The sequence below is a fragment of the Momordica charantia genome, assembly GCF_013281855.1.
Source record: "Momordica charantia cultivar OHB3-1 chromosome 7 unlocalized genomic scaffold, Mcharantia_2.0 BLBB01000007.1, whole genome shotgun sequence".
Classification (NCBI taxonomy): domain Eukaryota; kingdom Viridiplantae; phylum Streptophyta; class Magnoliopsida; order Cucurbitales; family Cucurbitaceae; genus Momordica; species Momordica charantia.
Window position 1 is genome coordinate 6871658 of NW_028275165.1, and position 72089 is coordinate 6943746.

General features: G+C 36.0%; 3 protein-coding genes and 1 long non-coding RNA gene across 4 annotated transcripts; 3 read left to right on the plus strand and 1 right to left on the minus strand.

Annotated features, from left to right (window-relative positions):
• Window positions 1–1366: 1366 nt before the first annotated feature.
• Window positions 1367–12973, minus strand: LOC148210229 (uncharacterized). Its single transcript, XR_015792286.1, has 3 exons — window positions 8452–12973; window positions 8271–8372; window positions 1367–1453 (listed from the first exon to the last, which is right to left on the minus strand). It is a non-coding gene; the product is annotated as an uncharacterized LOC148210229 (long non-coding RNA).
• A 4100-nt stretch (window positions 12974–17073) lies between these two features.
• Window positions 17074–30692, plus strand: LOC111018846 (flowering locus K homology domain). The gene is made up of 9 exons (XM_088126539.1): window positions 17074–17570; window positions 17673–17774; window positions 20155–20376; window positions 27657–27715; window positions 27901–27992; window positions 28111–28223; window positions 28311–28373; window positions 29399–29475; window positions 30403–30692. Exons 1-9 carry the CDS (start codon window positions 17244–17246, stop codon window positions 30416–30418), a joined length of 1071 nt encoding a protein of 356 aa, XP_087982665.1. The 5' UTR covers window positions 17074–17243; the 3' UTR covers window positions 30419–30692.
• A 5862-nt stretch (window positions 30693–36554) lies between these two features.
• On the plus strand, window positions 36555–38113 carry LOC148210230 (uncharacterized). The gene is made up of 3 exons (XM_088126729.1): window positions 36555–37368; window positions 37449–37595; window positions 37668–38113. The coding sequence occupies exons 1-2, from the start codon at window positions 36664–36666 to the stop codon at window positions 37575–37577; spliced, it is 834 nt and encodes a 277-aa protein (XP_087982855.1). The 5' UTR covers window positions 36555–36663; the 3' UTR covers window positions 37578–37595; window positions 37668–38113.
• A 140-nt stretch (window positions 38114–38253) lies between these two features.
• On the plus strand, window positions 38254–40049 carry LOC148210231 (uncharacterized). The gene is made up of 5 exons (XM_088126749.1): window positions 38254–38482; window positions 38560–38725; window positions 38798–39076; window positions 39148–39243; window positions 39334–40049. Exons 2-5 carry the CDS (start codon window positions 38609–38611, stop codon window positions 39700–39702), a joined length of 861 nt encoding a protein of 286 aa, XP_087982875.1. The 5' UTR covers window positions 38254–38482; window positions 38560–38608; the 3' UTR covers window positions 39703–40049.
• The last annotated feature ends 32040 nt before the right edge of the window (window positions 40050–72089 follow it).

A 72089-nucleotide genomic window follows, 5' to 3' on the forward strand; every position in this document is an offset into this window, starting at 1 on the left:
TGGAAAGTAGTGGTGAAGAAGAAGAAGGGTCGATGAAGAAGAAGAAAATGGTTGAGTTTTGGGAAAAGGAGAAGGAAAAGAAAGACAACATTGAAAAGATAGAAAGTGGGAAACTTAAAAACTTAAAATAACAAAATAAAATAAAAAGGTAAAAGAAGGTAAAAGGTAAGTTTAGCATTTTCAATTTTAAATTTTGAAATTTAAAATATTTATTAATTATTATTTAGTCTTTAAATAAAAGGAAAAATATAAAAAATTTATGTCATTAACAACCTAGGTGTAGTAACCCAAGGCAAAAGTCAGTCTCAGCCATCCCATCTGCGTCAGCCGTCAGATAATTATTATTAATTTTTGAAAAGTGGTAAGTTATTATATATATATATATATATATATATATATATATATATATGCACGTGGTTCGGTTCGATTTTAGGAATTTAGATTTATTCTAAATCGAAACCGAACCGAATTATTCGGTTTAAAATTTTAACGCACCGAACCGAACTGAGCAACTCTGAAAACTGCTTTTCGGGTTGGTTTGGTTTAGTTTCGTCGGCTTTGTCATTTTGGTTGTGCATCCCTAGTTTTAGCAACAAAATTTAAGTCTTCTTTAGCGATGAATATCATTTCATCGCTAAAAGTGATCTTCGGAAACGAAATTCATCTCATCTCCATAGGTATCCTTTAGCATTTAATAACACTTCGTCGCTAAAGGTAAGATGCAATTTTTTAAAAAAATAGAAAATCTAGCTTATACGACCAATTCACGTTACAATAATCCTGTTATTTTCTGAATAAATATTCGTAAATTTGAATCAAACTGGACTCGAGATCATTATCATTATATTAAACAAAAATTGATTTTACAATCATCTGGTACAGAAAATCAAATACAAAGGTAAATTTTAACAATAACGTAAATCTAAACTACTTAATCCAAAAAGCTCCATCTTCTTTTATTTTCATGGAACCTTCTCAAATTTCTAAAGCTTCTCGAGAGAGATAAATCGAAAGAACCTGAAAAGCAAATGAAAAATAAATTATGTCACAAAGAATTATATACTTAGCTTAAAAATAACATTAGCTAAAAAGAGTTAACTTTCCATATTCCACCAAAAAAGTTAACTCAACTCATATTCCACAAAAAAAAAAAAATTTAGCGTAATCCATATTCGACAAATATAGTTAAAACAATTCATGTCCAACATAATCTAATTTGTACGATTAACTCTAAATGCTCAAAAACTACATTGAAAGCCAAAGAAAAATGTCTAACTCACTCCACATGGCATAAATTTACCAAAGTAAGCACTCAAAAGCAAAAACTTACTCGTAAGTACTCAAATTCAATTCACATCTCACACTCACCAATCAACTTCAAAGCCCCTCCCCTCCTGAACATCAACATATATGCGAAAACATTTTTTACTCACGTCCTAAATGGCTATCATAACTGCAAGATAATGAAATGAGTCACTATTATATCCATGGAAAAATAATAAATATGCATAAATTATTATCATAACTGACTACCTTAACTGCAGGATAGCCACATTTATCTTCCTTTAACACTAAGAAAGGTTATGTAAAGACTCTATATGGTCATACCTAGGGGTGTTGAAAAAACCTGACGAACCCAACGAACCTAATCCAACCCATGGGTCGGGTTGGATTAAACCTTGGATTGGGTTGGGTTGGAAAATTTCCAACCCGATCGAGTCGGGTCAGGTCTCGAGTTGGCTCTTAAAAAAGTCGGGTTGACCCGACCCGACCCAAAATACTACTTTTTATTTTTTTAATTTATATATATATAACAATTATTAATTAATACCTTTACTTTTTATGTTCAATCTCAGCCGTCCGTTGAGATTTAATCTCAACCATTCATTTATCATTTAGCGTTTTCTCATCTTTCTCCCCTAACTCATTTTGAATCTCTTCTCTAATCTCTTCCTCTCCTCCATTGTTATCCAACCAAACTCTCGCCTTCATTATTGTCCACCCAACCAAGCTCTCTCTTCCATTGTTTTCCATCCAACCTTATGCCCGCTGCACCATCACCGTCTACTGACCGTCGGCGCCCCATTTTTTAAGTAGGTAAGTTTCATATCTGATCTCATTACTTTATTCTAATCTTAGTTTTATTTATGTTTATGGGTTTTGATTTTAGATTTTGATTCATAGTTTAGTTTTTGTTTACTTTCATGAGTTAAATTATTTTATTAAGTTTCATATATTATTAATCTGTCATTGTCAACCAATATATTAGTATTTACATTAAGTAGGCATGTCAATTGACGTTAGGTTTGACTATTTTATTTGCGATTGGAGGATACTTGGAAGAACTTATACTGTTTTGTAAGTATAAATGAGTCATTTGGTAATGACTTTGTATTTGATGCTCCTCTGAATTCCTTTCTCTACTTGGGTGAATATTGAGGTTGTAAATGTCATTTCCACTCATCTTTACCTTTGTCAATCAACCATATCAAAATTTGAAAGGTCAAAAAGAAACATCAGGTCCTTGGTACTTTTGTTGAACTTACTATGTAGTCTTTTTAACTCTAATAATAATATGCAGTTATTCAAATTTTAATCCACTATTTTTAAGGAATAATGCAAGTTGGATGGAGGCTAAATAGTTACAAGTTTAAAGGACATTTGCATGATAAAATACTAAAATTTAGGGACTAAATACGATCACTATGATTAGAGGTGTTCAAAGAACCCGACAACCCGAAAACCCGACCCGAGATTATAAGTTTTTTTTTATTCATTTCATTAAATCTAAACCATTGATTTTAGGTTTCAATTCAATCATCTCCCTTTTGAATATTTCATTATCTCTCTTTTCTAACATTTTCAATTTCATCTTTATCTCCCCTATCTCTCTCTCTATAATAAGGTGTAAGTTTTTAATATTGTTGAATTAGGGCTTACATGTTGGTTTCAATTTAGATTTGGACTTTAGATAAACTTTAGATAATGTAAAATTTTAAAATTTGTATTAATTAGGACTTACATTGGTTTCAATTAGGATATTAATTTGTGCTTAAATTAAGATTTTGATTTTTCTATATTTTTTTTGGTCCATGTTATAAACAAAACAAAAGTAAATTAATTAATCAATTAAAAAAAAAAAGAACCCGACAACCCAACTCGTCCCAACCCGAATTTATTGGGTTGGGTTGGGTTGGCCATCGTTTTACAACCCGATGGTTCCCACAAATTTCCAACCCGAAAATTCGGGTTGGTTCCAAAAATACCCCCAACCCGACCCAACCCAACCCGTGAATACCTCTAACTGTGATCCCGTTTTAGTTGGGTTTCTGTTTTTTATAAAGTTAGATTTTGATTCTGAGTTAGGTTTCTGTTTTTTTTTTCTTTTGCTTTATATTTCTATGAATGATTTTTTTTAACTATTTCATTATATATATTGAAAACAGATTCGTCCGTGTAATAGATTCATCCGTCGCTGGTGAAGGAGGTTGTCTCCGGTGAGTTAATCAGTAGCTATTAACCATATTGTTAATTATTTCAAATTGAATCATAGCTATGAAGTAAAAATTAATAAATGTTAATTTTGTTTCTAGCTTACATTTTTATGCATAGACTATGAAGTATGATGAATAGAATATATTTATGAAGTATGATTGAGTTGATTATTATTATTATTATTATTTTGTTATTGGTATTTATGTATTGTGGCTGTGAATTTGTGATTTAATGTATAAAGTTGTATTTTATTGATTGAGTTGTAAGCCCTAACTACAACGCAATGTGAGTAGTAATTTTTATTTAATTACTTTTTGTAGATGGAATGTAGTAGTGCAAATGGAGGTAATGATGAAAGCTCTTCCCCTATTATTTATATTATTTCTAAGACTAGATTTAAATCGCCATTACCTACCAAATCTAAGAAGAGACCCAGTAAATCTTCGGTGTAGGATCATTTTACAAAAACGGAGATGGTAGATAGTGATACAAGATCTAGATGCAAGTGTAATTATTGTGATAAAGATTATGCTTGTAACACTACATCTTGTGGAACTAGCACTTTATGGAAGCACTTAAAAAATCAGTGTAAAAAGTATCCATATAGGGAGGAAGAAAAATGACAAACTACTTTCACTTTCCAACCTGTTAAAGGTGGAAAAACTGGAAGTAATTTTGTGTCTACATTTTTTAGTCAACAAGCATCTAGAACGTCATGTGTTAAGATGCTAATTCTATATGAGTTACCATTCAGATTTGTAGAGAACAAGGGATTCATATTATTTTGCAGTGTTTCATGTCCTAAGTTTGACCCTACATCGAGAATAACCGTTGCTAGAGATGTGTATCGACTCTATCTTGAAGAGAAAAAACAATTAAAATCTCTTTTAGTAAAAACTTCTCAAAGAGTTTGTCTTAGAACTGACACATGGACTTCACTGCAAAATTTTAACTACATGGTACTCACGACACACTTTATTGATTCAAAATGGAACTTGCAAAAAAGAATTTTAAACTTCTGTCAAATTAAAAAGCATAAGGGAGAGACTATTGGCAAGGTTATTGAAGGTTGTTTATTGGAATGGAGGATTGATAAAATGTCCACTATCACGGTTGATAATGCAAGTTCTAATGATGTGGTCATTTCTTATATTAAGATTAAGAAGAGACTCACAAGTTGGAAAACTATTATCTTAGATGGAGAATTATTACACATGAGCTGTTGTGCTCGTATCATAAACTTGATTGTAAATGATGGCCTGAAAGATATGCATAACTCATTTGTAGTGTTCGTAATGCAGTAAGATATGTTATACCATCTCCCAAGAAATTGTCAAGATTTAAAGATTGTGTAGAAAAGGAAAAAATCGAGTGTAAAGCTCTTGTTTGTTTAGACGTGGCAACCTGATGGAATTCTACTTATTTGATGCTTGAATATGCTTTGAAATTTTATAAAGCTTTTGAAATATTAGAGGAAGAGGAGTTAAATTATTCTAATTACTTCAAAGCAGATGAATAGGGAAACAAAAAATTGGGGACACCAACTTCTGATGATTGGAAAAATGTGGATGTGTTTGTAAAGTTTTTTAAGGTGTTTTATGAAGTCACTACAAAGATAAGTAGTTCTGTATTTGTGACTTCTAATCCTTACTTTCATGAACTTCATGATATTCAAGAGCTTTTATTGACTTGAAGCTTAAATGAAGGTTCTATTTTATATTCAATGGCTTTAGGTATGAAGAAATACTTTGACAAGTATTGGGGTTCAATTGAGAAAATAAGTAAGTTGATATTTATTGTTGTGGTGCTTGACCCTCATTACAAATTGGATTATGTAGGATTTTATTTTTCGAAATTCAATGAGGATGCTATAGCTAAAGAGATGTTTGATAGTATCAAGACTTTTTTGGTTCGTATGCATGATTTCTACAAATCACATGACAATACTCTTAGTCTTGATACCGAAAGTTGTAGTACTGAGTCTTCCCAATCAAGTGATACCATGGATATAGAAATGGATGGAAATGTTCAAGCGAGTAGTCTTGTAATATCAAGATACAAGAAGAGAAGAGAATAGAAGAGTTCTTTGAAATTGAAGAATGATGTGGATCGATATTTAAGTGACCCTAGTGAGGAACTTAATGATACTTTTGATGTTTTAGCTTGGTGGAAACTTCATGGCTATAAATATCGAGTTTTATTAAAAATTGCCCAAGATGTTTTGGCAGTTCCAGTGTCTACGGTTGCTTCTGAATCAACATTTAGTACAGGGGGGATTCTTGATTCTTTTAGAAGTTCTTTAACTCCTGAAACAGTAGAGACTTTGATATGCACACAAAATTGGATTCGTGGCAAATCAGTGTTATTTAGATCTTCCTTTACAACTCAAAGAATTGGAGACTCGTGATAACATTAAGACATGTAACTTATTTATTGTCGAATTGTCCTTGATTATTTTCTATATATTCTTAACATTTTATACTTTCTCTCTTTTGATCTCTTTTCTTTTTTTCAGAGAGTTTTCACTCCTCTACTAACACCATGCATAAATAAATCTCATTAGATCCTTATGATTTCGATGGTAAGTAAAATAATTAAATATTATTTTAATGACAAATGATTCTCTTTATTCTTGATCTTTTCAAAACTAATTGTTGTTATTGTATTTGAATTTTCAATACTAACATATGGAGTCAATGATCAAGATCTTTTAGCTTGTTTCTCATGATGTCAATTGTTGCTTGTAATAGAGATTTAAGAATTTAATTTTTTTTATTTGTTTGGACATTAGATAAACTTTGGATGACTACTATTGTAACGTGTAAACTTTTAATATTTGTATTGAATTAGGACTTCCATGTTGGTTTGAATTAAGATTTGAAATTGTGCTTAAATTAATATTTTGATTTTTCTATACTTTTTTCTGTCCAGGTTATAAACAAAATTAAATAAATAAAAAAAAACCTCCAGCAACCCAACCCGAAATTTTTGGGTTGGGTTGGTCATCAATTTTGAACTCGTTGGTTCACACATATGGTCAACCCGAAAAATCGGGTTGGTCCCAAAAACACCCCTAACTCAACCTAACTCAACCTAACTCAACCCGTGAACACCCTTAGTCATATCTATTTTGATGATCTGGCTCCACCAGAATGAGTTATGAATTATTGTATACCTGTCACCTCGAAGTCTTTTTAGGCCAGACGCTCCTTTAACTTTTCTAACCCTATATTTTTTTATGAGAGACGATCCTCAAATTGTTCTCTTAAACTAAATATTTCTTCAGACAACTCTTATTCCCGTTGTGACGAAGAAGCTACACTCGATGTAGAACTTTGAGATAATGTCTTGGATGAGCTATTTTGGAAACTTATTTTCACATATGTCCAATGTTTATAAATTTTACAGTTTTAGATTTCTAGATTTAAAATTTTTCCAAATGTCAAATTTGCCCTTATTTATGACATTTATATTTATTATAATTAGTCTTTTATTTAAATGCAAAAGATTAATATTCCAAATTTGATTTTGTAAACATTAAATTATTGTGGCACATAAATCAATCATTTTCATAATTCCCTAATTTACTCCTTAATATATTCTACTAAAGAATGAAATTTATTACAAAATATTCAATTATTCTGATAATCCCCAAATTTACTTCTTAATATATTCTGCTAAATAATGAAATTTATTACAAAATATTTTTTTCATTTCATTACAATTTTTTGCCAAATTTCAATACTATAGTCATATAACATATATATATATATATATATATATATAGATATAAACTATATCCGACTATCTTTTCATTTATATAGAAATATAAACAATATTCGATTATAAACTTAAGCAACATACACTTAACAATGGTGATATAAACTATAGTCATTATAACACACACTTATATTGAGATATAACCTATATCTGGCTATAAAGTATATACGACTATATCCCTCTACAATTAACAAACAAAGCAAATAACCTACAAACCTTCCGGTTGGTGATTAGATAATGGTCGAGATAAACGGAGGGCTTGAATGGTCGACGAGCGGCCGACGACAAAAAGGAAACCTCGGGATGAACGGACGGAAACAATGGACAGGCAACCGGAGCAAAGGAAAAGCTAGACGGATTGTTCCGACGACGAAGAAGAATAGAGATGGCGGCTGGAGACGAAGGAATGCAGACGGCGGCCGGAGATGAAGGAATGGATGAAAACAAAACGACAGAGGAAGAAGAAAAGTCGGAGGAATGAGGTTTTCGAATTTTTTCAATAAAGGATAATTTTGGGGATTTGGTATTTTTTATTTTTGGAAAGTCTAATTAAGCAAAATTTAAGTGATTTAAAATGTAACCAATTTTAGATTTTAAAAATTAATTAACATTGAGCTGTAGATACAAAAGGATATATTAATAAATTGGGTGATGGATACCATCTTAAATGGGGTTGTTTCATGACAAAAGTGTAAATTTTATACATTCAATCCTTTTATGTAATTATAGTCTCTAAATAGCCTATCAATGTGCTAATCCCTAGAACTTTTATGAGATTTAGGTTTTGGGCCCCAATCAGAATTTTTAACGTAGCCTGATCGAGACCCAAGAACTGTTTCCATTACTTCTGGGCCTGACATTGGTTGCCAACCTTCTTCAATAGATTCTTATATGAGACGTATCATGTTTAAATATTAAAAAAAAGCAACAAAATGTTCACACATGCAATATGTAACGTAATTTGAAGTTAATTATTACAAGAGTAGTAAACTTACATAGCTTGTCTCGGCACCTTCGACCCAATCTTTAACATTAGAGTATCTAGTCTCCCTGAACAAATCGATTTCATCAAAATGTTCACCTCGTTCTTACTCTTTCTGCACTTGAAAACATATAATTATTGATAATATTAAATAATGAGGTATACGAAAGAAAACGAATATTATTGCACTACACCTTCTCCTTGGCGATAATAGCAAACGCTTTCGAACCAGTACGATGATTGAATGGGAGCTTTACCCTATTGTGTTTGTTGGTCTCAAATTTTTGTCAACAAAAGAAAACTATGTCAAAATATCGAATATTAAGCATAGAAAATAAGTATAAGTTATATTCGTAAAGTATCTCCCACTCATCTTTCTCTCATCTATTGCATAGCATGTTCTAATCTTTTGGTATTGCCAACAATCATTTAGGTGGTTTGTTGCAAGTAATCACAGGTGTGAGATAACTTCTGTAGTATTTGTACAATTTTGGCCTATACTCCTTGTACGTTGTTTGCATCACATGATGAATGAAGTTCACCATGACTTCAACTTATTCGTCGAATATGCATGAAATGATCTTATAAAAAAACATCAAATCAAGTGGTGTTATTACTGTTACATCATACAAAATAATAAAAGATATAGTAATACGAGTTTTACTTTAACATAGGTTATAACCAGCCTCTTGTCACTTTCTTCGACCTCACTCCAAACTCTAGTCTTCAGTTTAACTTGTTCGTGTGTATGTGCCCGATCGTGATAGAAAATGCGGTGGCCAGGTTGCAAGTTTGTTTATTTACTATGTTGTCACATTTGATAGTTACCTTACCACTTTTACAGACATGAGTTTCTAGATTTGTCAATCGGGTGTATCCTCGCACTACCATTCTATTTTAATGTTGTTAAAAAATAAACTAGTTAGTTGAATATTAATAATTTATTTATTTTACACATATTTAAATTAACGTACTTGGAGGAAAAATGAGGAATAGGCGGGTCTGTTAAAGGATCACCCTATATGTGTACTCGTTCTAACTAATCTATTTGGTCTAGACGTGACATTTTCCTACAAACTTAGACAAACCACCAATAGTATTACATATTAATGAAATAAATACTCAACATAAATCAATTTAATGGGTAAATTATCTAACGTATATTTAAATTGATATACTTGGAGGAATTTGTATTCACTATCGTAGTCATCATCGACATCAACTATATTTATTATTAGTTGACGCATCCACATCGCCTGATTCATCGTTTATAAATTCATACACATTGCTCATATCTATGCTTTATTATTGGACTGTTGTTGGATTACTCGCCCCAAAGATTGTGCAGTTAGCCAGAACACTTTCAAAATCTCCACAATTTTTATTAATGTGCAATAGTATCGTCGTTGTGTTCATCTCTGTTGAATCTCATTTTAATTCCAATCACATACAAGGAGCATAAAGTCAACTATTCATTCATGACAAATGATTTGGCTATTGAACTTCGGGACGAGCTCTGTTCTTCTTTTGTGCATATTAGTTTAACGTCGTAGACTTCTCTCAATAGGATACATCCAACTGTAACGGATTGGTCCCACAACTTTTGCTTCATATGACAAGTGAACTATTAGATCAGATAATGCAGGTGGTAATATTCTATCCAACGTACAAAGTATGACTATAATGTCTTATTGCAGTCGAACCAAATCACTAATGCAAATTATCTTTGCACATAAATCACGAAATAAGTTATATAGCTCAACTATAGTCATACCCACAAACTTTGGTATGTAAGCTTGAAAAGCAATGGAATGAGTTGTTGTAACAAAACATGACAGTCGTGAATTTTTAACCCCCATAGTTTTCCATCATCTATGCTCACATATCTCGATATGTTTGACACAAATCCATCTGAATACTTAGATGATTTTAAAAACTTGCAAAACTTCACCCTCTTAGCAGCAGTCATTGTATACGTAGAGCATATGTGGTTTTACGACGTTATTCCCCTTTTTCTATAATTGTAAGTCTATCTGAATCTTTAAATCTTCTAAATCCAAACGAGCATTGATCGTGTATTTTGTTTTTCCCTTAATACTTAACAAAGTTTCTACTAGATTGTCACATAAGTTATTTTCGATGTGCATCACATCTAACTTATGTCTTAACGTAAGTTTCAACCAATAGGGAAGTTCAAAGAATATACTTTTTTGTCAAATTTAGATCTCGCATTCTTTTCTTAGTTTGTTTGGAGTCTTACCAAACGTAGGAAAACTCAATGTATTTACTTGTTGAAGAATCGCATCTCCATCCATTACCACCGATGAAGGTCATTGTTCTAACTTTCCGTCATGCAATCTACTCCCATGCCAACTATGATTTTCTAGAAAATAACGTTGATATCACATGAAACAAATTTTGTTCCTTATCTGAAAAGATGAAGTATCTTATTTACAAATGGGACATGTTTGATATCCCTTGGTACTCCATCTAGACAAGTCATCGTATGCAGGAAAATCTTTAATAGTCATAAAAGAGCTACGTGTAGTTGAAAGTACTCATCACTTGCACGATTATAGGTGTGAACCTAGTAAGGCATAACTCTATCAACTCTTCAATCAATGGCTGTAAGTAAACGTCGATTTCTGTTCCAGGAAACCTTGGCCCAAGAATAAGCAATGACAATAACAAATTTGTTTCTTTCATGCACTTCTAATAAGGCAAACTATATGGAACAATTACAATTGGGCATATGCTGCACGAATTTTTCATATTCCCAAATGGATTAAACCCATCTGAAGCAAGTGTTAATGAACATTTGTGGGTCTAAAGCAAATTGAGAAAATGTGCTATCTAAATACTTCCACCCCAAAGCGTAATCTGGATGTCATAATACACCATTTGTCTCAACTTGTTTATCTTTATGCCACCTTATTTTCGAAGCAAAATGTTTTGATAGAAAAAATCATTTTAATCTTGGTATCAAAGAAAAATGTTGTAAAGCTTTTTGGGGACTTGTGAATATTTCCCATTGATTTTTTTTGTAATGAGACTCACCAGATACTGGACAATTTTGGTATTCAGAATATTTTTTCCAAAATAATATTTAGTCATACTTGCAAGCATGTATGGACTCACACGAAAGTCCTAAATCACTCAGTCTCCTCTTAGCCTCGTAGGATGTACTAGGTATAGATGCACTGGTCGGAAATACTTCCTTTAACAACTCAAGTAACATATCAAATGATTTATTACTCCAATTGTCAATAACCTTGATATGCATTAATTTTACTAAAAAATTCAATGATGAAAATTGTGTACAACCTGGGTACAATTGATCACATGCTTCATCGAACAACTGTTCGAAAGTGTTAGAAGTGTCTCTTTCATGTTCGTTTAGGGGCTTCTCAAGACATAATTGTTCCCCTTCTACATTTTGTCTACGACTTCTACAACATGGTACTGTAAATCATTGAGAATACCAAATATCTCATCATCTTCATTATTCACAATATTGGATTCTCTATTTAATTCATTATACGAAGGAGTTTCATGTCTTGTATAACTACTTGAAGGGATTTTTCTTCTCCATGGTATATCCATTGAGTATATGAATGTGATATTTCATTTATAAACAAATGTCTGTCTAATCCATCAATTGAATGTTACATTGCATTCATACAATATCTACATGGACATCTTGTTTTCCCGTATTGTTGACGTGAAGTTTTGTCAGTTTTATGAACTGTTTTATTCCTACATACTTTGGTGAGAGATCTATCTCTAACCTTAATTTCATCCTTATTCATTCTCAATGATACTGTTCAAACAACCCCAAATTTAGTATAAATAGGCAATGTTGAATACTAAAATAATCAAACAAAAAATAGATTCATTCTATCATCAACATAAGGATATCTTAAAAATGGAAATATATCAAATTTGATTTCAATGTGAGATGAGGGTAGGGCTGGTCATTGTTGAGGATGGATGATGTAGTCAAAAGTAGGAGATTTTGAAGTATTATCAAGATCTTGTATAATATCCCTAAGATAAAGCCACTCAGAACTAAACTAAGAGATAACTCAACTCAAATCTCCTCTCTAAAAACTTTTTAGAGTCTAAACTAAAATTTGAAAATTAAATTTGCTTAGGTAACTATTAAACCAACATGCTCATGACCAAAATAGTACATACTTACAAAACCAATCACTTAAATCAAACAATCAACATCAGCACGCTCACAACCAAATTAACGAGTTCACAATCAAACTAGAACAACTCCCAACCAAAATAGTTCATACTTACAAAACCAATCAATTAAATCAAACAAACAACATTTTAGCCTGCTCACAACTAATTATTAACGAGTTCACAATCAAATCAACATGCTCCAAACCAAAATAGTTCATACTTATCAAAGCAATAAATTAAATTAAACAAGCAACATCAGTACGTTCATAACCAAAATAACGAGGTCACAATCAAACTAACTACAAATTAATTCACAACAGACCTTGAACACAAGTTACATCGAACATTGGGAGGAACTAGTATGATACTAACCACAGTAAGCTCAAATCCAAGCTTATAAATTGCAACCTAACACCAAATCATGAAAATAAACTATTTCCCTTTAAAATTATTATAAGCATAGACAAGAATAGCAATGAAAATTGAGTTATCAATTTACAAAGGTCAAGCTTATACATTCCTCCTCCCATCCTCTCCCTCCCTAGTTTGTTTTTTCTCAATTCTTTCAAAATTCATCTTTTACCCCTCCCTCCCTCTCTCCTCTCTAAAAACTATTTCTTTCGATGATAGTTGACAACTCGCACCGTTTAACCCTCCCATTCTAACCCTCCACCTCCTACTCCTCACTCCAACAAAATAAAATTTTTATTATAAACAATACTTTTTTACTAAAATTAATTTAATATTTAAATCTATTAACTATTAAATGGATTTTAAATAATTAGAATGATAAAATATATTAAAAAATTATTATTATTATTTAATAAATTAAAAATCTCGCTGCCCTTCATTTTCTACCTTATTCATTTATCTTTTCTTGCATTCATTTCAACTTCAACCTCAAAATTTCTCTTTTTTTCTTCAACTTCAAACTTCACATATTTAAAAATGAAAAACAAAAATAATTCACAAACTTCAAACTAAATATCAACTAAGATGCTATGGTTCTTTTTCCTTCATAATGTTTTGCAAACTCTACAAATAGGAAACTGGTGTCCAACCATGTGTGCACAATGAAAGACAAAATTAGAGATAGAGAAATTACCAAATGGAGAGGGCGACGACGACATAGCAAATCGGACGTAGGGGCTGTGGTTCGTGAGGGCGCATCAAATCGCTGCGGGGGGAGGGGGATTGGGATCTGAAATTTCGCAAGGCAGAATGGGTAAGAAGAAGGGCTGGATTTTTTTAAGGCAATCTTTGGCAACAAAATCAATTTTGTCGCCAAAATATTAAAACTCCGTCGCCAATTCCCCCTAAACGCTACGTCTTAGTTTTGTTGAAAATGTTGGTGGCCCGCTTTTCACGACGAAATAAATTTCGTCGCAATTTGCTACATCGTGAAAAGTCACTTATGGCGATGAAAATTTTGTCGCCATAAATAGTATTGTCGACGAATATTAATTCGTCGCTAGAAGGGGCTTTTCGCGACGAATTTGATCGCGAAAACTGGAAATTCTTGTAGTGACTCACACAAACATAAATGCCTATGAGACGAGAGAGGCTTAGCAAAAACAATATCAATCGGATCACCAGAACAGGAACTCCAATGCACTAGAGCAATAATGACAGTGTGGCAAAATGAAAGTTATATTTGTTTAGTACAAAATATAGGGGTGGAAATTCAAATTCACGATCTTCATCGAAAATAAGTGTCTTTATCAGTTGAGTTTCAAGCTGGTTCTAAATGAAAGTTATAGATGCAATTGTAACAACTCCAATAATTTAGGGCAATTTTTGCATTCATCTTCTTTTAATATATAAAAGGTTTAAATATTATTTGTGTCATTCCATTTTCATTTTCTAGTTATTTGGGTCCTTGTACTTTTTGCTTTCTTCCATTTTTGTACTTATACTTTCCTAATGTTTGTTTGAGCTATGTAATTTTAAAAATTGATTGTTTTGGTCCCTTCATTTTCTTGTTTATTTCATTTTTTACAATAATTCTTAACACATCATTACATTGAATAAATTTATTGAAATATAGCAATAACTTTGTATTTAAAAGGTTTCCATGTTGTATAGAATTTGTGTTAATTTCTCGCCAAAAAAGGGACAAAAGTAGTCACTTTGAAAATATAGAGACCAAAAAAGAAGTTTGAAAATACATAAACTAAAATGAACAATAGTTGAAAGTACAAGAGTTAAAAGAAACAAAAACTACAAGTTTTTTTTTAGTACAACATGTAGGGATGGAGAATCAAACTCACAACTTTTTGGTTGGAGACATATACCAATAACCATTGAGCTATGCTATGTTCGCTTTGGCATGAAAAGTACAAGTTTAGTCTATGAACTTTCAATTTTGTATCTAGTAAGTCATTGAACTTTGAAAAATGTCTAATAGGTCTCCAAACTTTCAATTTTGTGTCTAATATATCCTAGATCTATTTGAATTTTTTTTTTAAATAATGGATCTATTAGGGATTAAATTGAATTTTGTGTCTAAGACCCTCGATTTTAAATTTTGTATATAACATATTCATGAATTTTAGAAAATATTGAATAAGTCAATGACTTGTTAGACACAATTGATAGTTCAAGGACATATTACACACAAAATTGAAAGTGTAGATACCTATTAGATACTTTTTAATATTAAGGAAACACAAACTTGAAAATTTACGACCACGTATTGTTTCTTGTTTCTCATTTCTGGTTTACTCTTTTTCAATTAAAAAAAACATAATTACTTTTGTAACTATTTTTTGTTTCTTATTCATTATTTTTTAGTGAAAAAAGAAAATAGGAACATGTTTGACTATTTCTTATTTTTTATTTTCTATACATTTTATATGAAACTTAATTTTTCAAATTAAATATTCAAAAAAATTTATGTTATATTTTTTTATATTTATTTTGCATTTTATTAGTAAAAAACAATCCAACAATACTTTATATCTATGTTTTAAAAAACTAGAAATAAAAAAGTTGATTTTGTTGTTTTAAAAAAATCTTCACAATTTGGGAACGCTTCTAAAAATGAAAGATGAAAAACAGAAATAATTACTGGGCTCCATTTAAATAACTATTTTGTTTTCGTTTTTCTGTTTCAAAAAATTAAGCTTAAAAATCATTAATTTTACCTATGTGTTCATTTTGTTATATAATTTTTATAAATATCTTCAAAATCTAGGCCAAATTTTTTTTTTAAAAAAGCTTGGTGTTTGTTGAAGGAGAAATTTCGGCTAATTACTAAATGTCACGTCACAAAATTAAAATTACATTTAGACCAATGATAAATTACATGTGTCCTAGATTAATTTTAAAATCGACGAATCAAATTATGCCACGTGTCTCTTGGTTGTCCGATTAAATCAACCAATTGAACCAAATTATAAGGAGATTGGGCCCAAGTCCATGGCCCATACAAGACCCACCAAAACACTATAAACAGTGGGGTCACCTCTTATTTGAGACATTCGAAAAGATCCAGAAGCATTGGAGATTCAGAGCATTTGGAGCATTAGAGTCATCTACAACCATTATGCGAAGCATCCAGAACTAACGAAACTCGAAGAACGAAAGGTCCGAATTTCGTGAAGCAAGCCGAAGACTTCATCAAGCCACAAACTTCACCAAACATCAAGCTTCACAGTCGAACACTCTAAAGATTCTTCAATACGCCGAAAGCTGAAGACACAAGCGATAAGCTTACAAGCCCTCGAATTGAAGTTCACATCTGAGAGAATTAATTAGAAGATTATACATTAGAGATTGTAACACCTACATACATAAATACAAATACAAGTTCCAAATTCGAATTATTTCTCTTTGTTGAATTTCTCGTCGAACAGTGTGATAACCATTTTGTTTTGGTTTCTTATTTTTGAAAATTAAGATCGTAAACACTACTTTTTACCTAAATTTCTTTAATATGTATCTACTTTTTAAAAACATTTTTGAAATCTAAGCTAAAATTTGAAAACTATAAAAAATACTTTTAAAAAACTTGTTTTTGTTTTTAAAATTTGGTTGTGTCTAATAAAAGATAAAACATATTAAAAAAATCGTGAGCCAATAAGCATGATCTCCAAAGACAAAAACAAAATGGTTATCAAACTGAGACCGACTTTCAAAAAATTTGTTTTTTATTTTTAAAATTTGACTAAGAATTCAAATATATTTTAAATGGAGAACAATAAAATTGTACAAAAACAAGCATAATTTTCAAAATAAAAAAAGCAAAAATAAAATGGTTATCAAACAACCTCTGAATAAATAGGTTATAAAAAAATACAAAAACAAGAAACCGACATGTTATCAAATAGGCCTGGGAGGTTAAACTTGTAGTTTCTTTTTAAGTACAATAAGATATGAGTTTGTGATTCAAATCTAATATTTTTAGTCCGAAGAGATACTTTAACTTGTAGTTTCTTTTTAAGTACAATAAGATATGAGTTTGTGATTCAAATCTAATATTTTTAGTCCGAAGAGATACTTTAACTTGTAGTTTCTTTTTAAGTACAATAAGATATGAATTTGTGATCCAAATCTAATATTTTTAGTCGGAACTAGTTGAACATGAAGTATAATATATAATATACTAAATGATATAAAGCTAACCCTTTTGTTGTGTTGTTAGAGGTGCCTCTCTTTGGTTCTCCATGGTATCAACTATCATTATTTCTCTTTCCCTCGTACGTTCTTCAGTTTTTTCACGTCTCCGCTGCCTCTTCCTGTGCCTGTTACAGCCATCTCTCACACTCCACTGACGGCGATTCCTCAGAATATGCAGCCCGGCGATATCCCTCTGTACCCCACCATGCCCCCCATGCCTCCCTTGCCCGTTTCCATGCCCCTTCCCGGCGCAATACTGGTCTCCGACCACGGCCACACCCTCTCCGGCAAGCGCCGCCGTGAGGACGACCCGATCGCCCCCAATTGCGACGCCTTCGATGTCTCCGCTACCAAGAGGCAGGCCAAGGCCCACGACGTGCTCTTCAGAATCATTGTCCCCTCCAAGCAGATCGGGAAGGTTATCGGTAAAGTTGGTTGCCGAATCCAGAAGGTTCGCGAGGACACCAAAGCTACCATCAAAATCGCCGATGCGGTCGCGGTATGTTTCGTCTTTGATTTTTGGTTCTTCTGGTTAGGGTTTTAAAAACGAACTTCGTGTTTTTTTGGGTGATTTTCTTTTGAGCTTTTCTTGATGTTTCAGCGGTACGAAGAACGCGTTATCATTATAAGTTCCAAAGACAAAGAGAATTCGGTTACTGATGCGGAGAAAGCACTTCAGCAGATTGCAGCACTCATATTGAAGGTCATTCAATGCTAATTGATAAAATGTGCAATGGATATGAGAAATTTATTTGCTTTTGTGGCAGCCCAAAGGGGGGGTCAAGGCATTTGGCATGTGCTATCTTATTTATTACATTGTATAGTTTAGAGTCATAATTTGTGTTAGCTGCGGGTAGTGGTGGAAATCTAATTAGTTGATAATATACGGTTTTCAATTCTAGTAAGGTTAATCTTCTGGTTTGTCAGATCAGTAGAATTCTAATTGTAGCTTTAATTTGTATTAATTAATTGATTGCACGGACATAAATGATCACTCATTTGACATTTTTGCATAGCATTCTTAATGGGTTTAAGTTTTTAAGTGCCCCTAATCATTAACAAGCAAAGTTTTTTGGGGTCTTCGTCTTTTCTTAATAAGTTTTTTGCCCTTCACATATTAGTTTCCTTTTTTGTGTTTCCCCCTTTTTTCTTAATAAGGTCTTTAGTTTGACATATTCTTCACCCACTTATGAATATTGAAGAATTTTCTATGCCAAGGCATTGAGGAGGGGAGGGTATCTACATTTTGTGAGATGGGAAGTTGTTACCAATGGGTGACGGGGGTGCGCTAGGTCTAGAGAATTTGGCAAATAAGATTCTAACTCTATTGGGCAAGTGGTGGTTGTGCTTCTCTTTGAGCTTGATTCTTTGTGATACAAGATTATAGTGAGGAAGTATGGTTGTTAGTTTGAAAAACGGTTACACTTGTGCTCTTTAAGGGCATATTCAGTAGTCTTTATATAGCCATTTCCCATTGCTTACTAGGCTTTAATAACTGCATCAAATTTTCTATAAGGAAAATGGGGCCCGCATGTAGTTCTGGGAAGATGTGGATAGGTAAAGGATCCCTTTGACTTTCATTCCCTCTTTAATGCTTCAAAAATAGACATTGGTTAATTCAATGTTATCTCATAGTAATGATTTTCTTACCTTTTCTCTTGGTTTTGATTTTCATTTTAGAAGGCCTCTTAGTCTATATTGAGTCCCAATAGTTGTGTAATCTTCTTCTGTTTTGATATGGAAGTGCCAATCTCAAAGCAGATTAAGTTTTGTGTGATGTTGAGTCGATCACAAGACTTGTCTAATTTTTTTTTTTTAAAGATTTGTCTAATCTTCTTTTGACTTTGTTGGAGAAAGGTTAATCTCAAAGAAGATCAAGTTCTTTTGTATTGGTTTCTTTGGGGACGGTAAACATTGTGGTAATTGTCCAAAGATCTTCATCCATTATTTTGGATCCCTAGTGATGCATATTGTGCAGGAAGGCATCAAAGAATTTAGATCAATGTCACTTCACCGTGAAACTTTAAAACAGTTTTTACTTTTGGGGCACATTTTGGAGTCAATTTGGCTACAATCAGAGGTTGCAAAGAAATGTTGGAGGTGCTTATTAATAATCCTCCATTCCATAAAAGGTTTCAGGTTCTTTAGCCAGTGGCTTTTTTTTTCGCTATTTTGTGGAATTTGTTGTCAGAGAGAAATAGGAGATTTTTAGGGATACACATAAAAGTCTTGGGAGGAGGTCCGGAGCGTGGCAAATTTAAATGTTTCTCTCTGGGTCTTCTTGTTTAATGAGCTTTGTAAATATCCTTTACTTTTTGTTTTTAAAAATTGGAGCAATATCTTGTAATTTTTGCTTCTATTTGCTCTTTTGTTTGGGCATTTCTTTCCTATAGGCCCTTCCTTTGTACTTTCATTTGTCTCAATAAAAGTTGGTTTTTTTTATCCCAAAATAATGAAACATATTCCTTATCCATCATGGTTGGAAGCTAACTTCATGATTTTTTTTCCCTGCATTGACGTGTATAATGTGGTTGTGATGATGGGAGGCAATCGGTGGAAATGACTTATGAAAATGTTGTGTTGAAGACAACAATACAAAAATTTCAATAAGATGCTGAAAACTCTAGTCCACATTGATTCCCTTCAAAATTTTGATCTCTTTCCATATATCAATAAATTAAATATTTATATAGAAATTCGAAGATAATGCTTGAAAGTATTGATTTTCAAGGCAGCGTAAAAGCACTTCCATCAAATAGATGGTTCTTTTCTTTTTTTCTTTTTTGTTTTATTTTTTTATTATTGTTGTTTTTTTCAAATAACCATGCATGTCTGAGCTAGCCTACACGCACCTTGGCAAATCTTACTTTAACCCTCCTATATCAGGAGTCATCATTTGAATGTACAAATATGGATTGCCAATAACCTGTAAACTTGTTAAATTATACTTTTCGATAAGACATAAATTCCCCTTCTTGAAGTGCTGATGTTCTCGTGATAGAATGATAATGTCTCACATTTATTTTAGATTGTTTTTTGAGAAATTTGTATCTGCTGCTTCTTTTTTAATTATACTTTTACAGGAAGATGGTACCAGCATTGAGGAACTAAAGGTTGGATCAGGGCATGTGGCTGCCAATACTATAAGACTCCTAATTGCAGGATCTCAAGCAGGTTCTTTGATTGGTGCCTCAGGTCAAAATATTGAGAAATTGAGGAATTCTTCTGGTGCGACAATTACAATTCTTGCTCCCAATCAGTTACCTCTCTGTGCGTCTGCTCATGAATCAGACCGAGTGGTGCAAGTGAGTTCTTTCACATTGACGGAAGTTAGAATATCGATTATTTACCATTCTTTTTGGCTTCCTATCATGGTCATCACCTCCATTTTGTTTGTATTATAATAATATGACCAGTGTTACAACTATTCTTTATGCTATTTCATTTAAAAATTGAGTGAGATGTTTTAGTAGTTGTCCGCTACGAGTAGTGAGGTGAAAACAATCTTTTGGTTCTACTTTTATAATGTTTGTAAACGTCTGCTGACAAAATAAAATCTCAACTTTCATCCATAAGGTGGAGCTACTTCTTATTGGGTGATATTTAATAGTAACACACAATACACTTTCACACTTTTGTAATGTTTGGCTAGGAATGCATATTGTGCGGTCAACGTCATCAGGATATGAATAGGAGAGTGTTTAGTCTTTCTTTTATATTGTATCGTGGTTCTTAAGGGATAATTAATCTGAAGATACATTTTTATTAGAAAGAATCTTCACGTATATTCAATTATATGAATATTTTAAAATATAGTTATGTGTATGTGTACTTGCTGTCATTTATTAGTATTTTAATTGTAAAAGATCTATAGTTATTTTATAAAGATTGTAACTTAGAGTTTTAAGGGGGCTTGGGGCTTAGTAAAAAAAGAAGCATTGTGTAATTGTGCTGATCCAAATATAGTTCTTCTCTGAGAAACACAATTAGCTTGGAATCCTTGGATTGAAAGAAATTTGATCATAGCTTTGAGTTCAAGATTTGTAGGTGGGAGCTCTTCACGAGTCACAAATTACCTTGTGGAAGGAATTTTTGATAAAAGTTGTTTAAACTATCTTATTTTTCTCGAGATTTTTTATTTTTATTTATTTTTTTAATAATGAGAAACCAAGCTTTCATTGAGGAACTTGAATACAAGGGCATACAAAAAAACCAACTTCTCAAAATGAGAACCTAACAAATGGACCCCAATCCAAAATAATAAAACTTCCTAAGTGATAACTACAAATAGTTTAGTAATCGAGGCCCATAAAGAGGTATTAAATCTAACATCCTCCCACACGTCTTTTCAGGACTTCTTCACTTCTCTGAAAATTATACCATTTCTCTCAAGCCATAAATCTCCCGAAATAGCAAAAAAACAAGTATGGAAGAGAACTATCCCCTTATCACAAAAGGGAGGGTAATGGAGAACCTTCTCTATCATAGAACAACAATCCCTGTTAATGCCTACAAGATCTCAAAAGCTGAAGCAATGCGACTTCCTAAAGCCTGAGCAAACAAAAACCTGGAAAAAAATATGTTCAAGATCATGTGACACAAGTTTGCACAGATTGCACCACTTTGTGCCCAATACAAAGGAGGAAGGCATAATGAAGGTCACTGAATGCAACCTCTTATCTTCCCCCTTTAGAAAAGAAAGCCTTCTTCCAAGAAGAAAGATGCTTTTGAACCTTTTCCAAGATAGGGTCCCAAAATGTCAACCTCCTCGAATTGCTTCCCAAGGGGAGCCTGAGGTAAGAGGAAGGAAAAATATTCACCTCACAACTCCTCAAGACAATTCTATTGGATAGGTTTTTGAAGTCCATTGCCTCCCTTCTTAACATGATAGGAGAGGATTTTGGGGATTTATGAGCCTGGTTGGTATTTGTCATAATCATAACCATTAGGATATTTAAGGAGATTCTAACGTCAATTAATGACTGGTTGAAAAATTCTTTAGAAGTTAGCTAAGATATCCTTTGATGAAGTGTTTATTTCTATATTTATGTGTAATGTTGAAGACTTACTCAATGTAACACGATTTTAGCCAATATTCCAATCTATTACATGCCTTTGTTTCAAATGCCTCCAAAACTGTGTAAGCAAATTGAAAGGGATATGCATCTTTTCCTGGGAAGGCAACTCGGAAGGGAATTTGAAACATTTAGTATGTTGTAATATCTCTTCCATTTCACTTGAAGAAAGTTGGCATGGGCATTGGTAATCTCAAACAGAAAAATCAAGCTCTTTTAGCTAAATGGGGTTGGTGATTCACTCAAGAAGCTACTTCTCTTTGGCTTTTAGTTGTGGTCAGCATCTATGATTTGGATCTGAACGATTGACACTCTTTGGAAAGGAAAAATGGTTGTTTTATAAATGCCCCTGGTTTAACATTTTCAAGCATTGGAGTAATGTCCAGCATCATTCCTCTTTTAAAGTGGCAAATGGTAGACGTATACTCTTTTGGCAAAATGTTAGGTTTGGTGAACTTTGTGTTGAAGGATTGATTTTCTCACTTGTACAGGGGTTATTAAATCTAGTTTTTGCTCCATTTCTGTTAATTTGGATGGTCTTACATCCTCTTGGAACCCTTAAACCCATAGAAGCCTTAAAGACTTGGAGGACAAGGAGTATACTGCTCTCCATCTATGACAAATGTGGATAGATCTCTCATATCAGAGGAAACTCTTTTGGTAATGGGAATTCTAATTGCCCAAAGAAGGTCAGTGTGTTTGATTGGAATTGCAGGGAAATTTGAATACCTCAGATATCCTTCTAAAGAAGCTCCTCAACTTGTCTCTTCAGCCTTCTTTTTGTGTTATGGGTTACTCTCCCAGCAAATGTCAGGCTCATTTATGCTTCCAATGCCCTTTTGTATTGAATTGTTGGTGGTTGCTGTTTTCTTTCTTCAATGTTATTTGGGTTTTTTTTAGAAGACTCAAAAGGCAATTTGTTGCAATTGTTGCACAGTCCTTCTCTTTCCCCGAAGGCTGGGTTAGTGTGGTCAAAGCCATTTTGTCGGAATTATGATTAAAGAGGAATCAAAGAATTTTTCACGACAAGGATTCGTTTGAATGTTTTGAATTAACCAAGATCAAAGTGGTGTTCTATTTCATCTTTGTTTAAGAACTATTCTTCCGGCATTATTTATGGTTCTTGGAATGCCTTTATTTATTCTTCTTAGCTTTTTGGTATTTCCATGTATTTCTTTCCGGATCTTATTTTCTCCTTTGTTGCTTTTCTCACTTCTTTTGGAGTTTGTATCCTTGAACAATTTTATTTATTTTCATACATCAATGAGAATTTTGTATGTTGTTCAAAAAAAAAAAAAAATCATAGGATTTTAATATCATAGGTGATTACCATGGTTTGAATTTATTTCCACAAAGTCCCTTTACTTCTGAATGCCACTAGGCCAAACTCAAGGTTGTTTGATTAAGAAATTCAACAAGCTGCAGCCATCCCTTTTAGCACTAACACTTTCACTTGATCTAATATGAGTGATTCCGTCCTTACAATGATCAATAGATTTTTTATTTCCAAAAGTTGGCAAGGTTTCTTTGACATGGTTAAGGTGATTAGACTCCCTTGAATCACAGCAGATTACTTTCCCATTTTCTTCTTTTGTAAAACTCTAGGTAGATTCCTAAACACTTCTGGTTTGAGAATGTCTGGATGGAGCATTCATCCTTTTTTCCCTTTTTTTCCTTTTTAATTTTTTTATATAAAAAAAGATGTTGAATCTTGGATAAGTGTGATGTGATTCAAAAGTAGTGATTTCATTAACGTAAAAGTACAAACAACTAGGAGGAGTTCAAGAGCCTCCCTTTTCTTCAGAAAAGCACGCCATCATAAAAGATAAGACCCTTTTCATCTGCCCACAATTCACTTGTCTGAACACAACTTTACACTTGGTCGGTAGAATGGGTCTTGCCTGACCCAACTTACTGATTTTCAATTTAAGCTCCTACATTTCATTTCTACTTTCCTTATTATATTGTCCTTGTATGTGTATCTAGGAAGATCCTATCATTATCTTGCCCCAACAAAGTTACCTTGTTCTCAAGTAGCATCTTTTTCTGACATGACATGCCTTCCCACAAGGTTAGAACCTTAGCTGCATTAACCTCATCATCAATATTTTCGACCCCAAAGACTATTGCAGACTAAAATCTACCAGAAGAAGCATTTGTTATAGGGTTTGGGCATATTGGTAATTTGAGATGTTGAAATGAGGCCTTCCTAGCAAAGTGGTTGTGGCATTTCTCTTTAGAGACAGAGTATCTGTGGCGTAAGGTTATTGCTAGTAAATATGGTTACCATCCCTATGATTGGGTTTCAGGTAGGGGTTTAAAAGGCACTTTTAGAAATCCTTAGAAAGAGATTGCGGCTGGGTCCTTTCTTCTCTCAGTTTAACAAATTTTGTGGGGATGGGGCTAATACGTTTTTCTGGGAGGATATTTGGTTGGGAGATAGGCCTCTCTGTGTCCAATTTTCCTCTTCTTTACCACTTGGTGTCTTTGAAATTTAGTTCGGTCGCATCTTTCCTTCCTCAGGGTTCCTCTTCCTTTTCCTTTGGCTTTAGTCGGCCTCTTTCCCCTAGAGAGTCGACGAAATATTCTTCTAATCTCTTTGTTAGTTGATCGGGTGGTGAGTCTGAGTGGTAGGGATGTTCTTTTTTGGATTCTTGATCTTGTGGGAGGTTCTCTAGTGAGTCGTTTTTTCCCTCCTTTGTGACCTGTCTTACTTGTAAGAGGCCTGCCTTGTCCTTGCTTTGGAAGGTGAAAGTCCCAAATAAGATTAGATTCTTTGTTTAGCAAAGTGAACACTTTGGATCGTGTCACGAGGCTTTCTTTTGTGGTGCTGGGGCCGTTTTGGTGTGTGTTGTGTAAGAAAGATGCTGAAGACCTGAACCATATGTTATGGAATTGTTATGGAATTGTCAATATGCTTGTACTAATTGGGATTGCTTCTTCCGATTGTTGTTCCATCTTAGTTTGGCCAGACCTAGGGGGTGCTATGATATGATTGAGGAGGTTATTCGTCACCTCCCTTTTGTGGTAATGGCCGGATTCTTTGACAGGTGGGTTTTTTTCCACTGTAATTTGGGGTCTTTAGTTGGATAGGAACAGCAAGACTTCTAGGGATCTTGAGTGTCCTCCTGAGATGCTGTAGTCCACTGCTAGGTTTAACGCCTTTGTTTGGGTGTCAGTTTCTAAGGAGTTTTGCTCTTACCCTTAGGTCTTATTTCTTTGGATCGTAGTCCATTCTGTATAGTTAGCTTTCAAACTATGTTTGTGGGCTGTCTTTTTGTATGCCCATTGTCTTTGGGCCTTTCATCCTTTTGTACTTGTTCTCTTCCATCTTTCTCATGAAAGCTGGTCCACAATTAAAAAAAAGCTCCAAAAAGTCTATCGGCTGGACTCTTCCCCTTGGAACGTTCTTTTGGTTCTACGGAAAGTCTCCAAAGAAGCACAACCACCATGCTGATGCAAAGAACACACCAGTTAGCAAACTAGCATTCGGCATCCTTCTCTGAAGTCTACAAGCTGTACTCAAATTCTCATGAGCTAGAAGGGTTTAGCTCACTTCTTTGAGGTTGTATCTTTGAACAATTTTGTTTCTTTTCATTAATGAATGAAAAGTTCGTTTCTTGTTAAAAAAAAGAAAAAAAAAATTTCTCATGAGCTAAAATCCATAAGTAGACTTCAACCTTTTTTTTTGGAATTTTGACTCTCCAGATGGATTTAGAGTAAAGCAGGCTTAGGTAATCTCTGCTATTCATAAGCTTAGGGACTAGAGATTTAGTAGAAATAAGCCTACTCCCCTCAAGCATCCAAACTCTGTGGTCCTCTTGATTACTCACCACTAGGCTACCCAAAACATTGGATGGATCGACCCATTCTTCCACCTCTTAAACCTGAAAATTTTCTTCTAAACAGAAGATCCCAACCTGACAGGCTCTCTAACCAACATTAGGCGGTGGTGAAACCCTGAAGAGGGGAATTTGAGATCCAAGGATCTTCCCAAGAGAATTTTATCTCCTTTGCCATCAACTGCTCTATACCCACATGTCAGCCTTCTGGCAGCGGCTAGAAATAGACTTCCATGGACCTTTAGATCTACAGAAACTTTTAGGGAAAGGGATCCAATCCTTTGAAGATAAATTATATTGCTGGCTATGATTTCCTCCACAGTGCGTTGAAAATGCCATCGTCACTTCACCAACAGGGCTGTGTTTTCAGCCTTAACCCTCTAATCCAGCTCCTCCTTGGATTCAGCAGCCCCCTTCCCCCCACACCACTTTTACGGTACTCCAGGAAAAATATTTGAATAACTTCTCCAATCTGGTGATTATCTTTTATTGGATTAGCAAGTAAAAGAAGTGTTTAGGGTGGGTCCAAAATATTGAAATTAATTAGTATATATCTTTCTTCCATCTACTGTGTTCTCCTTCTGTTTGTTTTTAGTGAGAATTTTCCAGTTTGTGAGATGGCTTCCTACGTTGTAAATTCAAACTTCTTATTTGCTTGAAGAAGTTCAATTGCATTATTACAAGTCAACTGCATAGAACCTTTTTCAACCAGGTTATTCAGTCGATCAATAATTCCTTTATCAATCCATGTATTGAAGAAATCCAAGTCTTTTTTTGCAATTTTCATGAATATGCCTCACCGGCTACAAACAAAACCTTTTAGAACATGAATCTTGCATTGAACTGCATTTACTATTTATTTGAGGTAGTTTTTCTGGGGTAGGAGTGGACTCTGTGCCAAGCTTTGAGAACTGTGTAAATTCTCCCTTTTCTCATTTTCTGTTTCTCTCTAGAATTTTCTCCTGGTGAATTTTGTAATGCTTAAGTTTCTAGTTCTATGCAGTTTCGCTTAATGAATTGTATACACCATTTCTGATTATGGTGTGCACTCTTTTACGCTCCTTCCTAGTTTGTGTTGTTTCTGTATTTCATTTTTTTTGTTCGAGAACAATGAAGAAACAAAAACTTTTCCTTTGTATCTGTATTTCATATAATGAAATGGAAGTTGTTGATAACCTTTGGTGTGGTAGAATAGTATTTCAGGAACAACTCTACAAAAACTTGTTTCTCATGGGATTTTGTGCATTTTTATATTGCCAAGAAGTATTAAATGAGTGCTTAGGCATTTTCAAGGAGTATTAAATGAGTGTTAGTGCCTGCATGGTATCAAACTTCTAAATGGTAGTTTATATGGGTTGTTGTTGTTTTAAGTTATCGTATTAAAATAAATTTCTTTATTTTTTAAAATTTACTTAAGTTAACTTTTATTTAAATATTAAATTGTTTTGTTCACTTTTTTACCTATAATATTTATTGAAAATTTATAATTTATTATTTTATCAAGTGTGCCTTGCTTCACTCAGGCAATGCCTTTTTGTCGCCTCTTGTCTTGAGGTGATTAAAAGCCTTGTCGTTTTAGAGTGCAGCTTGCGTGTTAAAAACACTGATTTATATATTTGGTGTTATGATCTGATGCTAATGATTGATTATGTTTCTTCTGGGATTCAGATATCAGGTGATGTTCCTGCAGTTTTGAAGGCTCTTGAAGAGATAGGCAATCAACTAAGGTCCTATATTGAACAATGTTTCAGAGTTTACTTGATTCATGCGCACTTCGGATGCTTTTACATAAACTACACTGAATTTCTGGAATACAAGATAATTTCAGCAGATGTTTCTTGAGATTAATCAAACTTGGGCGTCCTATTTTCTTTCTGTATTTGTAGTGATTTAGGCATGAATTCAATTTCAGGGTAAATCCACCTCGGCAAGTCATTTCTGTTAGCCCAACATACAATTATAATGCAATGCACCCTCCACAGTCATACATGGATCCAACCTCAGGTTATTCAGTGGTTTTCTGTATCGAATAAATCATTTCTGATTCTGTCTTTTGTGTGTCTGTGAAGTTTTAATATTTTTTCTTCTAACCACATCATCTTTAGGAAAACCAATCTTGCAGTTAATTATGTAACCTTTGAGATGTTGATATCGGAGACGTTGGTGGGTGGGTTGATTGGGATTGGTGGCTTCAACATATCACGGATCAGAAATGAATCTGGGGCTACAATTAAGGTTAGAATATCCTTGTTGTGTGCGTTTTTAGAGGTCCTTCTGAAATTCTATTTCTTGAAATCTACATCCTTACATCATTATTTGCAGGTTTGTGGTGGAAGAGGTGAACAAAATTACAGGCAAATACAATTTGGTGGAAGTGCTGAGCAGGCATGACTTTTTCTCTTATTTTTAATGAACTAGCACTAGGTGTTATGGGAAGGAGGGTGATCTTGTTCTTGTGTTGATTGAGTTGTCAGATTCTAAGGCTGGGTATATCTTTTTTTATATATGAAGGCAGGGTACATAGATCATAGTTTCTTTAAAACTCAAGGACAATTTATTGAATAGATCTGTTCAAGTAAGGTCGTATCCAATCATAGTTTCTTGTTTTTAATCTAATTCTGAGGGCTGGGTGATATTGTTTTGCAAATTTCTTGATTTCAATCTAATTTTAAGGCTGGGTGATCTTGTTCTGCATTCTCTCTCTCTCTATATTTTTTATTTAAGCTCCTCTGGTTATTAGCTATTTGGTTTACTTCTCTGTTTTTCAGAAAATAAGCTTGTCTGTTTAAAGATCTAACAGCTGAAAAAATTATGTGTTTCTTTTAGAATATATTGACCCTGAAGTGGTTGATTTGATGATAGATGCCAATCCGATATAGAAGTATAATTTACTATATTTTTTCAGTTGGGCATTGTCAAACAACGTAAATAAATTGTCTGGAATTTTCTTGGATAAACCAACTTTAAGAATTTAGGTCTTCTAGAAGTGTGCAGTTATCTTCTTGTTGGGTTATTTGCTCTAGAGCAAGCACTTCTTTTGAAAGACAGTGTGGGAAGTTATTTTGGCTGCTCTTTTTCGAACATTTTCTTGGTCGATAAACATTCAAGTATCTGATTTTGGACTTATTTTTGCTCCTAGATGCACCAAATAGGGATCCTTTTTATATTTTTCATTATTTTTTCTTGTATATACTATGTTTAATAAATTCCTTTTATCTATAAAAGCAACTATATTTTATTACTATTATTTTCTCGATCAAATTGAAAGTTCCACGGTATGCCAGAAATAGAGTAGTTTCAAAATATCTTTGTAGAGCATGCCTTTTTTTTTTTTTCTACACCTCTTCTCTTTCTCTCTCATTTCTTTTACGCTGAAGGATCTTCATTTAAATTGTTTGGATGGTTTACAGGTAGCTTTGGCAAAGCAGAGGGTTGATGAATATATTTATTCTCAATTGATACGACAAGCTGGTGTTCAACAGACAGCGTAGGTTTTCCTTGATGGTTCATATTCTCTCTCTTCCCCTCCCCTCTTTCTACGTGTGAAATAACTCTCGTGTGGTAGTTTTAGTACTAAGATCTTATCCCAAAAAGAGAAAAAAACTGTAGGAATTTAATTTTATTGAAATCGAAATATCATGTTGTCTTAGTAACAGGAAAGTCAAAATGTCAAGTTATATTCAGTGTACTTTTTAACTTAAAGAGACAATAACTGAGTGACGCTTGAATTGGAAACGGTGAAATGAATGGTATGACTTTGTTAAGCCACACAACATGTTGTATTTTGCTTTAATCATGAATATGTAACCATGGGTTTGGGGTGATTTTTGAAAAGGTGAGAAGGGCTTTTGGAATTCTAAAAACAATAAAAGCGCTTGGTACATTTAGAAGCACTTTAATAGTGCTTATAAGAATGTGAGAACTTTATTGGTGCTTATAGGCAATTTATTGTGAAAGAAAATTTTAATGTGGTAGCCTGATCATCAAAAATTTAATATGGAACTTTATTAGTCCACACAAAAGTTTCTGTGCTTTCAATTATAGAAGTCAAGTGCTGCACAAATTGAACGAGAAATTTTGTCGAGGTTAAATTACCATTTTAGTCCCTATGATTGTGCTTTATTTTGTATAGATCTTTCAATTTGGTACCTATGGTTTGGTTAGATCTCTCCTATCGAAATGTTAGACAGTTTTCTGGCGTGGCATAATTTCTTTAGATGCTAGCTCGTTGCCTCTCTGTCATGCGCCCATACGCCAAATAAGACAACTGTCTAACTTTTGGTTATGGCAAAGACCAAATTGAAGCTTTTTATAACCATTAGGAGTAAATTGAAGCTAAGCAAGCAAAATATTATGGTCATACAAAAAAAGAAGTTCCAATGTGTTGGCTGATTTGGTACGATGATCTTTTCAGTCTGCAGATGTGGTGATATCCCAAACACTAAGAATTGCTACATCTTTTAATGGCAACATCTCCATGTGGAAGCTGTGAAGGACAAAGCTGCTTCCTACAAACTTCAATCTGGTGGTTGCTGAGAGTGCTGTGGGATTTTGGAATAATGGCTTTTTCCCCCCTTAAATGTGACATATTGTAATTGTGGCAAATAGTTGTCTGAATATTTTCTACATCAACTTCTCAAGAGCTTCTTCTACAATAGGCTATAAAAAGGCTGCTAGCAAAGGAAAAGTTTGGCTTTGAACTGATATCCAATGTCTAATCTGCTGAGGTGGTGGTCATTTATTCTAACAATCTTAACTTTTTTAGTATCAAAATGTCGGGATAACTCACATTTCGGTTTGGGTCGATTTTAGAGTTGAATCAATATCGAATTTCTTACTTTTCAATATTAAATTAGGAACAAAACTGAATTGCTAATGAAGTTCAAACCACGTCGAACTGAATTGTACTGCAAACTGACAGTTTAATTTGCTTGGTTTGGTGGCTTCTTAGTGAGGATTTGATGGCACGGGTTGGGGAAGTTTTGAACGACTTGAGAACGAAGGTATCGTATCGATGGAAAATATAAGTCTATGAATTGTCGGGGTTGTAGCTGTGCGTGTGGTGTGGGCCTTTACAACGGAAACCCTAAGTTAAAGTAGAAATTTAAAATAAGAGGATAAGAAAAAACCTAAATAAAAAATACAAACTAAGGTGGTAGTGTCACTTGAGGGGATAATTTTGATAATAGTGTAATTTTAGAAACAAATTATAAAAATAATATAGATTTTAAAGTAATAATAAAACAAGAATAACAAAATGAATGTAATTTAAATAAAAAATTATAAAATTAAATTAGACATCCAACCTATTGACAAAAATAGGTCCAATTTCCAGCCATTACTCACAACATACGTGTTTTTTAAAAATATTTATATTTTACAAAATAAAAAATTATTTAATTATTAGTATTTTTGTTGATCCACATGCATATATACACACCTAACAACAAAAATATATTTTATAGAAAAAAACAGTCCAATTTATAGCATGTGCAATGTGATTGCACATATGCGATTTTCTTAAAACATTTTATAATATATTTATATCTATGTTAGTTTTTTTAATTTTACAAACCAAAACATTATTTATTTTATTAGTATTTTGACTATTTTGAATACATAAGTGAAAATATAGATCCATAGGTATACATCCACATCCATAATAATAAAATAATATATATAAAAGTAAAAATATATCAGTCCAATTTATAGAAAAAAATATCACTATACGTAATAAAAACATACAAATCAAATAATTTTTAAAAAAATTCTTAAAAGTAAAAGAAAAAGTTTTGAAAAAAACATGATAATGGGGAGGGAAATCGCAGCATTGCATGCTTTGACCCATGAGGCTCCAGCTCACAATACAGGGAAGTCGCTTTGAAACTATGTCATTTATTTTTAAAAATACATTATTTAAAAAAAAAATCCTTACTAAACCTAAATTAAAAATAAAATTTGAAATAAAGTAGTGTTGAACACTTGTTACTAGCCCAAGAACTGTCTCTATACCTATGAAATAGGTATACTGGTTCGGTTCGTTTTCTAAACCTTAAATCCAAATTGAACAAAATATTTCCATTTTCAAAACATTATGAAACCGAACTGAACTGCAAAATTGAATAGTTTTATTGGCTTCGATATGTTCCTCTAAAGCAAACTAAACATTTTCTTTTATTATTTTGTTTACACATTTTAATCCATTTTGAAGGAAAAATATCATGTTTACTTTTGTATCTACAATTTTGATCTAAAGCATTGATTTTTTTTAATCAATTATAAACTTCAAGAAATAGTGAAACTAATATCTTTAATTACATGAATTTTATTAGTTTCTCAAGATTTGTGATTGCTACGAGTATAATATTGTAGTTCATCAGATTTTTCTCTCTTTTTTTTTTGGTACTAATTGTTCTAGTCAGGTTTGGTTAATCTTTAGCTGGATTTTGACACATCTATTATATTGAGTTTTGGTGTTCTTTTTATATGTTTGATTGGTTTGTTTAGAAGAAATTGTTAATCTACTTATAAAAAGGTACCTCTGATGGAAATTGGAAAAAAAATAAAGTTAGCATGCTGTGTTTAGTACCTTAGATTTTGAGGGATTTCTAAATTTCCATTGTTTGGTGGTACCTCATCACTTTGAGTGATTTGAAATACTTAAAAATTTTATGGATAAAAATGGTTCCATTGGATTTCATAGAATTAAATTACCTATTTAACCTTGTCATATTTTAGTTTCTAATTAAAAAATTTAGCTTAAAAGCCTAAGTCAGTAGCATTTTTATTTTCTTTTCCTTTCTAGCAAACATCCAAACAAATATCAAACAAAATAAAAGTTTTAAAATCGTTTCTCGGATTTCAAATCACGAAATTTAAAATCATTTTTTAAACTTTGTTGACGCCAAACAAAAGGTTAAACTCATTGAGATAAAGAGTTTTTTTTCTCTCTCTTCAAATCTTAGTTTTAAGGACTTATTTGATAATATTCCGGTTCTGTATTTTTTATTTTACGTTTCTTGTTTTTTTGTTTATTTTTTCTAAAAAAGAAATAGGTTTGGTTACTATTTTTTATTTATTTATTTTATTTATCAAGAAAAATAGAAATGTCTTTGATAACTAATTTTTCTGTCGTCTTCTCTTAGATTTGAAAAGAAAAAAATTAAGAAAAAAGCTTGATACTTACTCAAGAACAAAAAAAAAATCTTGATAAATAATGTAATTATAATTAAGAATTGTTTATTGTATTTAAAAAAACTTACTCATAATAATTTTTTGGCAAAATAATTATTACAGATACCAACATAACTCAACGGGTTAAAACTAGCGTTTTTTTAAAGCTAGAGGTGTACCAAAGCGAAAAAGTCATCTAAGACCTAGGCACGAACAAAAAAAGCTTTGTTTTGTGAAGCACACCCAACTCTAAGCTTGAGCAAGTTCAATTGATTAAAACATATATTCTCGAGACGATGGACTTGAATTCCTATGCATGTAAAATAAAATAAAAATAATAGAAAATATATAGGTAATAAGCAAAAAAAAAAAGCTAGTGTTTTGCGTTTGCGGTAAGAAATTCCTTCGGAACTTTCTACTGTCGAAGGCGAAAAAAAAAAACCTAAAATGCAAGGGTTTTTGCTTTAAGGGTACATAAATTATATATATTTTTAAAATCTACAAGTGAAGCTGTAAGGCATTGGACTTTTGTGGTTAAGAGTTTCAGGAGAAAGCGAGACACTGGGGGAGACGACATCTCATTGGATTTTTCCAAACACATTATTTACCACTTTAAAGAGTAAGGAGACTCCTCCTTGTATCTATTCAAGATCGGCTTTTGTTGTTGATGGATGTTTTATCTACAAAAGAGCTTGAAGTGGCGTGTGTTAGCTTGTGGGCAATCTGCTGGCATGATACGAACGCAATTCTGGACATATGAAAGATATCGAGGCTAACACCTCTATTCGGAGGATTGATGGCTCTGCTCGTCACAGCAATCATATCCGAGGCGAAGAAATTGTCTGGAATCCCCCTCGGCCTAGTCGTTGCGCAGCGGTCCGTTTCTCGGCTTCACTTTGGAATAGGGGTGATTTGCAGAAATGAGGAAGGCCAAATACTTGCTGCAATGTCAAACAATACAGGAGTGTACTACAACCTTTAATTGTGGAATTGTTGGCAATTCTTGAATGTCTGAGGCTTGCCGATGGTTTGAACATGCCTTCCATTCGAATTGAATTAGATTCTCTTCAAGCAATTGAGCTAATTAATCAAAGGGGAATATGAGATCCTCGGTAAAGTTGGTACCTGGGCAGAGGATATCCTCCATTTTTCAAAAATTCTCTCTTGCATGTACGAAGAGGGGCCAACAAAGCTGCTAACAAGCTTGCTTCCGGCGCTCATTGTTATGAGGCCAATTTGTTATGGCTTAATGATTCGAGAATTTACAGCAAGTGTCCTTATTTATCAATAAATATTAAAAATGTCTTATGCTTCTTGCCTGTCAAAGGATCTTTGAAGTCTTCGACTTTGAGCTTGTTGAAGAATTCGACTTGTTTATAAAGTTATTTGGCTTGTAGTTTGATGAAGACTTTGTGAAGTGTTGGTTTTGTGCTTGTGAAGTTCTTTGGCTTTGTACTTTGTTGAAGTTCTTCGGCTTTGCACATGTAACGTTCTTCGGCTTTGCGACTTGTTGAAGTTCTTTGGCTTCGTGGCTTATGAAGTTCTTTTGCTTTGTAGCTTGCGAAGTTCTTCGGTTTTGCAGATTGTGAAGTGCTTCAGCTTGGTAGCTTGTTGATGTTCTTCAATCAATTTGATGAAGACTTTGCAGTTTGATGGAATCTTCAAGTATTGTTGCTTGGGAGAGAAGATCTAATGTTCTTGATGTCTCGTACTCTTCAAGGCTTGTTAGCTTTGGATGCTTCCCTTGACTCTGAATTATTGTAGACAATTCTGAGTGCTCTGAATCTCCAATTCTTCTAGCTTCTTCCGACCGACCAAAATGAGATGTGACCCCTCTATTTATAGAGCTTTGATGGGTCTTATATGAGCCATGGGCTTGGGCTCAGTCTCTTCATGGGTTTTGAGCAAATTAGTTGATTTCATCGGACCACCATAAGAAAGACACGTGACATAATTTGATTAGTTGATTTTAAAATTAATTTAGGACGCATGTAACTTTACCATTGGTCCTAAATGTAAGTTTGATTTTGTGACGTGGCATTTAGTAATTAGACGAAATTTCTCCTTTTAACAAATGCCCCCTTTTCGAATACATGTATATTTGGGTGTAGATCTCGAAAAAGTAATATGTGACATTTGACAAAAAAAATGAAATATGTTTCATAAATTTGATTTAATGTACATATTAGTATTGACACCGAATTTTGATTTTGATTTTTTTTTGACAAATAATCAAAATAATAATTTTGGCCACAAAATTTTGATTTTTTTGACTTTTGTGCCAATATTGGGGGAAATTGGGATTTTTGACCCCTTCCAATAATCATTTTGGATTTTTGACCCCTTTTGATATTTACTTATTCATGACCCCTCTACTTCAGTTTTCTGACCTTTCCCCTTATTTTGCTTGGTAAAATTACCAAGTTACCCTCAATTTAAAAAAAGAAATCAAACCCAGCCCTCGTCTCCTTTCCCTCCCTGTCTCGGTCCTTCCCCTCCCTCATTGACTATCTCGTTGTCCATCCCAGTCTTCATCTCGCTATCTCCCTCACTTCGCGCTTCATCTTCGTCGTTTCTCTTCTCGTCTCCCTCGCTTCGTCTCTATCAGAGCTTTCCCCCTTCCCTAATCGAGGTAATTTTTCTTTCGAACTTGCGATCTTGGTGTGAATGATTTTCTACTTTTTTTCCTTCGTTCTTTGCGTGGGTGTGAAAGATTTCAACCTTCGGCTCTATCTGAAGTAGCCAAGGTTCTTGTGTTGCTTCCATTAATTTTTTTTTTGTTGAAGGGTTCCATCTCGGCTTTAAGCCCGGTGGGTTTAGGACCGAGATGAAACCCTAACCCTTTTTTTTTGCTGACAATCGCTATTCTCGTCTCGGTCCGTTTCGAATCGGGATGATGGCTGAGATGGAATCCAGAAAGGTCATCCATCTGGAATAGACTTTCTGGGTTCCATCTCGGGACTCATATCGGTTCGAAATGGACCGAGACAAGACCGAGATGGTATCCAGAAAGTCTTTCTGAATTCCATCTTGGGACTCATCCCGGTTTGAAATGGATCGGGATGGGGCCCGAGATGGATTCCAGAAAGTCCATCCTTGTGGGATGCAGTTTCTGGATTCCATCTCGGGCCTCATCCCGGTCCGATTCGAACCGAGATGAGTCCCAAGATGAAATCCAGAAAGTCCATCCTTCTGGGATTTCCTTTCTCGATTCCATCTCGGGCCTCATCCCGGTCCGATTCGAACCGAGATGAGTCCCAAGATGGAATCCAGAAAGTCCATCCTTCTGGGATTTCCTTTATGGATTCCATCTTGGGACTCATCCCGGTCCATTTCGAACCGGGATGAGGCCCGAGATGGAATCCAGAAAGTCCATCCTTCTGGGATTTCCTTTCTGGATTCCATCCCAGGCTTCAACCCGGTCCGTTTCTAAGTTAGAAGAAGCCCGATATGGAATCGACAACATATTTAATCAATTTTGTTTTGTTTTGTTACAGGAGACATGAGTATGACACTTAAGATCAACCGAGACGACTGGTTTCCGGCCGCGCTGTCAAACCTCGCTCACGTAGGGAAAACCTCTTCTCGTCTTAAGGCTAGGTTAACTCCCTCTCAGTTAGACATGTTTAGTCAAACATGTTTTGGTCCGATTTTAGGGATGAACGTTGTATTTAACGGTCCGTTGCTCCATCACCTGTTGCTTAGAGAGGTGGAGGAACCTAGAGAGGACCTCATTAGTTTTAACCTATTCGGGAATAGGGTCTCTTTTGGGAAGCGGGAGTTCGACCTAATAACCGGTCTTAGACACACCATGAATATGGTAGATGAGGATGTTCGTAACCGAAGACTTAGGATTCTGTATTTTGAAGACAAGGCGAGTGTGAAGTGTTCGGAGTTGGAGAAAATTTTTTTAGAACACACATTCGAAAATGACAAGGACACTGTGAAGGTTGCTATAGTGTACTTCATAGAGCTTGCCATGATGGGCAAGGAAAGGAAGCAGAAAATGGACACGAGCCTCCTTGGGATTGTGGATCAGTGGGAAGTTTTCTGTAATTATGACTGGAGTTCAATGATCTTTGAAAGGACTCTCTGGAGCTTGAAGAACGCTCTAAAGGAAAAGGTTGAGGCGTACAAACAGAAGGTCGCTATGGACTCCAGCCATGTTGAGACGTATAGCTTGTATGGGTTTCCATACGCTTTTCAGGTAAGTGAAATTTAAATGTAATTTATTATGTAGTTATGTACCTGTGAAATACTGTAGGGTCTAACTTGACGTGACTGCAGGTTTGGGCATACGAGACAATATCAACCTTGTCGACTCGAGTAGCATTGAGGCTAAATGACGATGCTATTCCTCGTCTACTTAGATGGTCCTGCACCTATTCGCGTGCTTTTAATGTTTTGGAGCGATAGGTCTTCGAGAATCCCAAGGTAAGTCCCAAAATTTTCTTATTGTTTTTAGTATTTAATATTAAAATTGACCTAACTATTTGTGTTATACAGTCGAAGGTTGTAGTTCGTTTGCCGTCGACTGATGTCGAACGACAGCACATGGCTCGCGTTATGCATCCACCGGTGGCCCCTGTCGGACCTCCTGCACCCACAGAACTTGCTACAGAACCACTGGCTTCTACTTCCACCGCTCAGAAGTCTCCCGTTACTGGTGAGGTTGGGGATCCAGTTGAGCTCGATGATGTAGCAGAAGATATTATTGGTGAGGATGCTTCCCCAGTGGTTGATCATGCAACAGAAGATATTATAGGAAACGATGGAGGACAAGATCAATTGTTGCCACAGAAAGGGACGAAGAAGAAGAAGAAGAAGAAGTCGAAGCATAAGTGGAGTCGGGAACTGCGGAGGCTCGGCGACAGAGTGACGGCCATTGAGACAACACTGACGAGCATGACGACTGACCTAAAGGACATAAATAAGTATATGAAGAGGCTAACAAAGGTAAGGGTTATTATATTATCTGAATTTCTTGTTCACATCCGTATGTTTATAATTTTTATTACGTAGGTTATGTCGAAGGGCCATAATAAATCTGAAAGAAGGGTCGGTGGGCGGATCAGGATGGCTCTTCGGGCGGACATGATCCGAGTGGGCGTAATGAGGAGGATACAGACATGGATGAGGATCCGAAGACAGAGGAGGAGCTGAAGGCAGGGGAGGAGCAGAAGATGGACGAGGATCCGAAAAATTGTGAAGAACCCGCCGAAAGCAGCGAGCCTGACGTGGAGATGGATCACACTCCTACCATTGTTGGAGCTACCCAGGAGTTCTCAGTTGGCCACCCTGGTCCGATCGACGTAATTGAGGTATTTCTGTAACGATACTAACTGGCTTACGTTAACCTACCTTTATTTACTTAAAGCAAATGTTCATTCATTTTTAGGATATTACTCTAGGTGGGTGCGCGTGACAGGGAGGCAAGTAAGGGGCGGATGGTTAACGTACCGACACCGCAACCCGCAGGGCCACCGAGAAAGCAAATGGATAGGACAGAAAGTCTACCCCTACCCTTATCACATGGAGGAACTCCACAGCTGGTCGTCGTTAAGGTAACTCCAACGTCGAACCCAAACTCCAACGTCATTAAGTGTTATATTGAACTTCCTTTATACTTGTTTCAGGTTGAACCTGAATTTATTGAAGGCCCACTTGGCCAGGGTCTTCGGAAGAGGAAATATCTGTGGAAGTTGCGGGCCATATACACGCCCACCGGCCAACGTGGTATCAAAGTTCAATCATACGACCCTACATGCCCCATCCCACCACTCCTGGACGAGGGGTTCCAGAAATGGATGGACGACCCATCAACCGACAGCAATTCCCGTTCAACGTCCGTCGGGATAAAATATAAGAGTTGGTTTGGACTGCTCCTGGATCCTCAGTTTCAACTCGACGACGAGGTTAGTGAAGTGTAGAAGCAGCAAAGTCGTTTTTAATTATAGACTTATACTTTTTATAATGTCACATGCAGTATATCGACTCGCTCATGATGCTAACGGCGAGGAAGGTTGAGAAGTGTAAACATCTATTGCGTGTGCGATTCGCAATAGGCGACGTACTTCTATCCGTAAGTTCGGCTTACCTTTCACCCATGTATGTAACGAACGATATTACTTCGATACGTGAATGACGTTTGTGGGGGTTTTTCTCTTTGCAGAACTTGCTACGACGAACAGACGGGCCATATGCTGCCATGAAGCCGGGTGTCCTGCCGTCGAAATGTACGTATGATTGGAGGCAAGAGCGTACCATCTTTCGGTACGTGCTTGGACGACAATCGGACTACGATACCCCATGGAGCGAGGTCGATATCGTGTACACGCCAATGAATATTGGCGGCAACCACTGGGTCATGATCGGGATTGATCTTGTGGAGGGTGATTTAACCGTATGGGACTCACTGCAAGCGATCACCCCACTGGAGGATCTCGAGAAGGCGTTCAAGCCAATCTGCACGATAATCCCGGCGATTCTTCATTGGAGCGGAATGCTCGCACTTCGGCCTAACCTACCCACGGTGCCATGAGGGTCCGAAGATGTACTGTACCTCAACAAGCCGGGTTCACAGATTGCGACATATTTTGTATTAGATTTTTCGAGTACGATGTAACTGGGTCAAAGATGGACACTTTGACTCAAAGTAACATTTCTTTATTTCGTCGTCAATATGCTGTACAAATGTGGGCTCGCAGACCCTTTTTTCAGTTGTAATTATTCTTTGTATGAATTTTTTTTCCACCGACCTAAATATGACTTATCCTAATTTGTTTTAGCATACCTTTTTTTAGCTGTAGTCACTGATGAACGGTAACATTACATAAAACAAGTTGTAATCATATATGAAATAACAACAACCTATTGTTCATGCATGTGCATGGATTCTTACTTGCGGTAGAAGCTACCTATTCACATCTACCAAAATACAATGTATTAGTCCTTGTAATAAATTTTTTTTGAGGTACATAAATGTCTACATATTACAACGTAATTATCCATAATATTGCTACACAGTATTTAGTGGTTCGCGACAAGTTTTACGATTGTGTCCCGATGTACCACATCGACTGCACTTGCGCGGTGGACGGACCTCGCCTGTGGAAGGAATCCTCACCGTCTATCGCCGTCCAACCCTAATGACCTTCTTCGGTGGTTGAACCTCGATATTTACAAACCCCGGAGAACTCTTCCATGTTGAGGATGAACCCACTGGAAATATTGGTTCTGCATATGCCAACATCCAACTGTTGACTGTGTACGCCTCATCGCATAGTGTGTACGGATTTATGCTACGAGAATTGGCTGCAGCAATAGCATGGGAGCACGGGACTTTAAAATAATCGAACTCCCGACAAGTACACGTCTGCGATTGCAAGTCAACGTCCCCATTGAGGTTCCCGTCGCGTACCTCAAAATTAAACTGGTCGATGTTCATAACAATGTGTCTCCGTGCATTATCCGAAGCTTCGGTAATCATTTCCTCTGCGTAGTCAGACAACGTACTCTGACGTGAAGAAGCAAGCGTCCGACGTTCGTAGAACCACCTCTGCAACACACCTCTGATATGATCAAGTAATGCGGTGACTGGCAACTTATGTGCATGCCTGAAAAGGGCATTAACGGACTCTGCAATATTAGTGGTCATTTGTGAGTATCTTAGTTTCGTCTGAAAGCAGCGAGCCCATCGTTCCTTTCCTATAGCTTCCAGATATTCCCTAACTCCTGGGTGTGCGCACAGTTGGACCCAGTTCTCATTGAAATATGACTCGCGAAATGCCTTCGCAGCCTTAAAAAATAATGCCTCCAGCGCGGGCGTTTTAAATTTGGCCAGCAAGTTCATCTTTAGATGATGTATACAAAAGCAATGAAATGCAGTAGGAAATACCCCATCAATCGCTTTACAAATGCTGGCATGTCGATCAGAAATGAAGACCAAATTCTGAACGGTGTCGACAACACTCTTCAATTGAGTCATAAACCATACCCATGATGCGACGCTCTCACTCCCGACTATTGCAAACGCAACTGGGTATATTTGGTTATTCGCATCAACAGCAGAAGCAGATAGTAATACACCTCCGTACTTCCCTTTAAGGTGTGCCCCGTCAATAACCAAAACTGGTCGAATGCAACACATAAAACCTCTAATTGATTGACCCATGGCCATGAACACATATTTGAAGTACTTGCTATCATCTAACTCCAATTCAAATATAGTACCTGGGTTCATGATTTTCACAGCTTCCCCATAAGCGGGTAGTAGCTCGTACGATGAAGCTGGATCCCCTCTGATAAGTCGGAGTGCTTCTTCGCTCGAACGCCAGGCCTTGTCGTAACTCATATTTACACCGTACTCCTCACGAATATCTTGGATGATGTCCTTCGGCCTGTACGTGCGAGAAACATCAGTAAACTTTGATTGTACTAGATGACCGACCACCCAACTCTTCGCCTGACGATGATCCTGTTTCATAACGGCACCATTGCACTTAGAGTGGACTGCGATATATTTCTTTATCTTAAACAGGTTGCAATCTCTAATCTTAGTGGCTCTAAGTCGCCACGTGCAAGTAGGATCGATGCATCGCAGCAAGTATAGTTCCGACGTAGACTTCTTCACTCGAAACTGAAAGTTCTTCCGCAATGCAAGTAAATGCATTTTCATAACTAGTTCCTTCTTCGAGTCGAATACGGCACCCTCCTCAACATCATTGGTCCCAGCCGATTGGACCATGGCTTGCAATCTATCAGCTTCTGACTGACCGGTGAGTCTATTGCTTGCCGTTTCATGGACGGCATCTACAGGATATTCAGCCATTGTATCATGAATTCTTACCTCTTCATGCTCATGTTGCACATCAAGTCGATCACTGGCGTGCTCATTTCCATATTCCCCTTCGTCGTCTCCTTCTTCCATGTCGGTCATTGGACGATATGATTCATCACTATCTTCATCCAAATTTTCACTTCCATTCCACAATGCAGGCACATCCCAATCATATCCCCTATCATCTCCCAAATTACAAGGAACAACATCTGACCCTAACGGCGTGAGAGATGCTATATCATGACCAATATGACCAAAGTAGGGGGTGGAGGGTGGGAAGAAGAGGGGTGCGACGACGAGGACGAAACTTACGGACTTGAAAATGAGGGTCTCGGAAATAAGGGTCTTGCAAATGGGGGGGCACAAGCTGAGGGAATAGGAACATTGGACACGTGTTGGCCTAAATAATATGGGAAAGAAGGCATGTACGGTTCATTCTGATATACCTTCTTTGGCACGGTAGATATGTATAGCGGCAATTCAGAGACATCTTCACCAGTCAAGAAGAAAGTCAGGTCATCGTCGTTAGTTATTTCCATTACACAAACTTTCACCTTAAAATTATATACACGTCTAATTATGATATCTTCCTGTAATGGATTTATACTACTCAGCCTACATACATGTCCTAGAAATTCAGCATAGGTGATTTTACTATCCACAGTCAATCCTCTTGTACGACCACCAACGTAATCCTTTTCAATATCTTTCCATTCTCCACCGAATGATATAAAAACACAAGGCATCCTGCAAATAGACCAAAACACTATAATTAAATACAAATCAATAAACTTACAAACAAACAAGAAAAATTCAAGATTTATATTGCATGGTCTCGGTCCCTATCCCGGTCCCGGTCCCAGTCCCTATCCCGGTCACAATCCCTATCCCGGTCCCGGTCCCGGTCCCAATCCCTATCCCGGTCCCAATCCCTGTCTCGGTCCCAACCCTATCCCGGTCTACCCAATTTTATCCCCATCTCGGTCCCGGTCCCGGTCGTATCTAGACATGAATGACCGGGCTTGAGTTTACCTTCTATCTCGGTCTCAAACCCGGTTCTAAATTCCATCCCGGTACCAATCCCGGTCCAACATAAATTCTAAACTTCATTTATGTTTTCTGTAAAATAACGTTTTTTTCTAGAAAAATGATAAAATTTTGTATCATTACAAGTTTGAAGAAGTACAATATTCTAAAATGATGAAATGGACATACCTATATTGTGAAAAAAATTGATTCGAGATAACGGATTATGTGGGGACCGATTGATTGGATAATGTGGGCCAACAATCACGTGGAGAAAATCTTGAGTATTGGAAAAAAAAAACGTGACTTGCGTGTGTGTGGTGATTTGGAGTTGAAAAAACAAAGTGAAAATTGTTAAGTTGGTGGTTGGTGGGTTGGTGGGAAATTTATTATATCATAAATGCATTTATTATGAAATGAGGGCAATTTAGTCAATTTACATGGTAAAATAAGGGGAGGGTCAGAAAACAGAGGTGGAGGGGTCATGAATAAGTAAAAATCAAAAGGGGGTCAAAAATCCAGAGTGGTTATTAAAAGGGGTCAAAAATCCAAATTTCCCAATATTGGGACAATTCTTATTCTGGACCAAATTTCTACTTGTAATTTAAATTTTAGAGTAGAATATATTGATGAAGTTTGATATTTAAAATTTGAAAGAGGTCATCCTTATTTAATTTGGATACAAATATTATGCCAAAAATTTCCTTCATGATTTGGGTTAAATTTGGAATAGTATTTTACGATTATGGATGCATTAAATCTTCATCCTCGTTTGATTTGGACAAAGAGCTCTATCAAAATCAAAGCACTTCGTGGTCTGGAGAAAATTTGAATTTAACTTGGAAAATAATCCATCCAAATTTTAACCTCAAATAAAATTTAGAATTCAATTTAAAACTGAGATGTACCCAAATATATATATATATATTTTTTGTCAAACGATGAGCAGGCTTTCCTCATAGCAACAACCAATTCAATAGCCTCATGGTTCCATATCGTTATTGCAATTTTTTTTAACTTTGCAATAAAAGACCCCTCAATTACACGCAATATTTTAGCCAATTTCTCAACCTTGTAGTAGCATTCATTTTTCATAGCAAAGATTTGCCATTTTTGACCCCTCTACCATATTACTGGTGGGTCATTCTTCCCTTGCATGGTTCTAGCATTCTGCGAAGAGCTCCCAAATTGAGATGATATCCCAAAAAGAATCTTGAATAATAGTGGAATCTTTAAATTTTGATTTGAAATGAATGCTCATTCCTTTCCGATTCAAATCCAATCTCTCATTCCCTAAAAGATCTAAAAATTATTGTGAATATTCTTTTTGAAAGTTTCAACATTTTGGAAGAGGTAGTTGTTTAATTTTGATGCTCTCTCATTTTTCTCAAGAACCTTGCTTGATGTCCACATCTGAAAAGCTATTTTTTTTATTTTATTTTGGAACGTTTGTTTTCTATTTTGAAACCCATTTTTGCATTCCTGCATTATGTAGTCTAGTTTTTTAATCATTCTCGCGCGGGGTTATTTGATTCCTGGCCAAGAATCATGTATTTTATGAACCTCGGGCGGGGTACCGAATTTTCGCCCGAGGTCACAGGTTAGCATTATGAAATTTTTATTTAACTCACCCCGGGCGTGGCTGTGGATTTAACTCACCTCGGGCGAGAAAATATAGTTCCCACCAGAGGTATATGTTCATATATAACTTTATTGTTCATCTCTAATTGTCTTGCAATGCTCTGTAATGCAGAACATAATGGTTCGTCTTTTTGTAAGCTATGAGGGTCAGTGGAATGAGGCAGACACTGTATACGAAGGTGGAGTTATGGGTGGTCTAAATGTTGATGAAGGAATAACATATAGAGACGTCGTAAGTGCGATATTTCGGATGAATAGAATAAATCCGGACATTTTCAATATTGTTCTACAATGTATCTACAAATTCGAGTTCTAGTACCAAGTGCTGAACTTTTATATATTTGATGATACTAGCCTTGGTTTTTACCTTATGGGCCCTCCACATCCCTCTCAAGTGCTCTTGTATGTATCTGTTGTACCAAAGGAAAGACAAGGTAGTGGTAGTTACTCACATGATGTTCCATTATATCCTCAAATTGAAATATTTGCTTCATTTCCATGGCAAGTAGAACAAAATATTCCTTCTCCTACTCCACTGAATCATATGCACTCACCTATACGTATTTTCCACCCGCCATCTTCCGTACAATTTATGACTCCATTGACGGACAATGTTGTCCTATCCAATTCGGGTGATGATGAACACGAACACTTCGGTAGTGGGATGATGTTGGAGATGATGAGGACCATGAGTACAGTATGGTTGGGGATGACCTCGAGGATGATTTCGATGATGATGATTACCAAGAGATTGAGAGCGAGGATGATAATGAAGCAGAGGAACCAGTGTGTGATGGTGATCCATCCTTAAGAACACCTGTTGTTGAAGTACAGTCTGTTAGTAAGAATGCTCCTTGTGCAACAGTCGAGGGTGTGCATGCATCCTTAGAACAGATGGATACGATTGGTTGTGACGATGACTTGGTTTATGACATTGCACTTGGCAGTCATTTTTGGTCTAAGGATGAATTGCGCTTTACATTGGCTGTTTTTGCTATCCAAAAAAACTTGGTACCAGGAGTTTGTTAAGTGTTGCATGCAAAGAAGAGGGATGTAGACGGGCCTTGCGTGCATGAAAAATTAAAGGTTCGGATACCTTCCTCATCTCTACGTTTTCCAAGGACCATATTCATGAACGAGAGACACTAAGGCACGACCATAAGCAAGCCGGTAGTTGGGTGGTCGGCCAGCTAATAAAGACCAATCTCAAGGACGTCAGTCGTCGTTACCGTCCTAAGGATATTATTACTAACATGCGAAAGAACCATGGTGTCAATATTTGGTACGAAAAGGCATGGCGGGCAAGAGAAGTCGCATTGAGCCTATTGATGGGATCACCTAAAGATTCATATACTACTCTGCATAAGTATGAAGCGGCTTTTAAGGCTGTGAATGCAGGAACTGTATTTCAGATAAAGTTGGAGGACGACACATACTTCAAGTACACATTCATGGCCTTAGGATGCTCGATTAGGGGTTTTGGAAGTTGCATCCGGCAGGTACTAGTGATTGACAGAGCACATCTGAACGGGAAGTATAGGGGCGTCTTACTTATTACTTCCTCAGTAGATGGTAATGACCAAATTTACCCTCTAGCTTTTGGGGTTGTTGATAAGGAGTCTGATGAATTGTGGAAATAGTTTTTGGAAAGAGTTAAGAGTTGTATAGGTAACATAGATGATTTAGTTTTTGTATCTGACCGGCATCAAACTATAACAAACTCTGTGGCAACGGTGTTTCTTGATGCAACGTACGTTACCTGTATGCATCATGTAGCAATGAAGTTGACCGAGAAGTTTAGAAATGAGGGGATGAGGAAGATTTTCTATAAAGCAGCCAAGACGTTCAAGGTATCAAAGTTTCGGTACTATTGAGGCCAACTCGCCGGATTCCCAAGAGTACACAAATATTTGGAAGACATCGGCTTCGACAAGTGGGCCCGTGCATATCAACCTAGAATGAGGTATAACCAAATGACCTCGAATCTCTTCGAGTCCATGAATGCGGTACTCATTCATGCTCGTGCTTTGCCAATAACAGCCCTATTTGAAAATTGTCGAGCTTTCCTACAATAATAGTTTTACGATAGGCGGACCGCTGGGTCTAGTCGAGGAACATTTCTCACCGAATATGCAGAAAATATTCTTAAAGAAGCGGCAGAACAAGCTCGATATCATCATGTCAGGCTTATTGATCATTTCGAATTCGAAGTGCATGATGGTGCGACCAAGGTACGTGTAAACCTTAATAGCAATACCTGCACGTGCAAACAATTTGACTATTACGAAATTCCATGCTCTTACGCCATTTCCAGGGCAGTGCTTCGTAACATTAGTGTGCATACATTATGTTCTGATAGGTACCGAATAGATACCCTTATACAAGCTTATGCCAAACCCGTGTACCCGCGTACCCGCTTGGAGATGAGGAAGATTGGATTTTACCAGATGACTATGTGCCTACGATGATTAAGCCACCAAGATTCGTTCCTCATGTTGGACGTCGCCAAGTTACCAGAATACCATCAGCTGGTGAAGTCCGCCAGGTACACAAATGTGGGCGATGTGGAAACGTTGGACACAACCGCAAGACGTGTAAACAGCCGCTTCGAACAACTGAAACTGAATAGATTGATATGCTTGTGTACTGCATTTTGTTTCGTTTGAATATGTGCTACATTTTTATGACATTATGGTTTTGCTGGAATCTGAAACATGTATTTTGTAGGTTCATTTTGGAATGCATTGATAATAGGTTCATACTGTCAAAATTCTCGGGCTCGACCTCGGTCGAGGTGGAGCCCGAGGTTGGTTCTTTTTAGTGCTGCCAAAATCCTCGGACATGACCTCGGTCGAGGCGGAGCCCGAGGTTCGTATTTTTTATTCAGTTATTAGAAAAACCTCGCGTATAAACTAGCCTACCTCGACCGTAAAATACAATGTTCTTCAGAAATAAAGATTAAGATGATCCTAATATTGAAAATGCAGTCCTAAACTCCATTAATAACTTCACTTAACTAAATTCACCATTTACCAACTCAATCCACTAGCACCAATTAGCAAGTACATCAAAAAATTATTTAAGTCAATAGATTGCACCAAAAGATAGCATTGTATTTTTCAATCACCATACATCCTTATTACCCCATAGCTGAAAGGCAAATTGCCTCCTAAAGTATGACATCATATTTTGCCTCAATGTATCTAAACGAGTCCCTATTACATCATATTCAAAATACTTAACACAAAAAATGCCGCAGTCTCCATTGTCAAACTGCTGCGGGCTTCTTATTGTCTTTTCGAACGATAGCTGTCCCCAATCATGGTTGCACCACACTTCCCAATCGTCTATTGTTCCAAGCAGACTACTGTCTTACTTCATGCTTCGCTCCTGGTCGTAAAGTACAAATTCAGCTAAGTATACGATTGAGACCTTCACCGCATCTCAATCATCCTCAAAACGCATAACTTCGTACTTTTTCTCAAATTCATCCAAGCTCAAGTCAACATTATTATCAAAGTACAAAGCCCTAAGCAAAAGGTGTTCTTCCTAATGGGGGATCTCGAATATTTTAGTGTCCGCTAATTATGTCGAATTCTCTCCGACCAAAGGACACCTTACTCCAAAATAAGTTTAAGCTAGTGGTGTCCGGGTGACTCTCATTCACTTCCCTAAGCAGCAAACTATGGATTAGTGGCCCTTTAAAGACGAGGTCCACATCAAGCAGATGGCCAACTACAGTCTTCCTAAATAGACGCATCTGACGGGGGCTAAGTTTCTTTTTAGTGGCCTCGACTGTCTTCATTAAGTGCGATAGACAGGTCAGTTGGGACGTGGCATACAGCGCAAGAGGGACCTTCGATACCATTTCCATTTCCTATAAGTAAATACAAACAAACATGTACACTTAGATTAAATCAAACAAAGTACACACTGAAATATATGAAGAGAAATGTACAATATACAAAAAATTGAAAGCTATTCCAGGGTTTTTTGTGCTCTCTGTTAATTTTCTCGGGCGAGGTTCAGCCTGAGGTCATTGAATCATGCTCAACCTCGAAGCCCAACCTTGAGGTTAAGCTCGAGGTAATTGGAATAGGCTCAACCTCGAGGCTCAACTTTGAGGTTTAGCCTCTTTCATATACCTCAGGCTCAACCTCGCCCGATGTCGAGCCCGAGAAAATAAACAGATAGTAAAAAACCCTCCAATCCTTAAACCACGCTCGAGGTTACTCCCACTTCGGCCAAGGTACAGTCTTCTTCAACCTCCCATCACCTAAACCTTCGACATTTCAACAGACATTCCACCACCACCAAAACATAGAAGAACCATAGAGAAAGCAATAGATCAATATCAAATACAGAAAGCAGATTTCGTTTCCAAAAAATGAAATCCAAGTCGAAATCGAGCAACAACTAAACTATGTTAAGAAAAAAATTAACTTCGGGTTAGTTTCTCAGACGCAATAAATCGAAAAAGGTAAGCTTCAATTAACTTCTCAGACGCAATAAAAAACGAAGCCCTAATCTTCCCAATCGAGCAACAACTAAACTACGTTAAGAAATCGAACTAACCTCGAAGTTTAAATCTCCAAATTAACTTTCTTGCAAGACTAATTAGCAATGGGAGAACGGAGAAAGAAAGTCTGGATGGAGAAGAAAGGGAAGCTCAAATGGAGAAGATGAAGAAAACGGAATACAGACGAACGGAGGAGATGAGAAAGAAAGTGAAACCGTTTTTTTTTTTTTGAATTGATGTAATTTCACTTCCATTTAAATTCAATAAAATATTAAAGTGGGTTATTTGGGCTCAATTAAAGGGGTGGGTTATTTGTGCATTTTATAAGCTTTGGAGGGTTATTTGAGTCAATTTCTCCGGGTTCAGTTTGTATGCACAACGATTGGTCCAACGGAACTTTGTAGAATCATCCTAAAGGAAGGATTTGTTCAAAATGGGGGAGAGAAGTTGAATTTGTCTTTCCTCTTCTCTTGTTATTTATTTATTTTTCACTATTTATTTATTTATTTTGTTTTCTAATGCTGACTCCTTATTTTTTCCTACTTTGACCCTCCGACTTCTTTTTTTTCAATTTTTGCTTCTTTTAAATTTTTTTTTCCAAATGTACTGCAATTTTTTTAAATCTATTTGCATAATTTCATCTCTTGATTTTACCTTTCTAACAATATATATATATATATATTCTTTCTTTACTTACAGCGATCAATTATCTTCGAGACCCACCATATTACTGCAATATCTTTGCAAAACACAAAGCGACTGCAATATCTTCGTCAACTACTAAGCAGTTGGGCTCATGTGATCTCTTTGCTGAGTAGGTTAACGCTTCTTTCGCTGGATGGGGTGTTCCTAGGTTAGCAATGGTTACCTTCACCTTCCTTGCAGTGATTCTATTGTTGAGTAGGGGAACACCTCTTCCGTTGGTTGAGGTGTTCCTAGGTTAGCATGGTCACCTTCCTTACGGTGATTTTATTGCTGAGTAAGTTAACGCCTCTCCACTGGTTAAGGTGTTCCTAGGTCAGCATGGTCACCTCCTTTGCGGTAATTTCATTGCGAAGTAGGTTAATGCCACTTCCGCCGGCTAAAGTGTTCCTAGGTTAGCATGGTCACCTTCCTTACGGTGATTTCATTGCTGAGTAAGTTAATGTCTTCTTCGCTGGTTGAGGTGTTCCTATGTCAGCATGCTCACCTCCTTTGCCAAGGATCGAGCGAGTGCAACTTCTTCGTCAACGATCAAGCAGGTGCAACTTCTTCGCCAACGATTGAGTGCAACTTCTTCGACAACGATCAAGGGGGTGCAATGTCTTTGCCAACAATTGAGTGGGTGCAACTTCTTTACCAACGATCGAGCGGGTGCAGCTTCTTTACCAAGGATCCAGTGAGTGCAGCTTCTCTGCCAATGATCGAGCGGGCACAACTTCTTTGCCAACTATCGAGCTGGTGCAATGTCTTTACCAACGATCTGCGGGTGTAGTGTCTTCGCCAATGATCGAGCGGGTGAACTTCTTCACCAATGATCGAGCGGGTGGGTGCAACTTCTTTGCCAACGATTGAGACTATGTATCAAACTTTTTCGCCAACGATCGAGATCAAGCGGCTGCAACTTTCGCCAACGATCAAGTGTAGACTCTGTTTGGGGGATGATGCTATCATAAGGAGCAAAACCTAATTTGATGGTTTAGCCTTCGGTGGCCATCCTTCATTATGCTGCAGAGCTAGCCTTCAATAGGGTTTGGGCACTGTATCATCACCCTTGGGAAGGTTATACATATGCGTCTTGTAACGTCATTGTCGTGTCGCTATATTTTTTTTGGAAGACTTTTCTTTTTTACTTGGATTTTTTATTTTGAACTTGGACTGAACTTAAAGTGTAATTTAAGCTGCTAACGTACCCTCTAACAAAAGGGATCAAGTCATAACGTAGTTCATTTGATTTTTTTTGTCGTTCACCTTTTAGACTCATGTGGGCTAGGAGTACCATTTAGTTTAGGTTCTTGCGATAAGGAGCGTTATATTTCAAATGTCATGATTTTGACCATATCATTCATTTGTAGGATTGGTTGAAATGACAAGACTTTGCTTCACCTTCAAGTAACTTTCTGTAATTATGACAAGAGAGAATTTTCTCTTCATACGTGAAGGAACAAGACTGTGAATCTTTTTGCCATGAAATTTTTTCATCTCCAAGATCTTCATCTTTCATTTGTTTCGATCATTTGCCTCCACTTTTAGACAATCGAAAGCATGTGTTGAAGCTCGATTTTTCCTTGACATGAAGACACTTAGCCTTTGGAAGACCGAAGATCGAGTCAAACATTAATTTTCTTCTTTCATCGTGGCCATACTGATCCTTTAGAAGGCTAAAGCTTGAGTAGTTGAAGGCTTGATGCGATCAAAGACAGAAGTCTTTTGTTTGATTTCTCTTGAATTGTCACCTTCTTCCACATTTATGTAATGTGTATTTGCAAATTCTTCCACTTTTCGACTATGAAATGACTTCGAGCATATTTGATTGCATGTATTTGTCATTAACACAATATGGTTTGCTTAAGCTAATTAATCAAGGTCTAGCTTGATTTTTCCTTCTTGAACTAACTTTAGAATTAGTTCCTTTAAGACGAAGCATTTCTCCATCGAATGGCCAACAACTCTATGGTATTTACAGTAGTTGGGATCATTTACTTTTCCCATCTCTTCTGGTTGTTTGCATTCAGAGAGTTCGATCAGTTGCAGTTTTAGTAATTGTTCTAACATGTCAAAGATGTCAGAATGAGGAAAAGGATAAAATTTTTCTTGTCTTTTCTTTAGAGTTAGACGACGTTTTACATTTTCTTGCCATTTTCAAGCTTCTTATCATTTCTTTTAGAAGAAGACTTTAGATAGGTTATGTTGATAACCATTGATTCTTCAGGAGTCGTCTCAGCATTCTTGCTTACTCTCTTTATGTCAGAGACTAAAAGATCTTTATCTCATCGACTAGCAATACTTGGCTCCATGTCGTGGGTGCAAGTTGCTAATTCTTCAAACATGTGGGGTTTCTGTTCCTTGAAGGATGTAGAGAAGTCCCCAATACATGCCTTGAATGCACAACTCGATAGCAGATAGTTCAATCAGTCGATCTTTACAATCGAGACTCAAAGCTCTCCACTTGTTGATGTAGTCAACAACATATTCATCTTTTTGTTGCTTGGTGTTGGTGAGTTCCATCATGCTTACGGTTCGCCTTGTGTTGTAAAAGCGATTTAAGAACTCTCTTTCCAACTTTTCCCAATCATTGATAGATTCAGGCTCCAGATCTGTGTACTAGTTAAAAGCGTTACCCTTTAGTGTTCGGACAAATTGTTTGACAAGTAGATCTCCTCGAGTGCCATCATTTTCACATGTCTAAAAGAAATGAGCAATATGTTGCTTAGGATTGCCCTTTCCGTCGAATTGCTGAAACTTCGGAGGCTGATATCCAATTGGCATTCTCAAGTCATCAATCCTCTTGGTGTACCGCTTGGAGTACGTTAGGGAGCTTTGAGAAGGTCCATCGTATTGAGCTCTAATCGAATTTGTAATCATATCTTGGAGCTGTTGGACAGATAATGAAGCAATTGAAACAGGACGTTCCTGTTATTCCTCTTGTTGGGTGTGTTGCCATAAACTCGTAGTTTGTATTTATGTAAAAACAAATTTATATTCAATAAAGTTATATTCAGGGTTCAAAATGTAGAGAGACATGTCGACGTGTCGACGTGTCGAGCATGTCGACATCGACATAGGGGGGAAAAGTCGATTTTCCCCCATGTCGTCGACATGTCTTTTTATTTTCTCCTTTTCTTCTTTAAGGTTATTTTATTTTCATCATATTCTTACGATGCCACCACAGTCTATAATTTCTCAGAACCTCAATGATTGTAATCTTTGTCTGTTCAATGAAACATTCGAATTTTAATGTCGTATAAAGTATAACTAATAAGATTTGGAATTTTCTTTACTGATAATTTCTAATCCAATCTAGTCTTTACTTACACAATTGAACAATATATGCGAAATATTGACATATATAAAGATTGGAATACTCTTAGAATTTTTTAAAAATAAAATATTATTATATACAAATAGTGGTGAAACATGAAGTAGAATAGGTAAATTAATTAATACCAAAAAGTTTATCTCGGAGGATCTAGTGCACTATCTTGATAACTTTGATATAAATTACAATAGTTCTCCCCGGTCATCCTGGATTGAAAGTTTTAAAGGTAGTTACTCAAATGAGTAGAATATGAAGCACATATGGATCCCATTGGTAGATAATTTGGATGAATGACACAATCACGAAATTGAGGTGTTTGAAAATTGTGTAAATTTGATTGGAAAGTTGGATTGATGATTAATTTGAAAATGTGTTTGAAAAATGTGAATTCAAATTTGAAAAGAGAAGTCGGTAAAAAGTAAACAGGTACGAGTTAATTAGAATTTAGAAATGTGTTTGGAAACCAAGTCGGTAATTATTTCATTTCCAAATGAATCCTATTATGAAAAACACTAAAGAAGTAGTCAAAAGTTTACAATTAAAGTTTACTTTAGATGTTCAAATAATTTCCATCAATTTTCATTAAAGAAAAAAATCTTTTTTCGATATTTCCATCGACATCGAGATTTTCATAAGTAAAATGGTCATATACTTACCTTTAATGGTTAAAGGTGATCAATTATAGGCTAATTAAGCTACAATTCAAGTTTTATTTGTTAATTAAAAAAATTTCCATCAATTTCCACAATTTTCATTATTTTCCCCGAAATATCCATCGACTACGACATGTCTGTAAAATTGGGACCTCGACATTTTCATCGACATTGACATTTTGAACACTGGTTATATTCAATCAATTTGTTGTTGAATTCATAACGTTGCAATTATCTAATCCAATAAACTAAACATCCAAGGTTATTGTCATGTAATCGGGACAATATATATACTGGGTATATATTTGATATACCTTCGATATACAAGTGGATAATGTCCTGGGAATAACCTGAAGGGTCTATGGTATATGGATAAGACTGTGTACCTTATCCTGACAACACTATGGATACGACTCACTTTGTAAAAGTTACAGATGACCCGATCCAGGCTGTTCGTGTGGACATTCGAGTGGAGGTATCTATACAATGAGTTTGTATAAGACCGGACCACGAAATAGCCAATGTAACGTCGTTGAGTAACAGATTGCTATTTCATAGGATGACCAGACAACTCATTCTCAATCCTGAGTGAGTTATGGACTCCTGGATGTGAGAGCTCGTTCTTTGATCTGTATGAGTGAGAGTGGCCTGAGTCGCTGACTCAACATTCCCACCATTTTGGGGATGAGACCGAGTGGGGAGCTGGGAACATAACTACACAAGATGACATTCACTCCTCCTCGACTTTAGGGGAGTAGGTGAATGTTCCCTTTAGTGCTGACTTCGGGATTTGAACAAGGAGCCTCACCCTCTCACTGGTGGGAGAGGGACTTCCGATTATTGGTCGGACCATAACCGGGTTGTTCATTAGAGGATCAACGGTACTTAAGGTACAAGATGTAACACATGGGTAAAACGGTAATTTGACCGATCTGTGGTTACGAACACTCGTGAAAGATTGACTTGCCATTAATGGTTGATATTCGTGGACACAGAAATATTCTATAGTGAGAAGAGTTTAGCTGCGGGGTTTTAGTGGAGTAATCCGTAGTTAACGTATGTTGATTAAGGTGGTTAATGAGTTTAACCAATTAATCTCGCAACGATGGAGCTTCTGATCTATAGGTCCATTAGGTCCCCTTGCTAGCTCGTAAAACATAATTAAGAGCATTAAGTCTGGGAAGGAATTTGAATTGTTCAAATTTAATTAAACGGAATTTGAGTTAATTGTGTATGACACAATTTAATATAATGTATGATGATACATTATAAAACATAATATGAATATGATTCATATTAATACTATAGGATAAAGTTTAATGTGAATTAGATTCATATTAAATACTATGAGGGAAATGTATATTTTAATATGATTCAAATATTTATTGGTTTAATTAAATATGATTTGATTAAATTATATTTAATTAATTAATTAAATTAAAATATATGTCAAAAAAAGTTTTAATTTAATTTAATTATTTAATTTATGTATTAAATTAAATTAATAAATAAATATTATATTAATTAATTAATTTACTTAATTAATACAACTCACCACTTCCCAACATTTTTGTTGGGAAGTAGTGATGTGGAGAGTAGGAGGTTACTCCCTCTCTCCCCTCCCTCATTTGTTTTACACCAGAATTTTCCCTGTGTTCATTTTGTTTTTGCGGTAGAACATGTCACTGTCTCTTATGAATTCTCATTTCGTTTTCCTTTAAAAGAACCAAGATCCCACAATCCGGTTCATAATCCTTGGGACATAGCAAGGTAACGTGGTGGTATTGTTCTACTATTTGTACGATCGCGAGTTTTTGATTCGTTCGTTCATGCCGAAACAAATTCTATACTTGAGGAAGAATGGTTGTCAACGGACTTCAAATGTAAGTCGTTTTCTTCCTCTCAAGGTGTTTAATCTCTAGTTTAAAGTGGAAACAGTTCTATTTTAAAATCAGCGTTGTTTCATTTCTAAACCGAATTGTATCACAAGTGATCAATCGCTTCCGCTGGAGATTCGATCCCTTCACCTCTTGCATCATGTTCTTTCTTTTGTCGTTGACTTTCGAAGCGTGATTTTGGCTTGACTAAGCAACATTCGCAACATCTTTAATTTCGATCTGGTTCATAAGGGAAGCAATTTTCTAGTCTCTATCTTCGACCATTTTTGTTAGTGTGTTAAGTTTCTTCTCCATTTTCGCCATTTTTTCTTTCATGGTGGATGCATCAGCCATCATGTCAGAGTACATGACGTTTAGATTAGATGTTCCTTTGTTATGGGCAGAGGAAGGAAAGAATTCACTCTCCGAACTGGAATTGAACATGGCCTCCATCATTTCCTTGGCGCGATTATGAGTAATTAGACCCAAGTAAGAGTCGTTTGAAGCAGGAATCTTCAATGAAGTTTCTTTGAATGCCATCACTCTTTTTTTTTTTGAGTTGAGAGAAAGAGATGAGAGGTAGAGATGTCCCATGGGTCTTGCCAATTTGTTCGACGAGAAATTGAAATAAGAAATAACTCGAATTAAATGAACTTGTATTTGTATTTATGTATGTGTGTGTTACAATCTCTAATGTATAATCCTCTTATTAATTCTCTAAAATGTAAACTTTAATTCAAGGGCTTGTGAGCTTGTTCTTGAATTAATAACGTTGATGCCTTCTACTTCTTACCTGTCGAAGGATCTTTGAAGTCTTCAGCTTTGAGCTTGTTGAAGAATTCGACTTGTTTATGAAGTTCTTTGACTTGTAGTTTGATGAAGACTTTGTGAAGTCTTCAGCTTTGCGCTTGTGAAGTTCTTCGGCTTTGTAGCTTGTTGAAGTTCTTCGACTTTGCGTATGTGAAGTTCTTCGGCTTTGCGGCTTGTTGAAGTTCTTTGGCTTCGCGGCTTGTCAAGTTATTCGACTTTGCAGCTTGCGAAGTTGTTCAACTTTCCAGATTGTGAAGTACTTCGACTTTGTAGCTTTTTGAAGTCCTTCAATCAATTTGATGAAGACTTTGCAGTTTGATGGAGTCTTCAAGTATTGTTGCTTGGGGAGAGAAGATCCAATGTTCTTAAAGTCTCGTACTCTTCAAGTCTTGTTAGCTTTGGATGCTTCGCTTGACTCTGGATGATTGTAGACATTATGAGTGCTTTGAATTTCCAATTCTTCTAGCTTCTTCCGATCAACCCAAATGAGATGTGATCCCTCTATTTATGGAGCTTTGGTGGGTTTTATATGGGTCATGAACTTCTTTCTTCTCTGAAAATGTCACCCCTTCCCCGTCGTTAGGAGTAGACTCCTCCATAATGGGCTCAGTAGCAATAGTATCTTGAATTGGCTTGGGGGCACATTATCATGAGTGCTGACCTCCAGCCTCATCTTCAAGGTCTTCCTGGGACTTGGGGACCCTACCCGTGCCCCTGAGGTTTGAGGCTTAGGGGGACCCATTGGAGCCGAGGACAAGAGTCACTTGCCGCCATAAGCGTCACTCCCAAACTCTTCCCTTTGCCCCAGGGCATTTTCTGCCCGCTCTGTGCTGGTGGAGCCGACAGGTCCGTTCTTCCGAGGCACCCGTTGCCAAGTACTGTCGAACCTGGAAGGACGGGGCGACATCTCCTCTGTGATAACCATCGACACGACATGTCAGGGTCGAAAGGGAAAATGAGAGGAGGCCATAAATGAACGTTGTAAGGAATGTTACCTTCTGTCAGCCTAGCAGCGAGGCCACAGTCCCTAATATTGGTCAACAGAATTTGGTTGTATCGATCTTGGGAGTCGAGGTAACATACCCAACTAGGTACGATCTCATCTCCTTCGTTATCTCTGGTAGGGAATCAACCAAAGCTGATAAGAAACGACAACAAAAGTTAGGCAAGGGAGTGTGAAGTCAAGCAAAGGAAAAACAGAGGAGGCTGAAACCTTAGTTAGCCTACTAATTTCCATAGGGACGTCACAATATGGGGCACCCTCGGTGGTTGTCAACAACCAATTCCCAAATACATAAAATCACCTCTGCTTCCAATTTTTTTATAGAAGTGGGTATGTTCATTATGGAAGTAAAGTCGTTCACCATCATAGGGCTGTTCACCTACTTGGCCAAATCGGGTAGGTTGCTTAAGTAAAATCGGCCGAAAGCTCTAGACGACTTCTTGATAGTGTGTGTGGCCAGTATTTGGTCCACCAAGAGGATGCAGGTTTTGTTCTCACATAACCTCCACCAGAGGTACCAAAAACCCATTAAGGTGTCCCAGCCGTTAGGGGCTAATTGGACAGGGGTTAAGTTAACAGCGTAAAGGAAAAGTTGTGCAAAACAGTGTTTTCGAAGAAACGAAGTTAGGCAAGGGAGTGTGAACTTTTTAAGATTATTGTGATTACCAGAACTTCTTGGTAAGAACATCGCTTATAAAAAATTAGGTACTAAATTGAAATTTAAGAGACCAAAAGTATAATTTGTCAGAAAAAAAAAAGAAAGAAAGAAAAAGAAAAAAAAACACAAAATTTAAACACTTTCATTGAGAGTTGAACTCAAGACCTCCCGCTTACTAAACAAGTGCACTAACCAACTAAGCTATGGAAGCTCATATCGTTCACATGTAATAATTCATAATAATTTATTATTTATTTTGTGAAAAGACAAATTTAAGAGAATATATATATATATATAGACACACGCACACACACATACACACTTACATTTATAGCTAGTTTGATGACTAATTATTTTTTATTTTCTAATTTTGAAAGTGTTTCTTTGTTTAGTAGTCTATTTTTTTTAAAAATTAAAAAGTTAGTAAAAATAGTTCTTTTTAAGAGTTATTATTACTTTTTTTACTTTTATAATTTGGATAAAAATTTGAATATGTTTATAGAAAAGTTGAAACCGTATCGAAGAAATTATAAAAAGGTCAAAAACATAATCTTAAAAAGTTGAAAATGAAAATTGAAGGCTCCGTTTGATAACACTCCTTTTAAGTTTTATGTTTTTAAAATTTATGTTTACTTCCTTACCATTTGTTTGTTATGTCTATCATTTTTTAAAAGAATTATAGCTAAAAACCAATAAAAAAATAAATAATAATAATAATAACAAATCAATCATTGTTAATATATATATATATATATATAAGTAAATAAATATGTTATAAAACGGATACATAAAAAAAAAAGCAAATAATAAAGACAGTAAAAAAAAGAGAGTAAAGTTAAAAGTAAATAAATAAATAAGTTTGCAAGCCAAAATTAAAGAGACAACAACTGCTCCTTCATTTCTTTGCATACTTATTAAAAACAAAATTACTATACTGTACAGTAAAAAGTAGTTTAAAAATTTATTTAGAAAAATCAACAACTTTATTTCTATACATTTTTTCATAGTACAATATAAAGTTGAAGAAAAAGAAATTATGGATTTCTTACCGATGACAAAAATGAGACAAACAAATGAAGATTATATAGCCTTAGCGATAGGCACAAGACCACACAAAGAGAGAAGTTAAATGAGCTCAAGAACCATAAAGTTTCTTTAAAAATAAAAAATTAAAAAATGAAGAAGATAGAGAAAAGTTCATGGATGCAAATGAAAATGAATGAATGAAGATTATGGCTTCGGTAACGATACAAAGTACTACATAAAGAAGAAAAGAAGAAAAAAAAAGGGAATTCACAAACCTAGAGCCTCCAATGGAAAAATGATTTAAGGTTTTTCAATTAATGCAAACAACCAACTCTCCTACACTTTTATTGTTCAGCAAACCAGTCTTCTTCATTTGTACACTTCGTACTCAGCAAAAACAAAAAGAATATTGTACCTTGAAAGTAACTCTTCCATCTGACCATGAAATTTGTTTGTAGCTTAATAAAATTTCTACGACGAGGTAGGTGAAATTTCATTTACAAAGAATGTTCCTTTTTCGTCTTTGAACTCGCGCATTTGTATGTCTGCCCATTTGTTTTTTGTTTATTTGGAAACGTGGAGTGCATTTTTGTGTTTTTTCTTTTTCCTTTGAGAACGACATGTTTGGGACGTGTACTGTATGTATTTTTGCATGATTCTCGGGCAAAGTTAGAGTTATTCACGGCTGAAAACCATATAATAAGATTTTTGGGCGAGAATCATATTGTATTCGAGGAGTGAATTCACACCTGCAAATCAAGAACTTTCGCCCGAGAATTTTCGAATTTTGAATGCTTCTCTTTCTACGTGTAGGGTGCCTCGCCTATTTGTTAGCTATGGTGATAGGTGGAATGAGTTACAATTTGTATATGAAGGTGGAATTATGGGAGGTTTGGATGTGGATGACTGTATAACTTATGACGAGCTCCTTAGTGCTATGTGCAGCCTTACCCGAATAGATCCAGACCAGTTCAAACTCTTGATTCACTGTGTATATAAGTTCAATCTGTAGTACCAGGTTCCGAAGTATTATATCTTTGATGACCATAGCTTTAGATTTTTTTTAAGAGGCCCTCCACATCACTCCAAAGTCTCATTGTATGTATATATCGTACTGAAGGAAATACATGGCCGTGAAAGCAATTCAATGAATCTTAATATTCCAGAAACAGAAACATTCCAATCATTTCCTCACCAGTTAGGGCAGATCGTTTCCTATTATGCACCATCACTTCCTTTTGATTCCATGCTCCCAAGGGTTGGCTCATCATGTTTTGTCCCATCAATAATGCGCTAACGGAAAATGTAGTCCCATGTAACTTGGGTGACGATGAAACAAACTATTGCAGTCAATGAGACGATAACGATGAGAACAACATGGAGTATGAGGCCGAGGATGATGACAACCACGATACTGACTTCGAGGATGATGTTGACTTTGACAACGAGGAGGAAGTAGACCCAGGGAATGTAGCTGGTCCATCATCGGACCCCTCAACCGAAGTGCATATGGTTAGTACGAATGCAACGTGCGTAGCTGAGCAAGCTTCTTGCTCAAAGGAAATTGTTAGGATAGGTGATGAAGTTGGTTTGTCAACGGAGGACATTGCGGTAGGGAGTACTTTTTGATCGAAAGAATATTTGCAATTCAAACTTTCGGTGTACGCAATGAAGATGAATTTTTAATATTGCGTGAAGAAGTCGACAAAGAGTTTGTATACTGTCGAATGCACCGATGATGGGTGCAAATGGAGCCTGCGTTCAAGGAAAATTAAAGGTTCGAATACTTTCCTTATCTCTACATTCTACAAGATGCATAGTTGCATTTGTGAGGTAATGAAACATGACCACCGGCAAGCTCGAGGTCGTGTGGTGGGTCAGATTATAAAGTCCAACTTCGAGGATGTAAGTCGTCGTTATAGATCGAAGGATATTGTTAATGACATGCAGAAAAATTATGACGTTAACATCCGATACGAAAAGGCGTGACGTGCGAGAGAAAGGGCCTTGGATCTACTAATAGGATTGCCAAAGAAGTCGTATACTCTTTTGCGTAAATACGGTGAGGCGTTGAAATATGTGAACCCGGGCACGATATTTTCATTGAAGTTGGAGGGTGATAAATATTTTCAATATGCATTCATGACCCTATTCTGCTCTATCAGGGGGTTTAAAAGTTGCATTCGCGCCGTACTTGTCATCGACGGTGAACATGTCAAGGGAAAATATAAATGTGTGATATTGATAGCCTCCTCTATTGATGGTAATAATCAGATATATCCACTTGCATTTGGAATCATAGACAGAAAACAGACAACTCATGGACTTGGTTCTTGGAGCGAGTGAAGAGTTGTATTGGAGATGTTGAAGGATTGGTTTTCGTGTCTGGCCGACACCAAACCATTAATAACTTTGTAGCTTCTGTCTTCCCCATTACTCAACACGTTAGTTGCATGCATCACGTGTAGATGAACTTGAATGATAAGTTTATGACTAGGAGCGAGGGCGTGGAAAAGCTATACATCCTAGCAGCTAAGCATTCAAGAAGTCTACCTTTAGGTATTACTGGAATTAGCTTGCCGAAGTCCCAAAAGTGCGAAAGTACTTGGAGGAACTCGGGTTTGATAAATGGTCACACGTATATCAACCTGGGTTGAGGTACAACCAAATGACGACTAAAATTGCAGAGTTCATGAATGCAATTCTAATGCACGCGTGATATTTGCCTGTCACTGTACTATTAGAACATTGTACGACTCTTCTGCAACACTGGTTTTACGAGCAGTGGACATGCGCATCGACGAGAGCATCCATTCTCACTGATTATGCTGAGGAGATTGTAAAGAATGCAGTGGAGCAGGCCCGACGACATACGATTAGACCGATTGATAATTACGAGTACGAGGTACACGATGGTAGCAGTAAGTGCATGTTAACCTAAACAGTAAGAGTTGTACGTGTAAGTAGATTGACTACTACCAGATTCCGTGCTCTCACGCTGTTGCTGCCGTCATGCATTGTAATGTTAATATATACACGTTGTGTTCGCCCAAGTATAAATTAGAAACGTTACTTAATGCGTACGCCGAACCAATCTAACCATTGGGTGGTGAGGAAGACTGGGCTTTACCCGACGACTTTGTTGAGTACACCATTGAGCCTTCGAAGTTCATTCCGAGTGTTAGAAGATGACAAACGGTACAGATACCTTCAGTGGGTCAGCCTCAATAGATATACAAATGCAACAGATGTGGAATCCAAGGGCATAATAAGAAAACTTGCCGTCAACCATTACGAACAACTGAGTCTTAGTTCGATGTATGACTTACTTTTATATCCATTTATTTCCTTTTTTGTGTGCTGGGAAACAGATCATCAAATATTTGGGCGAAATCTTGATAAAATTTTATCTAACTTAACCGAGTTTGGGCAAGAATTACTGTTGTTTTCAGGCGAGATGTTGATATTCATGCCCGTGAAATATTCCAGTTAACACCGTTGCGGTCGAGGTAACTTTTTTCAGGTGAAATCTTGCCATTCTCGCCTGTGAAATATTCCAGTGAACACCATTGCACTCGTTGAAATATTTTTCGGGCTAGAATAGCCCGATTTCGCCCGTAAAAAGGTCCATACTTGACAGTTTTTGGGCGAAATATGAATAGTCGATGTTGTATTTCGTCGAAAAGTTGGTTTGCATAATTGGTTCGTTTTATGTATTGGATTGCCTTGTTAACATATTAGTCTTATAGGAAGCAAGATAAATAGTTTGTAAGAGTGAGGTCATAAAATAATGGCATAATGCTAATAATTGAATTTGATTCAAAATATTGATCGGTTTGCCCACATTTCTATGGATAATTTCTCTCTAAGGAAACTAACGTTGTCCTAAGTTAAGGTGGCCATATTTGACCTGTTACATCATACTCGAAGTATTTAATGCAAAACATCCCGCAGTCGTGGATAAATTATGTTAATAGATAAAGTATTGTGATGAGAGGTCGAAGGTCGATAGTAAATACCTCGTCGTCCATGGATGACTCTAACGACTGTGAATCTATCATAATATGGTCCATCGGTGTGCTATGAAAGTAGTCTCCTTGAGAGGGGCAGCCTTGCAACGCGCATGTAAGCCAGGGGCTATGTCCGTGCATTCTCCGCTACCAGTTTCCATACTCTCCTTATGCATATCCTTTGTACCCATGTCTTCCTTACGCGACAAGGACGTGCATGCTGCTTCAAACAAGACACATGAAACTTCGTTAAAACATGGTTACGATCGAATTTAGAACATGAAACTTCAAACAGGATTACCAACACGGACCTCATGTTCTGGTGTCTGAAATCCAGGGAGTTCTTGTTGAGCCTGGTCCCTATCATGACCAGAATGAAGTGCTTCTGTCTTGTGCACATTCACATCCGAGAGATCGATGATCATGTCATCTGTGGCTTCCCCATCCATAGCATCAGGACCATCACCCTGACCACCATCAGCGCCACTGGGTCCATCATTGGGTGCATCACTAGGTCCATCTCCTGGCGCAGTACGATCTCCGCTACTATCTCTTCTCATGTCATTCGGGTCGATAGGTAAACCCTATATAATGTAGGACAAGTTAGTTCTCAATTAGTGAAAAAGAAATCGTAGGTGAAAACTATTATTACCTTAGCGATTCTTCGCAAGAATTTTCGGATGGATTTTAATTCAGCCTCAATACCTCCCATCCTATCGTCCATGCGCTTGTCCATGTGCTTCAAACGTTTCTCAACCCTCTTCAGACGCATACTGGACATGTATACCTTCTTACCACTAGCATTCTCCTCTTTCTTCTCAGCCTCGACATGGACGTCTTATTTGACACCTTTATCGACGTTCGCTGTTTGTCCCCCATCGTCCTTCTTTGGTCCTGCATGTGCAATTAATGGTTCAGCAGCATCGCTTTCATACTGACCTTCATCCTCATCGTCGGACTCGGGTAGTTCGAACGACCTATTTAAGAAGGTCGTCTCAGCCTTCGTTGCTTCTATTGATAGAGTTCTTCCCTACAGCAATGGTAAAGAACGTGTTAGACTAAATATGGAAATTAAAGATAATTATAAGTATAAACAAAATTTAACTTACCATGATAGATCGAAATATCTCTCTGTCCAGCACATTCCATGTAGTTGAATGGACGCACCTCCAACGAAGAATACGTGGCACGACATACGGATTTACTTTATTGGCCAAACGTCCAAACAGGGAAGATATAGTCTCGTACGCCCAAACTTGTATACATAAGTGGTGGACGTTATAGACCAATTGAAAAGAACAAAAAATTGAAAACAAGTATTTATACTCATACCTGGAACGTCCAAGGGAAACCGTATAGACTGTATGATTTCCTGAACCCGCCATTCTTCGACCTTTTCGACGGGCCACGCTTCAAACTATATATAGTCTTTTTAAACGACAACGTACCCCAGTCGTGGTTGCAGCAAGTTTCCCAATCATCGACTATTCCCAGCAAGGTATAGCCATACTTCAAGGTCCTTTCTCTCCCCAACAGAACTAATATAAGAAGTACACAATAGATACCTTGATCGCGTCGAAATCATCCTCGAACCGTGCGACTATATAAATCTTATCAAAATCACTCAACAATATGTCGTTGCTATCATTAAAGTAGAGAGCCCTAAGTCTGTGGAGAGATGTGTCTTTTCTAACTGGACTCCTATCATATTTAAGGCCAGAAATAATGTCAAACTCCCTCCGCCCAAATGACACCTTACTACCAAAAAAGTTGAAGCAAATGGTGTCAGGTGTACTATCCTCAATCTCCCTAAGTAGAATGTTATGTATTAATGGCCCGTTAAATACGAGGTTCAAGTCAAGGAGGTGGCTGAATACAATTTTCCTAAACATCCTAAGCTGTTTTGGGGTCAATTTACTCTTAATGGCTGCAGTAGTCTTCGCTAGGTGCGATAGACATGTCAAGTTGGCAGAAGCATAGGATGAGGGAGGGATTTTAGGTACCATTTCCATTTTGAATTAACCTGGACATGAGTAAATAAAGGATCCAATGATCAGAGATAATGACAAATCATAAATATACATAAATGCTAATAACCAACCATTCCTTTAATCAACTAAAAAAAAAAACCTATTCCTGTCAACTTTCTCGAGGCAATTCTCGGGTGAAGTCGTGCACGAGAATTTAGCAGTATTAAATGAACTCGAACATTTCGCTAGAAAATTATTAATACTGTAAAAATTCTCAGCGACTTTTAAGAACAAGAACGGGTACCAAGAATTATTCAAGAGCCTACAACTCCCACCTTTTTTATTGAGTTCGCCCGAAATGCCCCGAGAATTTTTCCAAACAATAAATAGCACTCCAAATCCAAATCCACCACACTCGAAAGACCCTGAGAATTTATAATTTTTCAAATCCCTAACCTAATTCGCCCGAAACCCACCGAGAATTCTCCAGAATTTAAAAATCGAAGCCCTAACCACTTCGCACGAAATCGCCCCGAGAATACCTCCCGTTCGAAAAACCCACAACGAAATCTACAACGAGGCTCATCTTTAACCTCCCACACACCTCATGTATACATGCGACGAAAAACAATAAATAAACAAAAGGAAATCGAACCTCCAATGTCCACGCTACTTTCACGGAGGTTAAGAAAATTCAAGCCTTCAGTGTTGAAGGGAACGGAGGGAATCGAAAAGGAGAAGAAGAAGACGCAGGAAACTGAAACGGAAGAGAAAGATGGGGAAAGCAGGCCAAGAGTTGGTTTTTTTACCGAGGGGCACAAATGTAATTTCATTTTTTAATTAATTAAAATTATACAGTAGGTCATTCAAAACAATTTTAGAGGGCAGGGTTATTTGAGCAAACTGCAAGCTTAAGGGGGTTATTTGAGTCAATTTCCCAAAAGTCTCAACAACCCCAATCCTGGGGTGACCAACTCATAGCAGCAGCCATGATCACCGAGAGCGACCATCTCCCAATAGGAGCGAACAAACGAACTCAAGTGCATTCCTATCTGCCTCCCTCTACGTACCGTTTCACTAATTTTTTTCACAAATTCCAACCAATACATTATTTTTCACACTTCTAAACTCCATTTTTTAAAACCTCACTTGTAAAAATCTATTGTTTCTTGGAAGATAAGATTTGGCAGTAAGGTCTTTTGTTATTGGGTTTATAGCTTGAACCATTATAAAGCTTCTTGTGCTGTGTTGTTTCATTTTTCGTGTATACTGTTAGATGAGAGTCAGGATGAGATGAATTTAGGTTTCCAGTAGTTAAATGAAAAATAGTTGAGATTAACCTTACATAATTCAAATTGTTTTTTAGGTAATGGAGATGGAGGATTTATGGGCAAGTTGGATGAAAAATAGTTGATTTCACATTATATTCATAAGCTGTTTGGTGAAATGCCTCACATAAATATTTGAAGTTTCTTTGCTCTTTAATCAAATCTGTATAGGACTGAAGTTAAGTTTGATGTGAATTGGTTTCTTGTAGCTGTTAGCTAACTGTTTGTAATTTTGTGTTCTCCAAAACCTACCTCTGTTTTTGAAAGTGTGCAACTAATTGATTTTAGTTATTTTTTTACTATTTTTTGGCTTTTGTTATTCCTTTTTGCAGGGAATGTATGAAAATCATGTTTATCTCAATTGGTTTTGTATTTTTTAATTTTTTAAAATCTCACTAATTTTATGCAATTGGTTTTGCTTCTCTTCACCAAATGAATTAAATATAGGTGGATTTGATACATTAAATGCAGCTACACGGGGAGAACCCCTCTCTTTCTAATTGAAAAGTTAGGTTGGACACAATTTAAGTTTAGTCAAAATTAGAAATTTTGTTATTGTGCAAGGTTTCTGATAGAACAACCATTAAATTTCGAGAAGTTCAGGCAAACATAAACTTCAACATTGAATATTACAAAGAAGATTTAAAACAGGGATCGTCTTTATTTTTTTATATCTTTAATTAAATTGTATTGCACAAAATTGAAATCATGAAATGGAAATAACTTAGAAACTTAATCATGAAATGGCAAAATATGGTTGTCGTAAATAATATTGATGGTAGTCATCTATGTGTTACTTCATGTTATGATATATTTTGAAAATGCATCATTGACCTTCAAAGTTGCTAAAAAGTATTCAAATTGTTGGCAGTTATCATCTTTGATACGATAATGTTTTATCTAGAATAGGAAATATTCCAATTTTGTCCATGACTGTGTAGTTTGTTGAAAATTTCTCTCAAATTTCTGTTTCATTTGTCTTTGGATATAAAATTAAATCAAGATAACATTAGATCTTGAAAGGTAGAAAAATGTTTGGATTTTTTTGTGTAGTATAATTTATCAACATTTTCTTTTAGGACGTTATTTATTTTGCCTTTCTGTCTTCTCATAAGATTTAAGGTCTTAAGAACTTCAAAGGATGATGAGCTAATGTCCTATCATTTCGGGTAAGTTTTGCTTTAACGCTGATAATTATTGTTTATGTGAAAATAAGTTAATATCAACTTCATTTTGTAAAGATCATTGAAGCTTGATAGTAATGACTCCTTCAAAGAACCTAACATTCTTTTTTGACTCACCGAGAATTCGTATGACATAAGATATTTTTAGTATCATTACTATGTATGTTGAGTTCATGCGTACTTATTTAATATTGAATATTAATTAGTGTGTATAATGAGAGAATTTCTTATATGAGTCGTGTGTCGTAGGGCTGTAAGAAATTTACAAAAGAAACCTTTTAGTCTGAAGCATGTGACGGTAAAGTATTTAATGAATTCATAAATTACTTAAAGGTGTATCTAATTTTGTCATTGAATAATATTATTTATATGTTGTATGCATAGTTTCCAAGACAACCAAATATAGTGGACTGTGAGTATTCTGTTATGCGGTTTATGCGTGATATAGGCTACTCATGCAACACCACGATTTTCAATTGCGTATGTATATAGTATAGTGTCCGTATTGGGAATATAATATATATCACCAAATTATTTTAGAAATTGATTTTGATATCAATATGATATAGATGAAAGGAGCACCACATACTTACACTCAAGAGCATTTGGATGTTATGCGAATGCATTTGGCGGAGTTTCTACTGTCACACAAATACTTTCCATAATATATGTGGTATTTTGTTTTTTGGCCTACCCATTGACACAAACATGCATTTTGTTGGCCACCACATGTAGGAGTTTGATATTTTGTTTTGTGGAAGGTTTGTTTGAACACTTTTGCTTGATCTTCTTCTTATGAAATGGAGATATTGTTCGGGTCTATTGAGGTACAATTTTCAAGCATTAGTCATGCCTTATGTTTTTTATTGGATTACAGATTAGTATATGTCACACACATAAGTTGCATTATTCTAATGTTCCTTAGTTAATATTACTTGAAAGATTTATACTTATTGTTGAACTGGAACATCGATCATGATTTCTGGAAATCATTTTGTTGGCCACCATAGGTAGGAATTGGAGATTTTGTTTCATGGAAGATTTGTTCAAACATTTTTGCTTGATCTCTTTGTTATGAAATTGAGTTATTGTTGGGGTCTATTGAGGTATGATTCTCGGTCATTAGTCATTCCTCGTGTTCTTCATTCAATTACAAATTAGTATGTCTCATGAATATGTTGCATTGTTTTAATTTTCCCTAGCTTATGTTACATGAGAGATTTGTACTTATAGTTAAACTGGAACATGTATTATGATTTTAGAAAGCATACAAATTAGAGTGAGCTTTTCTTAATTGTTTAGTTTATTATGTTGAACGAGTAACTTGTGGGTATCAATATTTTGAGAAAGGAAGACATTGAAGAAAGGATTTTCGAGTTGGTTCGACGAGTACTAGTATAATATCTTATCCAACACCCCAGCATAATTGTCATACATTTAATTTGATATTTTCTAATAGTGAGAGAAAATTATATAATTGTTGTGGCTGTACTTAGTTGAAGTTAGTATCTTTAATATAATATCTTATTTCAAACACGAATCCACCTCCGCTCCTACCTGCATCAAATTAGTATTTCTTGTACATATGTTGAATTGAAAGAATGATATTTAGTTATGAATTTATTTTTTATAGTTTTGCTTAATCGATTTGTTCTTCTTATTTGTGAACAACATGCTGGTAGAGTGCAAGTATTCGTTCTAGACAAACCAACATATAAGTTCATATTAATGTTTTCTTAATTGTTTATTTTGAATATGTTGTTGTAGCTTGTGAGAGCGAAGTTTCAAGAAATAATGATGTTGAAAAAAATTTGGCGTACCATCAACGTGTACGCGGTATAAACTCTGAATCCATAGAATTATAATATGTTAACTACATACTATAATTTGACCCCTCCACAATTCCCATGTTATGGATGAATATTTTACATTGTTTCAATGCTTAGGTATTGTGAGAAGCACTATCATGAACTTTGATGTGAAGAATGTGTCTCTTTGGCCATTTTTTTAGCAGTAACTTCATGTTTTATGTACTACTATAATAGTTTGTTTATGTACGGGGTTGATGTACATTTAAATGTAGTTTGTAATTTACATTATGTATGAACACTTCGTTTATGTATATATGACTTATTTGTTCGCATTTCTTTATATATATGCCTTTGTATGTCGAGAAACATCTTGTTTAAAAACCATTTCATGACACGTTTATTCAATTACAGAAGAAATGTGCTATGAAAATTAAATGAGTACTATAAACATTTATAAATGTCAACAAAATATGTTTCATGACAAAAAAAATGTAATTGTCGAACTTCTCTTGATTACTTAGAACTTTTATCCTAAATAAATTTTGATGCGAATATTGTCATGGTTAAAAGCTTTGTGATGGTTGTAAAAGTAAATTAGAAAAACATAATTTGTCATTATACCAATTTTCGTGATATTTAAAACATGTCATTATTAAATGTATCATGACAGTTTCAAGTTGTTGTTATACATATTGCCGTGACTCTTTACAGAATGTCATCATTAAATGTTCCATGACATTGTTAAACTGTGATTATACATACTGTCGTGATGTAATGTCATCAAAATAGTTGTTGTGACAATTATAAACTATCAGAAATATGTTTTTGATGATTGAAGAAAAAAATCTTTGCTTCATTCGGTGAAAATTATAAACTATTATCAAATGAGTTATTTGTGAGACTTTTAAATTGTGGTGGATGATCATTTCGTGACAAACTATAACAGTCATTCTAAATGCATTAATGACAATTTAAAAAACTGTCACATTCTCCATTTCCTTGATGCCTTAATCCAAGTTATTAACTGTCACGAATTAAGTTAATGACAATTTTTAATTGTCATGGAAGACTAGTTTTGTAGGAGTGAGATCATAAATTAGATATTGTAACACTACATACATTCTGTTGGGAAATTAACGGTTTTCTATAATTTCCCTTTCCACATAAAATATCCAAACACATCCAAAATATGTAAATAGGAAGAAAACAGTAAAGCACAATATAATAACTCAGCAGATTTATACTAGTTCACAACTAAGGGCTACGTCCAGTCTTCCACTCAGATGTGGGTAATTCACTAATAATTTTTAAAAGAATTGGATACAAAACACTCCCCACTAATATCCCCTAGAGGTCCCAATAAAAGCCACCTAGCTTCTACATATTATAAACATTATATTTAGGTACAGGAATGAAAAACTCACAAATACAAGATACAATACCCTGAACAAAGATGATCTTAATCTCCTCAATTTGTGATGTCAACACCCGAGCCGTTGCCACAAAAAACTGCCACAAAAAAAAACCCCAAATTTGCCCCAAACAAATTCTGACGACTGCTCATTTTTATTTTGTTTTCACGGCTACCACAAAACCAACACACACATTTACATATATATGTGTGTGTTAGGTTAACAATAAGTTGGGCCTTCATGACCCAACAACTTTTTTTTTTAATTATTATTTTGTATCCACAAGCCCAACAATCACCCACTTGGAGACAAAATAACAATCATCTGCCTCCTACTGCATCAACAGTGTCCCATAGTCATCTTGACCCTTTGTCAAGGCACAGTTCTTACTCCGCTATCAAAGAACTGATCCACATTGCTCGGCCTTATCCAAGCTCTGTCTGTGATTGCCCCGATACCGAGTAATCCTACGTAGTCTTATCCTTTAGACGATAGAGACACGACCACGTGCTTCCACTCGAACTAAGTGGTCCCTATAGCTTCCTTTCTCGATCGAACCCAATGACCTCTGAAGGAAGATTCCCCTGATGACTTGGAGCTCCCACCTAAGTCTGTTGCCTTTCTAGAGACATTCCCCTTGACTTCAATACCCTCTATAGTCATCTCCTTCGATGCACTATCTCGCTTATGCGACTTCATTAGCTCGCTGTTCCGTCTGACAACTGGGGCATGAAACTGACAACCAGTTGAACACTTACCTGAGTTGTTCCCCTTACCCTTTCCTTTACTTCCCAGCTGTTGTACTTGAACTGATGGCAGATTTATCTGATCTGTTCTGGTTGTTGATACTGCTGATTCTCTAAGGTCTCACCCTAAACCATCTGCAGCCCTGTGCATCCTCTGTCTCTCAGATCTCCAGGCAACCTCAAACTTTGACACATACATAGAAGATCTCTTATGGTCAGTTGCCACCACCCTGGATTCCCTATTGAACTTCCAGCAACCCCCACTAAACTCACTGCTGTAGCCATCGTCATCTAGCTTCTCTACGGATAACAAATTCAATCTGAACCTAGGAATATACCTGACACCTCGCAACAACAACTCGACCCCTTCGCCTGTCTTCAAACAACATCTCCAATT

Excerpts from the sequence above, each read along its gene's own strand:
- LOC111018846 (XM_088126539.1), top strand. The coding sequence starts at position 17,244 with ATGCAGCCCGGCGATATCCCTCTGTACCCCACCATGCCCCCCATGCCT. Across the intron at positions 28,224-28,310 it reads AATCTGGGGCTACAATTAAG|GTTTGTGGTGGAAGAGGTGA; the intron begins GTTAGAATATCC and ends CATTATTTGCAG. Across the intron at positions 28,374-29,398 it reads TTGGTGGAAGTGCTGAGCAG|GTAGCTTTGGCAAAGCAGAG; the intron begins GCATGACTTTTT and ends GATGGTTTACAG.
- LOC148210231 (XM_088126749.1), top strand. The coding sequence starts at position 38,609 with ATGGTTAACGTACCGACACCGCAACCCGCAGGGCCACCGAGAAAGCAA. Across the intron at positions 38,726-38,797 it reads CACAGCTGGTCGTCGTTAAG|GTTGAACCTGAATTTATTGA; the intron begins GTAACTCCAACG and ends TACTTGTTTCAG. Across the intron at positions 39,244-39,333 it reads TAGGCGACGTACTTCTATCC|AACTTGCTACGACGAACAGA; the intron begins GTAAGTTCGGCT and ends TTCTCTTTGCAG.
- LOC148210230 (XM_088126729.1), top strand. The coding sequence starts at position 36,664 with ATGAGTATGACACTTAAGATCAACCGAGACGACTGGTTTCCGGCCGCG. Across the intron at positions 37,369-37,448 it reads GGTTTCCATACGCTTTTCAG|GTTTGGGCATACGAGACAAT; the intron begins GTAAGTGAAATT and ends ACGTGACTGCAG.